General features: G+C 39.8%; 2 protein-coding genes across 2 annotated transcripts; both read right to left on the bottom strand.

The window, feature by feature from the left end:
• Positions 1-792: 792 nt before the first annotated feature.
• Positions 793-31224, bottom strand: TBC1D15 (TBC1 domain family member 15). Its single transcript, XM_027455518.3, has 17 exons — positions 31086-31224; positions 19910-20008; positions 19604-19678; positions 18837-18975; positions 17199-17409; positions 13393-13495; positions 12254-12451; positions 10644-10772; positions 8639-8742; positions 8265-8359; positions 7593-7709; positions 5721-5821; positions 4895-4994; positions 4408-4505; positions 2467-2583; positions 1804-1890; positions 793-1160 (listed from the first exon to the last, which is right to left on the bottom strand). The coding sequence occupies exons 1-17, from the start codon at positions 31107-31109 to the stop codon at positions 954-956; spliced, it is 2004 nt and encodes a 667-aa protein (XP_027311319.1). The 5' UTR covers positions 31110-31224; the 3' UTR covers positions 793-953.
• Positions 31225-42560: 11336 nt separating this feature from the next.
• Positions 42561-54905, bottom strand: RAB21 (RAB21, member RAS oncogene family). Its single transcript, XM_027455527.3, has 7 exons — positions 54525-54905; positions 48362-48421; positions 48049-48156; positions 46418-46481; positions 45627-45681; positions 45125-45213; positions 42561-44250 (listed from the first exon to the last, which is right to left on the bottom strand). Exons 1-7 carry the CDS (start codon positions 54687-54689, stop codon positions 44111-44113), a joined length of 681 nt encoding a protein of 226 aa, XP_027311328.1. The 5' UTR covers positions 54690-54905; the 3' UTR covers positions 42561-44110.
• Positions 54906-60948: the final 6043 nt, after the last annotated feature.

The following is a 60948-nucleotide window of genomic DNA, read 5'->3' as shown; positions in this document are numbered from 1 at the left end:
GATTCTCCAAATAATCTTGGCATAAAAAGTGTAAGTAGTTAATTGATCCGTTAATATATTAGCAAAGATAAACATTAGTAAATTTGCAAGAAATTATTTGCAAAATGACCTTAGGTGTAAGACTGAATGTATTCCCATGAAAGTTTCCTTCAGTTAGAAAATAGTTTTGAAAAAGAGCCCAAGTTTGAGCTGCTCATTAATTTGGTCAAACTGATTCATATGAATGAACAGTCAAGTTTATTCAGATATTGAAAATATGACTATCCTTCTAGTATTCACAAACATCTGTGTATATAGTGTATGTGTGTAAATATATATATATATGCATATATAAAGTGAAGATATGTTAATGTAAAAATATACTGTTCATCCACTCCCAGTTACACAAAAATCAGTATTTGGACATTAAACCGTATGTAAAAATGTCCATTTCAAATCTACATTCAACCAGCAACAAATACTTACAAGTATTTTTGTAAACATTTGAGATAAGGAAAACCCATTCATTTACAAAATGATCTTTAACACATCAGCATCTCTTCAGCTTGATTTTTTTTTTACAGCAGCTTCAGCTGGCCTATTGTGAATCTGCTCAAATCAAAGAACTCACACCATCTTAGATCGATGTGTGAAAGCTCAGCAAATATGTACTTTCCATATATGTACTTTTCTTTCTTAATCTCCATTCATTTCCAGTTCACCAGCAAAAAGAAAATGCACTTGGCTACAAAAATATTAAGGAATGTTATTGAAAACAAAAGGCTATTTTGGTAGAAGAAACTACAAAAATAGTTAAGTTGAGTCATGTCGTAAAGCTTTAATGCAAGAGCATTACAGTACAGATTTTCTTTCCAACCTTAAAGCTTAATCAACACCAAATTTAAATATCCATCTCTCAAGTGCTTGGAAAAAACGTGCTCAGTAAAGTCTTTCTTCAATTTAATCAACTGTAATTATGCAGGTGTCAAGGTCTGCGTCTCAGACATCTGTTGAGTGCTTTCTCTTGTTCCATTGGCAGCAGTTACAGGTGTTGAGATACTCTGATACAACGACGTAGGACAGCTCAGCACTGTTGCACTTTCATCCTCTCCAGTATCTGAATCTGGTGTTACGGAACTGCTTTCTATGCCCAGGATCTCACTAACTGCTTGAGGCAATTCCTGTAAAAGAGAAGGAAAAAACAGCCCAACACTGTAATTACATTTAAAAATGAGATTTAAAAATCCCCCCCTCCCCAAATAAAGTAATCATTCATCTGAATTTGGCTGTACTGCAAACATCTCTCCCAGCACTACTTCCATTAAAGAGATTGTTTTCTGCATCTGCTTTTTAAAGAGACAGTAAAAGGCTCTAATCATTTACTGATTATCATCTTCATCACTAAAATAAAACTCCACATAACTATTATAATTACACTTCATATTATTGAAATTATTTTTTTAAAATCGAGTGAACCATTAGTTGCTGTCAAATACATTTGGTATGCATTCAGTGCAATGGGTATTTCCCCTCATCTTTTCTGAGCACACCAAATATCAAATTACTTGTACTCAGGTTATTTAGTCAGAGTTAAGAAATTACTGTCAAAAGGCACAATGCGTCTTCCCCCCCCCCGTGAACAGTATTTCCCTGTAACATTAATCTTGCTTATAGGCTTTTGGAATGTAGGTGCCATGTAGATACAGCACACCCTTTATCATATTCAAACACTTAGTTGTTTCACAAGTCATACATATACAATTAGAGCCAACTACTAGTTTCACTGTCTAGAAATGCTCACAGATAGATTCAAAATACCGTTACCTTGCAATTCATCATCTGCATAGAAATTGCTTCTGCTTTGCAGAGTATGTATTCCACATCGATTTTCATGGACAGCTCATTGATATGCTGAAAATACATTCACAAATAACAGTAAGTGTAACAAGCTGTGAAAAATATGCTGTATTGTAAAATATAGTAATACTGTACTGCACTGCTAATAAGTATCATAGGCTTGCCACTTAAGCTGTGAAGTGCTGAACATACTCTATTTGCATTAACAAAATAGGTACTGAAAGATGCATTTAACTGCTGGCTTTCATCACTATCTGAGACCTTTAAGGAGAATCTATGGTATTTCCAAATGTGACAAACCACCCAGTCTTTCCAGTTAACCCCAGCTCACGTTTTCACGTTTTCAAACATATCAAATGAGACTACAGAAGACAAAGCAAATATTAAGAATAAACATACTAAGCAGCAGTCTAAGCAAGAGAACCATTTGTTGATGATCTTACTACAAACCACAGGCATCCAATAAACCTTTTTGAAAGTATGAAAAACAGGTATTAAACATACATTCACACTTCTGAAGATAGTATGGACCTTTCCTACACCTATTCCCCCTAAACATGAAATACAAACATACTGTATTCACTCCAGAAAAATAATTAATATTTAAAATAATGTATAAGAACTTAGTACCTTTAATATTTCATTAAAGCCATAGTGCTTGTCCATTATTTGCTGTTTTTCAGATTCTAAGATAGCACAACAGAGAAGAAGATGAAAATTCTGGCAAGGCAATTCTGTCCACATGACCTGTTAAAATATGAGAAAAACTTTTGAAATGTTTATGTCCTAACTCTGAGAAGAAAGGTAAATGTTAGAAAATGTTTTAATGAAGCTTCAGTAAGCCCTAAAGCCTAGTTGTTTAAGAACAAACTATTTTTGATGGCATCTAAGTATTTCTAGAAATGTTAAAAACTTTTATTTTAGCCAATTAGTGACAACTGCAAGTTTGAATCACTAAATGCTTAGTTCTTCCTTTTCTACCCAGTCTTCCTGTGCCATCTTGAGAATGAGGCAGTTCACTTGTGGAAGGGAAAAAGATCAAAAGGCTGGCTGGAAATTACCAGGTAATACTGTGTGTCGAGGGTATCCATTGTGAAGGAAGGACTGAGCTGCTCTCAATTTTAGAATATCTCAACAGCTGGTCAGTATGCTATCTGGGTTGAATTTGGGAGAGACTACTAAAACACTGTACATAATCCCACCCAGACAGAGCAGCAAAACAGCTCAACTTGCAATTGTATTTCTGTGAAAGATGCTAAGTATGTAATGTTGTACATAGCACTGCAAATGACTCTGCAGTCATGCTGTGCAGCCCAACTTATCCACACAATGTAGAATGTCACCCCTCTAGTGCATGTACTGCCTAGCACACCCTGATAGTAGGTGATATAACCACCTACATTTTCTACCCCAATCTGATGATTACAACTCTTGCTTAGAGAGCGTAAGGTTCTAGCTGCTGGTCAGCCTGATGGAGACTGATATGCCCCATCTCTAGGGTGAACACCTCATCGCCAGCCTTGTGAAGAACCTTCTCCATTCCTTGTTTTGATATAAGGCACTGAACTGGAAAATGATTTACTTTCAACAGTTTTATATAATGGTTCTCCTCTTTAAGTGGAAAAAATGAATGAAGCATCAACATTATATTTCATTATACCACAAACAACATTAGTTTTCTTTATAGAAGAAACCTAATGCATCTTGGTCCTGTTCTTTTCATAACCCTTCTATTCCCCAGCATAATTCTATGTGATGTTATGTCCTAACATAACAACACTCCTTTCCAGGCTGCTCCCATTCATCTGAATGTTTACATGGATAACTCCCAAGTAAGAGTAATAGTGTGCTCTTGTTAAATGCATCTTGGACAATAGAGCCGTACTCTTGTTAGACTTTCTTCTTAGAACAAAGAATTAAACAGTGCTCAAAGAAGTTTGTTTATCTTAATTATGCTATCTGAACACAAAATCGCTTCAGTAAAATAAAAAAATCTCATTAACCTGGAATTATCAGAATCTCTACATTTTGATATCCTTTATAGTATGTTACTTGGCATCAAGGTTAAAGAGGATAATGTCAGAAGACTTGGTTATGGATTTGGCAAGAACAAAAACTACCTGCTGCAGCTTCGTTCCTCATAATCTATAAAGCAACATCAGTATCAAGCCAAATATCAGAAAGATGAGTAACTAATAATCAGAGACACAAGTGCTATTTCTTCTGTTTTTTCACAAAAAAAAAAGTAAGCTGACATTCTCCAGTAACTACTCTCACTTATGAGCCTCATCTGAGGGATCCTATCCAAATCTTATGAAAAAGCTGACTTGTCCCCATCAGGTCTTAAAAAGATTTTTTTCATTAAACTCCCAAGTTGTTATTTTGGCTAAAAAGACATAACATATGCTAATGTCCTCTCCTTATTACATTGATGCAGGTTTTTTTTCCCTTCTATTACTTTTAGCCTATTACTTTGTAGAATGATCCATGCTTTTGTACTGAAGAAGGGTACGTTACAGAAGTCCAAAAACTGAAAACTGATGGAGTTTGTGTGATGAAATACCTGCTTACCTCCCAGAGTCGAAGAATATCTTGAAAGCTAAATTCCCTTTTAAATCTGATGAGAAGCCATCGGAAGCAAAAATAAAGGTAGCCTGAGTCTTGAGATTCTAGGAATAAGAGAAAAATACCAGATTTGGTTAAGACAAAGGCGGGTGGGGGGGGGGGAATATATATATATATATACATACACACACACACACATTTACAGGTACACACTCATAGAGCTGATCTTTAGTATGGTGGTCCCGCTTCAAAATCAATGATACTTGGTGGACGATGGCATATTTTTTAATTCAGTAACAAGATAACTTTTTTCCAACACTCATGGAACAATTATCAAAATCTTATAGGTGTTTCCTAAATTAGAAGTCCAGTAAATGAGTCCTGTGTACATTTAATATTATTATTGGAAATATGTTTAAAGACTGGTTGGGATATCAGTGCACACAGAATGCAGTAAGTTGCTTTAGTTACTCTGCATGAATAACACACCTACCTAAATAACTGCAAAATCCACTGTCTAGTAAACGAAGCAAAGTGCTCAGCTGAATTAGTTGTGTCTTCATACCCTGCATCTGTTCTTCAAAATTCTGATGCTGGATAAAATAAAATATTAGCAATATCATTTATATCAATCAAATAATGATGATTGAGATTTGCAGATATGGTTAATTATAACAAAGAAGTTTTATCATAGCAAGTGGATCTCACCCCTTTAAGTATTTCATATGTGGAGCCCTTAAAAGATTGCACTTGTATTTAAAGAAATATCTGCCTTTTACTGAAACGTTTGAGTAAAGCAGCGAACTGTGTTTCTCCAACAATAGTATTTACTTTGGTATATAATAAACGATATTTTAAATTAGCCCACACTCTGTACTACTGCAGCATCACTGCACTCAAACAAAAAAACTTTTCTTTTATTGCTGCGCTAGTTTTTATGTGCTGTACCACATACTGTTTCACCACAGGCACAATCCAGAAAAGCTTCTGTTTGTGGGAAGTCTAAATTCCATTTAACAAGTACCAAAAGGCAGTTCTGATAGAGAACCATTACCCTGTACAAAATCCTTCTGGAGGACTCCTGATTTATATGAATTTGTGCAGTCTGACTCTAAGTTACCTTGGAATTTTTTTTTTTGAGTACTAGCTAAATTTCTGTCAACAATCAAAACAGTTGGCTTCAAACTTAAGCTAATCTTTGTTTTACAAGTACTTTGTTTTATAAACTTAATTTTAAAAAAATTAAGCCCAAATGCTATCTGCAGCTTTAGGTTTCCTTTTTTGTTTTATGTATGCCAAAAACAACAACTTATTTTTACCATTTGATCCATGTATGACACAAAGCACCAAAAGGCATCTACTTCATTCTCCATAACATACAAGACAGGTGAAAGCAAGTCACTCATTCCCTGGACATAACCTCAATGGAGACAAAAAAGGCAGACAGGAATTTAGTTAAATTCAATAGCTAAACAGCAATTTTTCAAGAATAACCAAGCAAAACAAGTTATGCATTCCAAGTTTGTATGAACACTATAATTGTACTTAACAGCATGCTTAAGAAGAGTAGAAGGATTTTTTGAGCTCATTGTTTACCCTTCTTTCTCACTCTCTCAGCTACCTTACAACTGCTGCTATAGTCAACTTACTGCCCCACTGCTGCTGGAGACTTCTTTAAGCAAGGGAAAAAATAATTGATGTGCATGTCTATCATCAGTGGTTGGTTTAGCAGAACATTACATTTCTCACTTAGACTCAAGCTTGGCTGTTTGCACTTCTTAACAATGCAATTATAACTGAGTAACCAAAGAGAACTGGAGTCGATGAATGTGAAAACAGGAGTAGGTGTGAGAAGGAAAAACAGAGGAAGGAACAGAAAACAGGTAAATAATTCAAAAAGGTCAAAAGAAAAGTTCTGCTCCCTGAATTTAATACTACAGCCAATTAAAATAAATCCAGAGAAAATGCTGTTCAAGACAGCTTAAGTCTCTTAAAGATCAAAAACAGTTTCATTAATATTTGACTTGAGGAATTCATTCAGAAAAATGTTGTATCAACAGGTATCAACAGCATTTTATCAACAACTGAGTAGCTTAGAAACCCAGGATAGTGAGTGGTGTCAAAGGTACTGCATTTCCATTATTCTTGTTTGTTTATAAAACATAAGACTTCTCCCCTGCATAAATTTAAGCCATCTAAATAATTTTTTCCATCACTGTGTAGGTGGTGAACAAGCCTTTATTTCACTAAGATATATGTCACTGCATGCTAATGCAGATAGAAATGTGGAAAGACGGGTAAGAGCTGCACTTTTAGATGGAGTCTTTTCTCATTTTCCCTTTTTCAAGCCAAAAGATCAAGCATCTTTACAGACTTGACAGAAGGGATAAAATCTGGCAAGTACTACTACTCTGCAGCAAGTTTATTAGTAATTAAAGATTTGTTCCTACTTTGTGCATTCAAAATCTGTCAAAGCAGACTTTTGCAGACTCCCAACACTTTTCTGAAACAGAATACCTGCAAGTATAGGACAGCCCAATGTCATGCCAGGGGTGAAGGAGGGGGAACCAGCTAGAAATCTCTTTTCCTTCCCAAGACAAGTAAAAGAAGTCAAGACAGACATCTCAGCTATACTGTAATTGAAGGAAGACGTTATGAACTTTTCCTTCCGCAACAGATGCATACTCTATATCATAGTTTCTGACAGACTGCTAAGTGTACTCCTCGAGAATCAGCTTTTGAAGTATTCATAACAACACTCGTGTTTACAAATAGCTGGTTAAGCATGCTGAGCTTTAAATACAGCAGTGGCAGCTGGTTTATAATTGTAATTGGTGTATCAGTCTTAAAAATGTGTATAACGCTCAAGCTCCAAATACACAAACCCAGAAAAAACTCTGAAGAGCAAAGTTGCTTCAAGCCTATGAAAACAACAGTAAAGCTACTGTGAAGGCAAACTGCCACATAAGTCCTAACCCCATCTCAGCTGAATTCAGATGCCTGTGATATTAAATAGAAGAGAGGAAGAAGCAGCAGACAGGAAACAAAGTTATTTACATTATTAAAATATAAACATTGACATTTGAAGAAAGAATTGTAATTAAAACAAGTTGAATTGTATTAACTGTCCTTAGCACAAGTAAAACTAAATCAGAATCTAAAAAGATTAAGTTCAGAGGAATGCAACTTACCTAAGTCAAAGTCATACATGCAATAGGTCATCAAAATATCATGAAGTAAAATCAGTCCTGGATTATCTTCACCTTCATAGAATTTGTTTGTTCTATCTGTCCTGTTTACATCTTTCTCTAAAAACAGTTCAGAGTTAAAAACATTTTAAAAACATGTTCTACAAAGCCAGGATCTAATGAATTCAGGATAGTTTAAGTGATTTTTTTGTCAAACACTGTTTCAAAGGTTTGAATACTGTAAGACAACAACTACATCATGGAATGTCATTTTGAAATAAAGTAAAAAAATCCTTCCTGTCTTGAATGAAAAGGTTCACTTGTAAATGGATTTGAAACCCTTTAAAAAAAAAAAGTTTAATTTTTAATGGAATAATTACTGATTATAATTCAGAGGACATGTTCTTTAACTACCAGGATTAAGAACAATTTTATGTAAGTTATCGATACAATGTTAATTGTATCTGTAATAGTAAGATGTAAAGCTCTGAATTACACCAGTTAAAGAAGTTTTAATGTTGAACATATAACAGAATTTATGACACCTTTGAGAATAGCAGCATGTTAGTTTTTAGTGGTTTTTCCTACATGTTACTCAGGATTATAGTTCTCCAATTTCAAGTTGAACTATAAATGTTTGAGAATTCAGTTACATGTTTCTGAAACTAAATTTACCTATAAGACTCCGGTAGTCTCTTAATCTTGAATTTCGTTTTTCCTGTTCCTCACTGACAGATTTCCACTGCAGTTTCATCCTGAAATATTCGTCCCTGAAGAAGAAAGATTATTTTGAAACCAAAGTATGCTCAGTCATTACCTTTTTTTTTTTTTTTTTTTAATTTAAGCATTCATTCTCCTTGTTATTTGGACCAAACAGGCTAAGAGCAATTTGTTTATGTAACATTTTTACTTTCTTTGAACAGAACAATCTTTTTAAGGTCTCTCAAACACTTCGCTGCATTGAACAAACTTTAATAGCTGTCTCTAAAGATGTGTCTTAAGAAAAGAAACTTTTCATGTATTTTGTAACCTAATAAAACCGTACTCACGTTTTCCTCTTTTGCAAATTTGCTCTCTCTTCTTTAGTGCTATTCCAAGGAAAATACCCCAGAAGAAATTTCCATGCCTCTTTTCTTAAAGTATGGCAGAGTCCCTAGGGAAAAATAGATAAGAAACATTAACAAAAAGACCATTTCAATTTTGGGAGGAAATGCTTCTACATGAATACAATGCTTCTTGAAGCAACAACATTAAAAAAAAATGTTTTCTCTTTCTACATTATAGCCAAATCTTATCTGCTAAGTACATAACACATTTGCAGGAAAAAGAGGGAGAAAATATGATTAAGCAGCAATACAACTCAGACATTGAAAAAAAATGGAATGAAAACCAGTTTAACATGTCCTACAAACCACAGAAGCGCTGGATTCATCTTTAGAACATAAACCAAACTTTACAAAAGGTATTTCTTTATATATTTTTGCTTCACTGCTTGGTATAAAAACCTTAAGGGCATCACAGATACTAAGAAATTAAAAAAAAAGTACCTTTAAAATTTATATATTTAAACATGATGCTGTGTAACTGTCAAACATTTGGTCTCTCCACAAATTGATCTTGAGTACTAGCCTCCTATTTCATTTTACTTTTTTTTAAACAAATAGTTATGTGTATCAAGACATGGCCAACATACAGATGAACCTTCCACGCAATTCAAAATACCACTGTCTACTCAAGGACACTACTTGCCAGAGATCTAAATAAAACTCATTTTTATATGATAAAAATGCAGTAGCTGAATCCTATCCCACTTGTCAAAAGAGATTCTTCCAACTCCTGCAGTATAGTCACAAGAATAAAGCACTTCTGCTACAACACTCTGGAATTTACCAATCCAAGGCTAGTCCGCGTGCTGGGGACGCAATGCTTCATGCCTCACTGTATTTTTTCACTTACCATTAAGTTGAGGCAAGGAAGGTAAGTGCTGCAAATAGCATCAGCCACTGAAATTTGGTGCTCTAGCCAAGCAGTAACTGGAACTTTTCCAGTAATATGCAAACAATTTAAGAGAATCATGCTCTTGTAAGAGAATCTGCATTTAACATATTGGAAGTTACATTGGTTTCAGAGTCATGAATAACACTGGGCACTCACTCCTCTGGCAATGGGCAACAGAGAGGACAGGGAAACTTCAGATGTTGGGAAAAGTTTTATAGAAATCATCATGAAGGGTCCTTAACTAGATTCCTCAGGGCAAAAATATATAAAAGAACGGTCAAACAAGCTGTAAAGGGTCTCAGTTCTGGTTTGCCCTCTTCACAGTTCATTCCTTAATATGTATTTTTAAGAAAAAGACTGTAATTTCAATTTTATTATTCTCTATCCCTGCTTAAACTCCCAGAACAGGAGACTGCACGCTTATAAACACGCACCAACAGGTGCACAAAAAATGCATGATTAAGGCAGCTGGATTCCCATTAAAAAAAACCTTCAGTTTTAAAAAAAAAATAAGTATGTTGGGTAGAATAGCTACAGTATAGCTAAAAGTTTTAAAAATTGTGCTGCCAAGACTGAATTCACATTCACGTTGCAGTTCAATAATAAATATCGGCAAATGATGAGTACTGAGGGCAAAATCCAGGTAAACTGCTCAGCAAAAAAAGAAGTTTTTGTTGGAAAAAGAAGAGAAAAAGCCCTTAAGAAGAAAAGAATAAAATAGATACCCTAACATTGCAGTGTTTTTCTGAAAGACACTTTGATTTCTCCCCTCAATCACTCAGGCCTTTGTCTTTCCATCTCACTCCCTTTAGCCATCCACCGTAAGATCTCTCTACCTGTACAGCACACTGTCTGGCTGCAAGACTCAGGAGGTATTCAATTAGCATTAAATCATTTTTATAAAGTCTCTCCAACAATACTGACTGGCTTGTGCCTGAAGTCCTGCATATAAAGCATTACATGTATAAAGAAAACAGTATAACCATAGTTTGGGATGGAGAAAAAAGGGACCAGAAGCCAGCCACAGGTCTTGCTGACTTTAGAAAAACAAGTTACCCCTTTGAATATCGATTGCTTTATGTAGTCAACATTTAAAATTCTTCCTTCGGAATCCATATTCTTCGCCCATTCTTCAGTTGACACAGGCTCTCTTCTACTAACTTCAGGTTGTTTTCCTAGATCAATCTGAAACAAACACGAAGGTGTTATATGAATCCCAATGAAATGCTTCAGTATTTTTGAACAGTCACACAAAGCTTGCCAGTTCCTTATGTTCAGTTCAATTATATTTTCCCATGTGCATATTCACATTCACCTTAGATCGTTCCAGTTAGTAACTCTACATCAACAAGTAGCGTGGACCAATGCAGGCAGAAAGAACAAGACACTTTGTGCTAAGAACCTGGCTATCTATGCTACGATTGCATATTTCAGAGGAGGTTGTATGTTTTAAATAGCCTTCCACCAACACCAGACATCTCTGAACTGACTTCAGCCTAGTCCCACAGACTGAATGCCTCTAAGCAACCTGAAATGCATTAAGTATGTGCAGCACAGCAAACAGGGACAATAGGGAGCTTCACTTCAAAAGCACGTTCTCTTAAGAGAGAACAAACTCAGGTTCATGAATGTTATGCCTACACAGTCCAAACAGTGTGGCTCTAAGATCAAATACAGTACACTATCCCTTAAAAACAAGGGAAATTGTTTTCAGAACTCCTAATGCCTTAAGTTCCATAGTTCAGCTGTTAGTCTTATCCCAACTTTCATGTTTAAACACTAAAGAATTCGGCAGACAGCTGATCCTTATTTTCTAGAATCATTTCAATGATAGTAACCACCAAACCAATTTATTTTTCACGTTTTCAAAGTTTTTGACTGAGAAGTCAAGGGCATTAGCCAGATCAACACAGGTCAGTATTGTTTTTAATATGTAGTTCATACGTAGATCACACTGTTACTGACAAGCTATTAACACTATTTTGAACTCAAGGAAGAACTGACAAAACAGTGAAATACTAGAAACATGAGCTGCTTGAATAGTAATCACAAGCATTTAAAATACATCTTTTCCACTGATCTGTGGAAGAAAACAACAGGAGCCCACAAAATGTGATTCATGACACAATTACAAGTTCATTCTAGTTTTGGTTCAAGCGATACATCAATCTGTACGTTTATACACCACAGACATTAGTTATCCAATTAAATATTTCATTTTAATCTTTCTAAACCAACTTAATTCTCTTAAAACAAATTGAAAAGTTAAAGTGATCAGCCATGAAAGTTAGGTATTAGCTCGCACACCCCAATTTTACTTAATACTGTTCCCTATCTGACCAAAGAGGAAACACTAAGCATGAAGTGAGACAGTTCAGTTTGCAGGGTAGTTATACTATAAGATAAGGATAATCTTAAGGATAATAATAAGGATTATCCCTGCTTCAGTTGTGACAATTTTTTTAAGCAAAATTTGTGCTTACAGGCATAAAACTGATATTCAAGAAGTGGCTGCTTATCTTAATCTCATCAACAAATGGCAGGGCAGCACATGCCACAATTGCCAAACAAACACCGCAAGTCATCAAGCTTCAAGCTTACAGTTCCTTCAAATGTACACATAAAAAGAACCAATGCATCTGTATTATATTCATTTACACACTCACTCGTGTAATGACTTCAAATCCTGGTTCTTCCTGCTGATTTATCTTTAGCCCTGGGATAGCATCATTAAGAAAGTCTGCCATTTCTGATGGTGGTCGCCGCTGAGTTGAAGGGTCACTTAATCGGAAACTGTCAAAAATATAGTTTGTGACTTTGGAAAATCTTCCCATTGTTACTGTGTATGGATCTTTCTTCCATTTCTGTGTTACAACAAGGAAAACAAGCAAAATATGAAAAACCTCAGATTATTTGGAATTCTTGTACTCAACGTAGACAAGTATTAATATCTACAGTAGGTCTCAAAGCTATTGAAGTTTCATGTTTAAGTATTTTCATACAGTACATTCACTATACAATAAAAACAAGTATGAGATCTTAAGTGTTAAGATAATACTACCGATTGATTTGAAAGATTGGATAGCAGTATGCTGACGTATGTATAAGATCAGATTTAGTGTTTACTTTCCTGTGATTAACGCCACAAAACATCTTCCTTCTGCCTACCTTCTCTACCTGCACAGAGGAAAAGCATCTTGAAACATCACATACTCTGCTGGCAGCATCACACAAAACTTTTTTCTGACAAGTCAGTCAAGAATCTAATGCAATTCATTTATGAAGATTTAATGTAATTAAATGAACCAGTGGGTCAGAACTCTGGCCTCACTAGAAATTTTGCTGCTGACTTTCGTAAGGCCACAAACTCCACCTAATGATAACCAGTTTTAAGATTAAAAACCTCTTAAGCAATACTGTGCTCTTTGCTGTTCAGTTTCCAGCATCCCTTCAAAACTGTCAGAAAACAGGAAGAGGATACTTGGTCAAAGAAAGTTTAGGAAATCCTAGCTGATACATTTTGATAACACCTACAATTTTCCCTCTTTCAATTTCTAAAACTATTTGTACCTAAATGTATACAGGCAAAATTAACTTGAATAGGTTTGAAATAGTTCACAGGGAGGTAAAGAAATCAGTAGCATACTGAACTTACAAGTAAGTGTATTTTCTATAGCAAACAGTTGTTTTAGGATGACATCAACGGTTCCAGAATGGCAATGATTCAGGGGATATTTATGATACAGCAAGGTTTTTTTTCTTTCAATAAATGGTTCAGAATAATAAAAAAAAAAATAACGCATACTTGCAGTAAGCCATATGATGGTTCATCAAGTAGATTTTCAAAAGACTGAGACAGAGACTTGTTCTGAGAATTCACAAGAAGAATTCGTTTATCCTGTGGAGATCTGCAAGAAAATTAAAGCATGGTGTTTCTGTAAGTACCACCTTTTTTTTCTGAAAATGTTTTATAACTTTTAAAGGTTTTGGAAGTCACATTCCAGATTTTGTGCAAGGAAAACAGATTTTATGTAAGATCATTCTTGGCGAAAGTCCATATGCTAACACATTATACCACAGGACTTTCATGTTCTCTAAGATTAGTCATACTCATTCTCAATTATATTCTTTAGGTTTTCAAAATATTACAATGCTGTATGGAGAAATTACATGTGGGTTGTAAAAGTTATCTTTCAGAGCAAGTATTTTCTACATTTGATAGTGGACAAAGAGAGGTGACACAGGAAAGGAAATTTAGTGAGAGACAGTCAACTCCAATACACACACTGAAACACCTCTAATGTAACTGGGCAAATGAAAAGAACCCATGTCACCATAAGCAGCTCAGGGATTCGCTCTACCGATCAGAAAATCTTACATTAAGATACACTGTTAAACATTTCATAAAGGAATACAAACTGCCTTTCAATGTACAAAAGCACATCAATGAATTTCTAACCAACAGTACTACAACAGCTACTGTCAACATAATTTTAAAAATTATCCCAGTAAGAGTTTATCAACACCATAGCCATTGTGTTGTGAAACAGGAACACCTCATTACAGCCACATAAATATATTTTTGTGTAGACTCCAAATGCTAAATGAACACAACTGATTTGACTTAATTCACTGTTTTGGGGGTTGTTTTTTTCTTTTTCTTGTACTTCAGGCTTGCACAGTTAGATGAAAACTATAGCAAAGGCAGCTGGGACTATGCTGTTCCTTTTTCTTTAATCCTTTTTTTTTTTTTTTTTTTTGTTCTCATTCCCTCTACATCCTCTTCACTCCTCTGGTATGGACACCTGATCAATTCATTAATTGGCTTCTGAATCACCACAGTTTACAGCTTAATATAATACAGCAGAGAGAACAGTTCAGAAGTCACTTTGACATACAAGCCTTGGAGTTAGTAGCCAGGCTGGAGAAAGCTAAGCACTTTGCCATCTGATCCTAATCCATTGAACAGACTTACATTTACAAAATACTTTTTTTCAGTTTGTTCTCTCCCAGAGTTTAAATCCACTATTTCTAGTTTTAGAAAGAAAAAAAAAAATACTTTTATTTTTATGACTACCTGCATCATCTGCCATGTTATTAAAGTCAAAGATAAGAATTTTTTAATAAGCCTTATCTGTCTTCAATTGCAACATGACAGGACACTGTTAACATTGACGGATATGAAATCCGACAAGAGATCTCATTTTGAAACAGCCAGACACCATAGTCACAGCAGCAACAGTTAATGAAGCTCAACTGGCTTGTGCTAAAAAAGCAGCATAGGGACACAGGCTGAGTCATGTACCATGCCTTTTCCTAACTAAAAGAACAAAAACTTTGTATAATATTTCCATTTTAATTAAACATTTGCTCTGGACAGCTTGTTCAGTATGGGCAGCTACTTGGGTAATGTTGAAAACATATTTGTGAGCTAGACACTTCAATAAACATTTATTCATAATACTACTGCTTAGAAAGGGTCATCGGTGTGGTATTTTCCTCAATATTACCCTGGTGCAGCCAAACTAGGAGAAAAAAAAAAAAAAAAACAACAAATCTCTAAAGCAAGAGATTACAAATACTTTGTTCAGGTTCAGTTACTTCACACATACCAATTTCAGCAATGTCATGACATTTTATAATGGTGTTAAAGAAATGCAAACAGCTTTGAGGTAACAGAAAGGTATTTTAGGAGAATGCTCTGTCATAACATCAGTACCTGCAATCTAGAAAGATGTAGAGGCTGGAAAAACAAGTAATTACATTGCCATCTACTTCTCTATGCAATTCAGAAAATTAAGTATGCATCTTTCCTTAAAAGAGACTGTTAGCTTATACACCCCATATATTAAAGCATAAGTAACTATTAGGAAAGGACAGGAACATATAAAAAATAAAGTTTGCTACTTGCACAAGTTGTGGCATATTCTTTTCTTTAATAAAAATAAATAAATAAATAAATAAATCATGCATGACTAGGCCACAGACTTTAGTGCCAAAATTATATCTTTACTGGAAAAGAGGAATCTAAGAAAACTAAAACTGGAAGTTCCTGTTCAAGTCAATGCCTGACTTCATGCAAATTTAATTTCCATAGCTGCATCAGCTTTTTGCTTTAACATTCCCAAACTATCTGCTGTTCCATTCTGCAATGCTCTGTACTTTTTCAGGCAGCAATACTATAGAGCTCAGCACATCACAAATGCCTGAACATGCCCTCAAGTTTCCCCATCTTCCCTGGCTAGGGAACTCTATCTGGTAAGCACTCCTGAACCCTCCAGTGGGCACACCTGCTGGATCAGACTGCAGAAACTTTACACACTGCTTTCTTTTAAGAACAGACATGAGAGCCTCTCTTTCTACACTTCTCCTCAGCCTGAGGAGAAATGTTGTTTTGCACTGTCCCAGCAGGAATATCCACATTACCTGGCAAGAAGCTATGAAGGGCAAGAATCAAACAACTACTGGATCAAAGAAAAGAACGTTAAAGTGCCCAATCACTCACCACAGACCATGTGAAAAAGCCTTTTGAACACGAACAAAAGTCATTATCTGCTCCATTTCCATTCAGGGACTCACCAATAAGCACCAATTTTACATAGCAATATGAATTACAATTATTTGTACCACATGACTGTGTAGAACTGGAAGTAAATATATTTGCCATCAACGATTTCCTAGTCTACAATTATATAGAGAATATTCTTAATTACCTCTACCTCAGCTTCTTAATGCCCTCCTGCTTTTGTGTTCATTAATTTTCTCTCTCGAAAAGCCCACCAACAAGTACCATTTCACCAGCTGGTCTCACCAACTCTGCCACCTTCTCCAAGCAGTTGACAAGTTCAGAGTGTCCCAAATTCAATCACCACCACACTGCCAAAGCCTTTTGCAAATCGGTTCAGTGACCATACTACACTCAGATCCCATTGGCTTGCACTCCAACCTGACAATATTAACAAGGCCTCAGCTTTACCTACTTGCAGAAGAAAATTCTGACCTTCTCAACGCTCCCAACATGAGAACAGTTCTCCATAAACATTCTCAAAGCCACTTCACTGTCTGCCTTCAAATCTTTCATCAGAGTATGTTGTTGCAAGTGATGCTAAAAAAAACCACGTCTGAAAACACAACACCTGTTACACTGATGAAATACCTCATGGTTTCTTCGTGCTCTACCTACCCTTTCATTTCATTTCATTGAAAATACTGTACATTAACTCACAGGGCAACATCAATACTCAGATATTTTACTTATAGTAGGAGATCCAAAATTTTAAATGAGTTAATAGTAGTGGTTCATGAAGAAGGATTTAACTTTACATCATCTGAGAGTTCCTGAGAAGCTTCTGTATCCACAAGAGGGAGCTACACTTCAGCAAGTTCTGAATAGTTTATAAATCGATCCAAGTTTAAAAGCTTCAGCCCACATTCTGAGTGTGTATGTGAAGTTTCAGCTTTAGTCACCTTGACAATTGATTCTACTAATAGAAAAGGGACATAAAAGTACCTCAATAAGCATTAATCTGAACCTCATTGCAGAATTAAAAAAATAAAAGTAAACAAACAATCCATACTTTAAATCAGAACTAAGAGTTGTCTGATACTTACTCACTCAGCACAACATGATTTTCAAGGCATTTAATCAGGAGTTTGCTATCTCCATGATGGAAGTGAAGAGCTGGAAGCTTCACATCATCCTTCAGACAGAACACCAAATAAGACCATCCCAAGCCTTCTTTGTTTTGTTTGATTGATTTTAAATCTGCCAAACTGAACAGGAACGACCACTTGCTTTCTCCATTTGCATGAGCTGTAGCATCTTAAAAACAAAATTACCAAAAGATTTTAGTTTGCCTTCCATTATCAGCAACTACAAAGCTTTATCTGTCACTGTTTCTAAAAACAAACTAAAAAAAACACAAAACTCAAAATCCAGAAATAGTTCTAATAATAAAATATACTGTAATTACTACAACGATTTCGCATTGTGCCTTCTCTTCTACAGACTTAAAATAATAACCAGTTCCGTCAGACTGCTTCCCTAAAGCTCCGTCGACAGTTTAAGAAAGCAATCCAGCAGATAAGCATGTAACTGCTGTATCAAATATCAGCAGCAGATGAATCCCATCAGCACCTCTGCCTGGTGGTAGTGCTCACTCGAGCTAAATGTAATATACATTACAGTACTGTATGCTGTGCACTGCACACCACGCACATGTCTTGTCAGGCTGCACTCAAGACACAGAAGAAGGAATTGAAAAGCTTCCCCCACACCTCTTACTGTGCAAGTATATACACTCTATGCAAGAATACTGTGCAAGACTGTATACATTAAAAACTAAAGGATTGGTTACGCTACTGTGGAACACAAAATTGCCAGATTGCCTACAAGGACTCTGGAACATATCCCACTCTACCCTGATCAAATTACAGCAACTGGAAATAAACAGAAAGTGGCAGAGCATCATCCCTGTCACTAGTGCTCACTAACACTCACTTTGAAGCAAGATGTACTCTGCCTCTTAAAAATGCAAAAAAAGTATTCTATAAACAAAGACTGTGCTTCACCCCCAAACATTCACAATCTTAAGTCCAAACCCTGAACTCATAAATGACATACGACAACATATGACTAGCTAGCACCATTTAAAACCATCACAGATGGGGAGAAATAAGTGTCTCCAGTTACAGACTAAAAGAATCAGAGGGAAAAGCTGACTGGATAATTTTTATTTATTTATTTATTTTAAGCACATCTACTGCAACAGTGTAACCTAAATAATGTAGCCATGAAATTATTTTGCCAAAGTACATTCACTACACAAAAATTGGTTTTCTAAGCTTCCACATAAAAAGACCCAAGTACCAATATAGCTGTACATTCCATCTCCCCCTGCTGCTCCAATACTGAAATGTATTTGAGTAAACCTTTTTTTCCTTCATTTTCCTTTCTAATAAGGCATCTCGTTCAAATTCCATTTGTTTGGAAGAATTTAAGAAGAGCACAATGCACATAAAACTGCTGCATCATTTAAAGATCCTGACAGCATGATGTTACATTTAACATTTATTTTCTATACACTTCTCTACTAATTTAAGGAATAAATGAGATTGGAAGCAGAAAACAGGTATTCCATTGTGGGCTTTTGTTTTTTTACACACTCATATACTATATATAGCAGACAATTCTTCAGTTACAGGTTAATAAAAAAAAAAAAAAAGAAAATCCACTTATTTTTGAAGTACCTCCATTTGAATGAGGTTTCTTTTTAAAAGAGACTGTGGTGACCATGTCCCATTCTGCTTCATAGCTATTTGGACGGTCTGCTCCTCGGGCAAGTTTTTCTTTGGGAGCTGGAGTCCACTCTACAACAGAGCTGGAATCCTAAGCAAAAAAGGTAACCATCAAAAAAGCACAAGACATGAGAGCTGAGCTAAGAAACAACACAATTCAAGACAGGAAATTTTACTTATGACGAAGACTGAGAGGTTTTACTTAAATCCAGTATGGTGCTAAAATATCCTGGCCTCTCTCACAGACTCTACCAACATAAAACTCTATTTAAATGTAAAACTGAAGCAGAAAGATTAGTCACATTCTCTTAATACTGCTTATATATTACTGGCTCTTGGAACATCCATAGACTTCTTTATTTACTTTGCATTAGAACAGTGTCTCTCTGTTTTGAGTTTAATTACGAAGAATGGATCACCAGAATCCAGCATAATAGATGCAGGGAGACCAGTGACTGTGATTTGCTTTACACTTATTTGGTCTTCACTATTCAAACAGACTGTTCCCTTCTATTTTATGTATAGAACCAAGCACAATCGCCTAAATATATATCCCAGTAACCTGGAACGGGCTGTAGTCCACAAATGAGATTCCTACACATAGCTATTAATACCAATAGTCACAGAAATAGATTTTGCTGCCAGTTATAAGATCATCTACCCAAAAGTTACCACAAAATGGAAACAGAATGAAAAACACTCACAACTAACAAACATACCTTTCCAGCACAGAGGATATTAGAAGTATCCAAAGTATCATCCAGTGGCCTCCAGTCTACTATTACTTCATTTTCCTACAATACAAACAATCAATCAATGTAAAGTACACATCTCCCTCTTTACCCACAGTATGATTCAGGTATAACTTACATTATACATATATATAAATGATGCAGATGGTATCAAACATGCAATGTTCATTCACTAACGAATTCCAGTACTTGAGAACATTTGAGATTTATCAAATGCATTTTGTGCTTGGCCAACAAATATAAGGAGTTCCCATAGTTGTATAACACCAATACCTTTTCTATGACACGTAGTACTCCTGATATTAAGTTGTCCTGATCATCATTTTTTCCGCAGGATGAATGAATGCAAACTCCTTCTTGCTCATATACAACCTATAACAAAGAAGAAATAGAAGATATTAAAATTTTATTTCCTGCTATATTGGCATTTTGATTCACCTACTTAAGTAGAAGCAATCAACTAGCGGTTGTTACAGTTTTCTACCTTTCCTTTTATTTCCCCTTCTAAGACAAGAGTCTTTCGCATAAGTCAAGAAAAAATAGAAACTGGAACTGATTAATTCTATTCTCTAAGCAGTAAGTTTGAGCACTACACAGCATTTGAAACATTTGAAGGCTCTCTTACATAGGCTTCTCTTAGGCATCTCTTACATAGTTTGCCTTTTCCCCACTTGTTACCTAAGCATGTTGAAACGATAACCTAAATTTACACTAAACTGTCCTTTTTCTTAGTTTACTAAAGATGAATTCCAAAGGCATTTAAAATTGCAGCCTTAAACTAAGTAACAGCCATGTACACGCAGGTTGAATAGCAAAGGTTCCATTGCAAATGTAGAGTATGAGAGTCACGTAAGAGTGGCCTGCAGGACTGTGAGCTGCCCACTAAACCTCAGCATTCAAAAGTTAACAGAAATACATCCAAGGACAACACTCCTCATAGAACTCCACTCATGCTCTTAACAGAATATAATAAAACCAAGAATTTTTCTGTCAAAATTCAGCAGGTTCTTCAGAGCTACATTCTATATAAGAGTTCGTAAGAACTGTATAAACAATATAAAGAAGTTCTTTTTTCCACAGCTCTTCCAGAGAAGATAGAAAAGTCCCTAATACACCAAGCTAAGATTTTGGGGAAGTGAAATTCATAAGAAGTAACAGTAATTTTCTATAATAACTTTAGGTTTTCAAACTAAGCAGAAAACAACACTGCTTTAAGAAATACATATTTTTAAAAGCAAAATAAAATAATTTCTCAACTTATCAGGGAAAGAGATTATGTTTCTTCAGTACTAAAATACCATTATCTCTTTTTCTCAACTTACTCATTCATCAAATTTTTTAAATCATCACAACTGCAGTCAGGCCAGCAAGCTACAAGTCTAGGTATGTAAGCTGAACAGCGCTGAAAAATACCAATAAAACTCTGATTTACTTGTCCTTTCTGTTGTATATATATTTCTTAAATTTCTCTTCAACAGAAATTTCTAAAGTGTCAGGTTTAATCACAAAAATACTGCTTGGAAGAGACCTCTAGAGGTCACTTAACTCTAATCTCCCTCTTGAAGTATTATTGCCAACACTTTATTAAATTCCCTTCCAAATACTTGAGGTCTTCTTTCCTGTTCACTATTGCAGGTTTTCTTTCTTCTACCAGAAATGATCCCCCCTTTATTTCTACCAAATACCTGCTTTGAAATTCAGTCCCTGTTTAAACACTGCAACTTTGCACATTCATTTCAGTTTTACCTTTGTAAAAGGTCCAGTATTTGGACCTGATCTATTAAGTCTGAACCAAGAAGCGATCAATCACTGGGACAGCCGTTCCAGACAAGCCACCCGTTTCAAAGTTGCTCTGGTAGACCCGCACTGCCAATAATTTTACTAACTATCAAAGTACACCTCCTCAGTCTAGAAACACTTGGTCTAATGTATTACACCAGTTATTTCATACCATCAAATCAGCCCTACTACTAACAATCCAACAATTCATGCTTTTATTATTTTCCAACCGTTGATCTCTCAGAAGGACAAACTTCTCCTTTCACAGGAAAAGACAAAGTGACCCCCATGCCCCAGTTCTTTGACTCCATGCCACAGAGGTCACCTAGCTGGAAAGTCCTGCATTGCTCCACACATCTATTCCTGCGATGTGATTCCACATTGCTCTGCGTAACAGATCCACCTCTGCTATGATGAAATCAAAGAACGAGGAACATGCTCAGAAGACATCTGTAAAACAGAGCACTTCCCACAATGCAGTTTATTTCCTTCCTAGCATTACTCAAGAAAAAGTTTCTCCAAGTTTCAAAGGCCAGAAAGTCAAGCTGTCAGGTTTTATCCATATTCAACAACAGGTATAACCTTGTATTTATTTTTTCCAATTGTTATCAAGTCTTTAACACAACTGACCTTAGAGTGTCTTTTTTTTTTTTAAAAAAAAGGAAAAAAAAAGAAAAAAAAAATAACTTGTTTCAATTGTTGAAGAAGGCTGAGTCTCTCCAATGTTTTCATAAACGACTTGGATGTAGAACTAGAAGGTGTTTTAAGTTTGTTTGCAGACAGCACTATAATTGGAAGAAGTTGGCTCAACTGAGGGTGGAAACACCTTGCAGAGAGATCTTGACAAATCAGAGGACTGGGCAATCACCAGCTATATGAAGTTTAACAAGAGCAAGTGCTGGATTCTGTACCAGAGAAGGGGCAGCCCTGGCTTTACATACGGACTGGTGGGGCAAGAGGCTGGAGGGCAGCCCCACAGAAATGGATCTGGGGGTTCTGGTTGGCAGCAAGCTGCAGACGAGCCAGCAGCGTGCCCTGGCAGCCAGGAGGCCAACCGCACCCTGGGGTGCATCAGGCCCAGCACTGCCAGCCAGGCGAGGGAAGGGATTGTCCCGCTCTGCTCTGCGCTGGGCGGCCTCATCTCCAGCACTGTGTGCGGTTTGGGTGCCACAACATGAGAAGGGCATAAAACTGTTAGAGTGTCCAAGGGAGGGCTACAAAGGTGGTGCAGGGTCTGGAGGAGATGTATAAGGTTGAGGCCCCTTGGTTTGTTCAGCCCCAAGCAGAGCAGGCTGAGGGGAGGCCTCATGGCGGCCTGCAGCTCCCTCACGAGGGGAGCGGAGGGGCAGGCGCTGAGCTCTGCTCTCTGGGGACAGCGACAGGACCCGAGGGGACGGCATGGAGCTGGGACAGGGGAGGGTCAGGCTGAGGGTTAGGGAAAGGCTCTGCACCCAGAGGGTGGTCAGGCACTGGGACAGGCTCCCCAGGGCAGTGGTCACTACACCGAGCCTGCTGGAGTTCAAGCAGCATTTGGACAACGCTCTCAGACACAGGGTCTGATTTTTGGGTGGTGTTGTGCAGGGTCAGGAGTTGGACTTGACGTTCCTTGTGGATCCCTACCACCTCAGGGTATTCTATGATTCTAAGTCACACATAGGTGGTAGTCTAGAAGATGCAATAACATAACTAGTTTGAAGAAAAATATGGCACCAATCTTACAAAAGAATACCTAGAAAGTGCTTTAACGATTTATTCCATTACAAAGCATTTTGTAAGTCATATTTGAATTATCTGAAATATTGAGTTGCTCTCTTTAGCTGCGTTTTATGAATTAATTACATAACTGAATGTGAATAAGTTGTTTTTGAGAGTATGATTTTATAGTGGTAGCACTTGAAGCCTGGCTACACTTGGCTGTGTTTCACACAACGTTCTTAGCAAGCTGAAAACTCAAAAATTCCAAGAGTATTCTGACAACACGTTACAGCAAGATGTAATTTGTGACGTATTTTTGTCTTCTTGTATGACAGCAATGGCAAGCTATTAGTCCATTAAAAGACGGAAACCAACGTTAAATTACACATACAAGTACTAAGGAAATGCCTAAATTAAAAGTCAGTATAACGATAGTTAGATTTGAATAAAAGCCATCCCTCAGTCGGCAACTACTAAAACACTGCACAGCTTGACCCGGCGCACCGTGCAGCCCACAAGGTGTTTGCTCAGCGCCTCACAGCCCAGCAACCAGGCGAATGTCTCATCACCACCCGTGGGTTTCTTGAACGGCCAAAAAAACAAATGTTTCAAAAGCAGGCAGTTGCAGCAAGTAGTCTCTTGCCTGAACAGCACGTTACTGCAAAATACGTATGATGGGAACCTTTAAAGAAGATGAGGGAGAACAGACAGCAAATGCCGGAGAACAATCAGAAGCATCATTAAAATAGTTAGGACTTGTGTAAAATGCGCAACCACAATCTTTGTAGTGAGCTCCTGGTACGTACAGACAGTGAAGGAAGTGATATGAGCAGGGCAGCATAATGTGCTCCAGTTGTCCCATTATTAGCAGTTAAAGTAACCGTGACCCCCAAAACATAACTTAATCCTATCTGTATTACCTGTCAACACCCTCTGCGCACTAAAGCATCCTGTTCTACTTCAAATCTTGGTAACTTTTTAGCTTCAGCGACAGGTCTGATCTAGAAAGGTCTCGTTATCTGCTACGTGGAAGAACTCAGCACTTTCAGGAGCCCCACCTGTTCAGTTCGTTGACTGTGCTACTTTTATTACAAGGCAGGAAGGTATGCTACTAGCTCACCTTGATTTTATACTAGTCCTTATTTTATGTATTTCATCAGTCTCTTTTTCAAAGGCAAGAAGTAGGTGGACTCTAGCTTAATCTTTTTCTTTTCATATGATTAAAGCCATCACTTTTACTTCCTCTATACCTATACATTAACAACCCCATCATGAAAAAAGTTGAAGTTAATAAGCACACAACAAAGGTGACTAGATAAATTGATGTGCCCCTAGGATTTTAAACCCAAAGGTACTCCTCACCCCAATATTACACCCCCACGGCCACCAGTAAGAAATCTGTGCTCTGCAGAGTCAAAGGACCAGTCGTGGAAACAAAACCCCAGGGAAGCAAAGCAGCACACATTACTCACCTGCTTGAGGCCAGAGCAGTTGTCCAGCCATAAAACACCTGACTACTCTGATTTAAACAACTGTATTCGCTTTTTTCCACACCTGTTTGAAAGCATATGTTGAACTGTCCAGAGTTCCTCAGGCTTAGATGTTATTACACATATAAGAAGTCAGACCCTCTGGTCCCACAACTATAATGAAATGAAGAACGAACGGAAGAACATTCAACGAAAATGCAACTAAAACAAATGAAGATGTAACATGACAAGCGAAACATGACAAGCGAAACAACTTTACAATAACTTGATTTTAAATACATTTGAATTGTCTTGCAACTGCACATATAATAATTCAAAGGTTTTCAGACATCTTATAACTTACAGCCAGTTCCATGAAAAAGTTTCCTTAATATCACAGTAAAATAAGAGTAACCAAATCCAGGTTTATCTACCTATGATATCCTTAAGTTCCTCAAATGTTTAAAGTAAGTATTAGCACCTAAGGAGTGCTATCACTAAAAGCATCCAGTTGGCAACTGTTCCTTAAAAAAGTGGTGGAGAAAAAAAATCTTTAAGTATTTTTTAATAATCTTACACTGTTAGGCCACCTGTTTTGTTTGTTGCTTTTTTTTTTTTTTCCTGTAAATCCAATGAAAAAAGCCACTGCTTGACCTGTTTGTTTTTTTTCCCTGTAAGTACTACAAAAGTCAAAGGCAGATTCACAATTCATCCCAGGCAGTCATGAACAACTCTGTGCCACGTGGGGACAGCAGCTATTCTACCAAGTAAACTGACAGAGGGTCTACAGAAACAGGGAACCACAGCACAAAATTCAGGAAAGCCACGGAAGAGCTGTTTACCACCTCCTGTGAAAAGCAGAAGGAAGAAGCAGGATGTCGGCTCACTTTACCCAAGGCAGCCCCCTGAGAAGCACCCTCCGCTGTGCTCCTCTACGACCTGCCATGGCCTGTGCCTGTTCAGGTTATGGAAAACTGTTCAAGTATTTATAATCCCTGTCCAGCAGAGTAACTTTCTGAAGTCCCACTATTATGCCAGTAACATTTTCTCACAACAGGAGGTACCATTCTTAATACTGTAAGGACAGAGCATGGATTTTGTTTTTATTTATTTTATCTCCAGCTCATTATGCTGCTTACAATAAGCACTCAGTGGGCAACGTTTACAGCACTTATTGCCAGGGACATATATCAGGAGGCCTTCACCAAAACCACATCGACAATTACAACATATGCCAGAACACAAGTAAAGTTTTGGATTAAATGCTTGTTGTTCAAAGGCAATTTATGGCCCTGTGCAACCATCTAGTGAGAGACTGACAACACTGCACCCAAAGACAATGAGATGTAGGCAACAGAAAGGGAGAGCTACCCCACAGCAGGGCACTCCTGCCCTCCTTACTTGCCATTTCCCATCCTGTCTGTGCTGGGCACAAAGTACTGAGCTGGCAACGTGCACCTGCAGCCCAGAAAGCCAACCGTGTCCTGGGCTGCACCAAAAGCAGAGTGGCCAGCAGGGCGAGGGAGGGGATTGTCCCCCTCTGCTCTGCCCTCATGAGACCCCATCTGGAGCCCTGCGTTCAGCTCTTCCAGTGCCTAAAGGGGGCTTGCAGGAATGCTGGGGAGAGACTGTGTCAGGGAGTGTAGTGATAGGGCAAGGAGGAATGGCTTTAAACTAAGAGAGGGGAGGTTTAGATTAAATGTTAGGAAAAAATTCTTCCTTCAGAGGGTGGTGAGGCACTGGCACAGGTTGCCCAGAGCAGCTGTGGATGCCCCATCCCTGGAGGTGCTCAAGGCCTGGTTAGATGGGGCTTTGAGTTTTGGATGGGGTGGGAGGTGTCCCTGCCCATGGCAGAGGGGTTGGAACTGGGTTTCTTTAAGGTCCCTTCCAACCCAAACCATTCTGTGGGTCTATGATACCACATGCACTCACTGTTAGTACCTCCAATTCCTCCTCTTACCTCTGCTGCACACCAACAACCCGTCAAACGTGGGACATTTCAGAGAATGGAGAAGCACTGCAACTCTACGAACTAGTCCCACCTTTCAGATACTTCATATTCCTTCCCCATGTTCTTGAGCACATTCTCCTTTTCTGCCAGAGTATGACCTGGGACCGCTGTCACTCTGCCAGATGCCATCCAGCTTATGACAGACACAGCCTGTAGCACTTGTGCAGTGAGACAGCCACCACGCTGGGGTCACTGAGCAATTGTGGCACTGTGCAAGTCTAACAACTTTTCAACAGTGGTTCTTTCATTTTTGCCTTATATTACAGCATCAGGTAAAGGACCTCATTGTGGATTCAACAGCTGAAGTAGCAAGCAGGCATGCTCATAAGAAAGTAACTCCATTAGAAAGTCTGAATGCTCCCCAGACTACAAATTAAGGAAAAAATTGGTCTGTCTGCAAACATTAACAAGATGCTAATCAGCCGCTCTATCTGTTATTTCCAGATCCTGACAGGAGGTAAACAGAACAAAAGATGCAACGCCGAGGAAACAAGTACAGGCCAATAAAATAAATTCAATTTAGTCAATGGCTGCTCTGAGATACCTTACATCAACAAAATGTAATAAAGCCAAGCTCTAAACTAAGCTAAGTCAGAAGAAATGGATCTCAATTTAAAAATCTGTATCATGCTGCTTTCATTTCCACCTCCCTCTCTGGAAGAGCCGAGGTTTCCCCAGAGCACAGTCACACAACCACTGCTGATCTGTCAGTGTCCAAACTGCACCAACAGCCCGCTTCCAGGGCCCACAGACCACTATATCCGAGCGCTCTGCAAAGCATCAAGCTAACATTATTGACCAGCATCATCTTTTGCTCGAAAGACACCCAAGAACATCTGGCATTTGAATTCAAGTTTTAGTAAGAGTACAAACCATACCCTTGTACGTCATGTTTGCTGCGCCTATGCTCAACCTGTTTCCTAGGATAGTAAAATTTCTCACCCTGCTGGTCTTAGAAGTGTAGAACTCTCACACCAAGTTTCTAAGCGGGTGGAAAAAAGCACAAATATTCATATTGTGATATATATGACAAAGCTCCCAACAGTGGGAACCACATATCAATGAAAATGGTTCCTGTTTTACAACAGTAAGCTTTTCAAGTTCTGCCTCTGCAGGTTTCTGGAATCAGGTATTTCTGCTACTTATGCAACAGCTGTGGGATATCAGCAAACATAAAAGTCTAGAGTAAGTGATTGAGACAGATCACGGCATTTCTACCACAAATACTTCCTCAAGAGAAGTCCTTAAGGAATAACTATACGATGGAAAGAATATACAAGAATTTCAGAATGATCAGTGAACTGCTTTAGTCAAACATAATGAAACCTTTACTAAATTAAAAAGAGGCAAAGGCAGGCAGACGTTTTGTTCACAGAGAAAACCTATCAAGTACAAGATATTCGGCAAAGATTACGATTCTATCCATAGTAAATGATAAAGGGTAAAAAAGACATAAATCAAATGCTTCATAGAATAGCACAACCCACAGAATAGTAGTTTTGAAGCCCCAAAATTAAACCAGTTGATGGTGCAGCAAAACACTGCTTACACCGGAGTATATCTACTCTAAAAGTCTGCTTCATACATGCCAACAAACTACCTAGGGAACACAAAGCTCATTTTAACAGACTGTATTGTAAATCTTTGTTGATCCTAATATAAAAAAACCTCAACCACACTCCCCCCAAACACTACAGCTTTTACATCACAGTTTAGGAACACATACGGTGCTATTTGAACACTTGTAGTTGCTACACGCTGGCCAAATAGCTGAGCTTAGACCACGATTTAGCTTCAAGAGAAAGGGCACAAGCAAATGAAAAACAACTTCTGACAGCTCGTGTGCCAACTAGTAATTTGAGGAAGATCTAACAGCCCATATGCTGAAGATAGACTCAACTCCAAGAACATGAAACAAAAATCATTACTGTCTTTAGCCCAGCTGTAATAATAGCCTATACACTGACAGGCTAAATTTATACTTGTCCCCATGCCAACTTTTTGCCTCGTTTTCTAACATAGTTTTCTGTTATAAGGGTGAGAGACAGTCCAGAGACTTCTGTGAAATCAGGGAAACAAAATACCACTTGCTAAGCAACAAAGAGGTAATATACCTGCTCTCATGTCAAAAGCACTGAAACCAAAAGACCTCACTGCCAAGTTACACACAGAAAAACCTAGAAGCTCTAAGAAAGGACCAAAAAAATGAAGTTCACACTGTTCTAGGGCAAGTGGTCATTAATAAAGTATGAGTCAGGACTTCAGAACTCTTCAGCAATAACCTCAGTCTTCTGGAACTGAGTTAACTGTACATAGAAAAGCAGGGAAAAGAACCTTCACAGTAACAAGATAGGACAAAATTCTAAGGAAAGCAGTACATACAGTTACATGAGGTGACTGAACTTACAGTTCATACCACATTCATATAAGAAGCTGAAACTAGAGCTCTGCAAAAAGAGATGAGACTATGAAATAGCTGAGTTGTGATCCCATTGCTTTTAGTGATGTCTGGGAAATAAACACAACGGAAGGATTTGAATGGGGTGCAACTAAAACCCTCAACCTTATATGGCTTGCTGAAATAAGATTTCACGAAGTCCGAGATAATGCAGGCTATCCCAGCTATTTAATCTGTCACTGCACACACTCAGTGGAATTACTCTGTGGAATATTTTTCAAAAAAGAATGCATACATCCAAATACATTAGTTTCATATTACTATGCCAAATGAGACTAAAGCACCCCACAAGGTAGTACCTACCACTCTCCCAGACACCTACCACCTGCAATACCTCATCAAAACACCTCACAGACAGAAGGAAAAATGGAATCAATTTAGGACACCCACAGTTTGAAAATATACTGAAAAGCAGAATGCCCTATATGAGAATATCGGGTCTGTACCAAGTTACACTGCACATTCCACCTGGAGTGAAGGTTTGCTAGTTTGTGAGCCCATCTAACATTCTCCCGACATCCAAAGAAAGAATTTGTGGTCCAGTGCATCCCCCAAACCAAAAAAAATATGAACCCAGCCAAAAATAAATTCACAGTTTTATGTATTTTTTTTTTCAGCTCACTTAATCAGATCATTTAGAGATCAAACAACTACAGTATGTAATCAAGCAAAAGTGCACCATACAGGTGGGGAGAGCCACAGAAGAGTGAAACTGCTTCTCATGACAGCAGTGAAACTTCAAATCAGCCGCTATGTGAGGTTTTAGGAAATGCAACTGTCACTTTGTTCTCTGTATCAAGAGCTTTTACTTTGCTGAGATACCATAATTAAAGTACCTGAACACTAAGGACACAATTAGAAGTCGTGTTAACAAGCTGCATTAGCATTGTGGATGCAGAATTATTGGACCATAATCTTGCAGCAACTTAAGAGACTTACAGAAGTCCCAGGTAAACAGACTCATAAAAACGTGAAAAAAAATATGAAAATAATTATTATCACCCAATTAGCTACTGATCTTTACATGGACAAAAATCACATTTCATTTAGGTTGGATTTTAAAAAGAGACAAGATTTCACAGTTTATTTTCCAGGCTTTTTGGAAAGACTTCAAGGGAGCTGCATCGAGAGAGGCATGGCCAGCAGGTCAAGGGAGGTGACTGTCCCCCCTCTACTCTGCCCTCACGAGGCCCTACTTGGGAGTGCTGCGTTAGGTCTGGGGCCCCCAGCACAGGAAGGATGTGGGGCTGTCAGAATGGGTCCAGAGGAAAGCCACAGAGATGGTCAGAGAGCTGGAGCACGTCTCCTGTGAAGACAGGCTGAGAGAGCTGGGGATGTTCAGGCTGGCAAAGAGAAGGCTCCATTGAGATCCCCATTGAGATCTCATTGAGTCCTTTCAATACTTAAAGGGGTCTTATAAAAAGGATGAAGAGGGGCTCTTGTGTAGATAATAACAGGACACAGGAGAATAGTTTTAAACTGAAAGAGGGGAGATTTGGATTGGGTGTTAGGAAGAAATTCTTCCCTCAGAGGGTGGTGAGGCCCTGGCACAGGCTGCCCAGAGCAGCTGTGGGTGCCCCATCTCTGGAGGTGCTCAAGGCCAGGCTGGATGGGGCTTTGGGCAACCTGGTCTGGTGGGAGGTGTCCCTGCCCATGGCAGGGGGTTGGAGCTAGGTGGGCTTTAAGGTCCTTTCCAACCCAAACCACTCTGTGATTCCGTGACATTTCTCAGTGAGACGAGTACCCCTGCATCAAGACGCCAAGAGCCTTGAATAAGCGGGCGGGTCACCGGGCCTACCCCCACCCCCACCCCGACCAGACCCCGGGGCAGCCCGGAGCCCCCCGGGGCCGCCCCTCACACCCTCACACACCTCCCCCGCCCGCCCCTGCGGACAGGAGGCCGCCCAGCGCACCGAGGCGGCTGCCGGCCGAGCCGAGAGGCCCAGCACCGGCGGAGCGGGCCGCAGAGGGGCCGAGCCGCGGGGCCGGGCCCTGCCGGGAGCGGCCTCCCCCCGCCGGCCCGGTGCCAGCCGTTACCTTGCCGCTCGGAGGCGCCGCCATCTTGCCTACGAGTGTTTATGGTGACGTTGCGCTCCTCACGTGCTGCCCCCCCCCGCCCCACAACAAGCCCCGTCAGCCCCTCGGCCGCCGGCGCATGCGCGCTCGGGTGGGGACCGCCCCCGAAGCCCCGCCCCCTAGCAACCGCCTCTCCTCGCAGCCCAGCCCCGCCCCGCCGGGGCCTACGCAGGCTTCCTCCTGACCCCCCCCCCCGACTGTACCCACAGAAGCACAGAGCCACTCTGCTATTGAGATTTAATCATCACCACCTTGAGATTGTGCTTAATTTGTGCCTTATTGCGAATCTGACGTAAAATCACTCTCCAGTTGGTTCCTTTCCTTTCTTCCGCAACATCAACACTAAGGAAACACCAGCCCCACACGCGCCGTCAAGCTGCCCTAACGCCAGATTTTTGTTGTCAGTGAAAAATGCGGCATCTTGTAGATGAGATTTCCCTTGGCTTTCAACACCTAACACGTTCATCTTCGTAATGGGATAAAGCCAAATTCTAATGACAATCTCGACAGCGTTAGCAAATGTTCAGTATTTGGATGCGTGCGGGTTTACAAACTGAAACAATTCTCCTGCTGATATCAGCGAATTTTCATTCATCTTCTTTACCTGTGAAAGCACATAACGTGTGTTACTACTTAAATATAAAAAAATTAAAGTCTGATTAAATAAAAAAGTACCTTTAACTCAGTAAGTCTCAAATGTTCGGTCCTGTTGACAGCCATAAATCAAGTTGTTTTTTAAGACTACTTTTTTATATATTCAAACACTTTATAAAATGTTTTGAGCAAACAGTGTATCCCCCAGTTTGGGTAACCCCGATTTTGTTTACTCAAAACAAGTAGATGGGATGCTCACAGGGAAGTGGTTTGCTACTCCAAAGGAGCAAAAGTAATTGGGCCTTTTTTGTCTCTCATAAAATAGTGGTATAATTTGCTTCTGGCTTCTCAAATTTAGAACTCTTCAGCTAGATTAATATCTATATTGTACTTTTGACCATTGAAAAACCCTTCTGTAGGTTGTCAGGTACATCTCGCTACTCAAAGCAGGACAAATTCTGTAGTTGGGTCAGATTGCTTAGGATCACTTTTGCTCAGGGCAATGTACAACCTCTTGGCACACACAGGAAAACAGCTACAAAAGCATTGGATTCAGCTGCAAAGCATGATTCTCAGCTGAAAGAGGGATCAAAATCAGTGTGTAGGAGTTAGACATACCCAGCGTTAACGTGCTTACAGAAGATCCTGCTCTGAGAAAGACAGATTTTGCTTTTTCTCATCTGAGGGTGGGCAAAAGTCTTGCTTACTCCTGACCCAAATTAGGGCTGATAGCTGCTTTTGAAGGAGCTATTTGAAGGGTCATTTAAAGGAAAGCCAGTTCAAGATACTGCCACCTTTCAAGAGACTGGCTTATAGACCAGGGTTAGAGACCAGGCTACAAAAATCTAGCACAGCAGGATCTTGATCTTTGATGAGATTTATAAGGTAATGTCGTAATCTAATACTACTGAAAGCTGCTTCTTGTAATGTTCCCATGGCTAGAAGCATGCTAACTGACAGTTGATTACAGTGCATCTGTAGGCTCGCTAAATTCTAACCTGTGCTCTCCTCCTATGCATCCACCCTTAAGCTTCCAGCATTCCCACATCAATTTGTATGGTCACTCAAGGAGAATATAAACAATGTGTGGAAATTAAAAATTACTATGATGTGGTACTGTTAGAGACTCTATATATGAGTGGGTTTGTGTATCTATGCACACAGCCAGAGTTGCTTTGCCAAACATGGAACCACAAGTCAAAATAATGGCAAAAGTGTTCTACATAAAGACAGAAGAGGATTACTTAGCAGAGGCTAAGCACAGAGAAACTCAGCAGAAATGTTTGAAGGAGGTGGAGCTGTGAAAATATCCAGGAAGTGGTAAATTATTTCTAGACTGATTTTCTTAAATGTTTTAATCTAGATAACGACAATTTAATTAGGACTGGTTATTGTTGCCAGACTTGTGCTGAGGTAATCAGTATTTGTCTAGGGAACTATAGCTCACTCAAAGCCTGAGCAAAAAGACAAAAAGCTATTTTCTGTCATTTACTAAGAAAAGCAGCAGCTAGGGCTTTGGACGCTGGACTTGGAGAAGATGAGTTATAAGAAAGGTACCCTCTTCAAAAATCATTGACCAGAAAATTCTTGATCATCCCTGAAGCTCAATGGAGCCTGAATGCCTATACCTAACATCACAGTGTTCTGGATGCAATGTCTTGAGAAGAAAATAAATAAATAAAATAGATAAATAAATAAATAAAAACCACCATGAGAAGACAATGACCGGGCTTAGCCTTGAGACTTTATGTTCCACTGATGGAGATGTGTTCATTGCAGCTTCCTTCTCCTTCCACCAGTCATAGGAAATGAGTTTCTGCCAGAAGATTCCTTGGTGAGGGCTTAACAGTTCCCACAGGACTCTTCCTGGGACTCCTTTCCCACTGCAGTCCTTTCACAGAGTCCCATTCACAAGAACACAGAATTTTCTTGGTCACACAGAGTAATTTAATCCCTGAGATGCTTTACCACTTTCTAGCTAGTTTCCCAATCTCCCAGATATTCCCCTTGAGCTATTCTCCCTTGTTCTTTTGCAAGCCATCATTGCATAACAACGAGCATGTCATTATTCAAGATGGAGAGCAAAATGACTCTTCACTTTCAGGTTGCAATATCACAGGATCACAGAAAGGTTGAGGTTGGTAGGAACCTATAGATATTACCTGGTCCAGCCCTCCTGCTTAGAGCAGTATCAACTAGAACAGATTGCTCAGGATCTTGTCCAGGGGGATTTTGACTATCTCCGAGGATAAAGACACCACAACCTCCCCCATCAAGCTGTTTCAGTGTTTGACCTCTTGGAGTGAAAAATATATTTCTTATGCTTAAATAGATTTTCATGTATTTCAATGGGTGCCTGTTTCCTCTTGTCCTGCTACTGGACACCACTGAGAAAAGTCTGGCTCCATCTTCCTTAAGGCCAGTAATAAGAGCACAAGGTAACATTACACAGATCTATGACAGCATCCAGCCCCTTGCACAATGCACAGATCTTAGATCTGTGCAAGGAAGGTACCATCAGCTTGGTGGCCAACACTCCTTTGGATTTTAAGTAGTCAACTGCTCTGATGAGGAATCTTCTGTACCATAAAGGTAGTCACTGACTGTGCAGCCAGAAAGAGTTCCTGGCTTTCCTGTGGTTTCTGTTGCTGTCACAGCTGCAAGCGTAGCTATTATTGCTATGCCAAGAGCTGCAGCAGCTGCTATTGTTCACACAGCTATTTCAGCAGAGCTCCAGGCTCCAGTCCCGTATTCAGAAGTGTCATCTGCCCACATGCCCAACCACATGAAAACCTGGCCTGCACAAGACAAGTACAGATTCTGTCAAGTCCCTCCATCACAGGCTTAATTTGTACAAACAAAAACCTCACAACAGAGAAACAAAGATACTCAGTGCCAAAAAACACCTTCCTGTGACATCTTTTTCGCTTACAGCAAAAGGTTATGTTTCAAGCTTTGCTTTGACAAATGCAACCCATAATTTTTCCAGGCCATCCCAGTTTGTCACAGGTAACAAGCATGCAGTAAATGTGGTGCTGTCTTGGACTCCAGTTGCAGCAGAACACCCCAGAGGAAGTTGCAGTCCAGGCTTGAGTTCCTCATATTCTAAGAGGTGCCAGTCCACAGCATGAATTATATCACAAAGGATATCCCTATCCCAGGATTTACCTGTCACATATTCTCATTTTCCACATACAAGAGGAACAGAAAATAAAATAAGCCTCCCATCCTACTTCACAATTAAAAGAACAGAAGGGAGACCAGGCTGCAGGTACATGAAATAAACCAAGCAAACCTGGGGTACTGACCTCCTGTCATCCTTGCTGTTTCATCATTAGCGTGCTTCTATGTATAACTATGGTCCATAGCATTCAGGTTCTCTACAGGCCAATATCTAGATACAGTGTGGTGAACACACAGCCATCCCAAGCAGGCAGTGTATAGAAGTTTTTCAAAGGGGAACAGATGGTTTAGGCACATGGATGAGAAGCTGTACTGTGCCATTTGCTCTCAAGGCCAGAAGTCCTTATGCCCAGGCCTAATTTACACAGTAAAAATAAAATGTAGCCTTTGGGACCAATTAGGATCTCCTACACTCAGTTATTGTCTCTCCCTCAATGTGGAAACCAAGAGGCTCTTTCCTACCTGGTCCTTTAAAAAAAACATGCAACACCTAACCTGTGGAAGTAGAGCACACTGGCACATTTATGTTCCATGCTTGGCTTCCTTCTGCTGCAAGGTTAAACAAGGACAGAGACAAAGGAACTAAGCAGACTGAAATTATAAGGAAGAAAATCCCTTTCCCCACTAGCATTTATTTGCATTTGGAGTGTGAAGGCATGGAGACGTATGAGATATGAAGGCAGTACACAAGATGAGGAGCTTTCTTCAAGCATTTTTGACATGTCACACTTCATATATATACATAACCACAGCTGTGAGTTTGTCTGTGAACCAGATTATTATTTTTTTTAATCTGTGCATATCGAATACTAACAGAATTCCAGAATATGAAACAACCTAAAACATTCAAGAATCGACATAAGAAAAAATTACGGTTTATAAGACTGATGACAAGTTTACAATGTTCTCTTGGTGGGACAAGACATTTTATTTTTATTATTTAAATATAAAACAAGCAGAACAGACACCAACACGAAATGCTCTGTATTTGCCATGCAAGGAAAGATTCACGATTGCATCAGCCACCAGAGGGGAGCTGGAAACTATCCGAGAGTGATGACTAAACAGAAACTGATCTGTTGTTTGCTGAGCTGATTGGCATAAACCAGCATTGCCAAAGCGAGGAATTCAGAGAGCAAAGACAAGCAGTAGTACCCCAAATGCTTCTACATATGCATTACAACACCACCAACCAGAAACGTTTCCCAGAAAGAACAGGAAACCAACAGAACAATTCTTTTAGGGTGCGGGTAGCCAAGGCTGTATTTCATCTTAACTGCTCTAGAAGCAATGCTAGATAGGCGTCTTGTCTTTAACAAATAATTCTTTCCTATTTGGCACCATAATCCACTTCAGGGATCACTGTTTCCTATACAAGCTGAAATCCTTAAGTCCTGAAAACCCGTCAAGGTCCCACAGCGCCAAGCACTGCAGTATTCACATACCGAAAGGATTGTCAGGATTCCCAGAACGCTCCAATCAAAGCACAATCTAATATTTTAAAACTTCAAACCAACTTTTCTAACAAGTACAGGCACATCTTATGGTCAAGGATTGTTTTATTGTTTTGTTACTCTAACTGAAGTCACCAAACAATGGCACGAGCAGAGGTGCATTGGATGCTGCCACCTCTCACTACCTGAAATGTTCCCCACAGGACACTCACCTTGTGAGATGCTGACAGTGTGTGGGAAGAATAAATCAGTGAAAGCACTAAATTTACTCAAAAAAAACCTTAAGATCTTACTTTTTTTGATCAATAAACTACTCAAACAGAAAATACACCCCTTGATGCAAAGATAGTTGGATCTAAGTACTGACTTCTGAAAAGTGCAGATGAAGGGGTTGAGAACAACCAATGCAGCAACTGTGCAGCCCTTCTGTTCCTGCTACTTTCTCTCAGTGTCCATCCAGTTCAAACCCTCAGCATCTGCCGAACAGTGACTTTCACTGGGGAAGTGTGCACAGACATTCGTTAGAGGTGGGACATCGGTATGCTATCAACACCGCACTGTCGGTAAATTCTCAGTGTTGTTGGTTCAACAGACATGGAACCAAACGTGGTTCAACAGCATCTGCTTCTCCCTTAGCAACTGCTCTGGGTTTTGAGTATTAAAGCTTCATTTTGATGAGTCCTTGCTCACCCTACAGTCCCTGGGGCACATTAGCACAGTCAGAGCAAACTTTCTGAGCCAGATTTCACCTCTTAGAGCCATCTTTCAGCAGATTATATTCAGATGTGTTCAGAAATTGTAGCATGAAAAAAACTTTAGCCTCTTTTTTTTTTTTTTAAACCAAACCTATTCATAAGCCAGCTCTTCCACAGCCCCCAGCAATTTTCAGAGCCACTTTATTTCAGACTGTTCAGGTTTCAAATTTTATCATTTATTTTACGTGAGAGAATTTTCAGATACGACAGTAACAAGTTTTTAGCTTTTCTACCCTATTAGACTGCCCAACTCTGTTTTTTTCATATATATATATATTTTTTTTTCCAATACACATTTTTCTCATCTATTGATCCATTCCTGCTTAGGTACACATTCAGTTTTTGTATCAGACATTGACAGAACAGCAGTCATGCTAAAGTTGTTCTTGTGTTCTTACTTTATTTATCATTTGGAATTAATTTATCACAGAACTATCCCTATTTAAATGTGTACAAAATATTCTGAGAAGTATTTAGGAACTTCAGCTGCAGCAATACACTGGGAAAAATTAAGGCTTGCAAAGCATCTTCTAGATATTTTCAAAATACCTTTAAAAAAAATCTTTTATCCACAAGATACAAGTAGAGCATTCCTACAGCATTGACAATGTCATGTTACCTGATGTTAAAAATTGCCATGCCCTTTCCAGTGTTGCCTTGTGTCCTGTTAACATGTTCTTTGGGTTCAGGAAAAAAAAAATAAAATTGTTTGATTGAGCCTGGGAAGCTCATTGAACCTATCTGACAAGAAACAGTACAATGTCTGTATGATCAAGTAGCACTGACAGCATTCAAGTGTTTTGGTATTAAGTGCTTTCTTCTTCTATTTCCACTAATAAACTGCCTCAGGCTATTTTTAGTTTCCTATTCTGAAAAGGAAACAACACTTGTTACCTTACAACATGAATTCCAAGCCTGTGGCCCTTTCGGAATGGAGTGCTGGTTAACCTGAAGAGTTCGCAGTCTAAGTTTCAACAGTTCAAAAGAACCTGTTACATGAGTTTGGATCTGTCACAGGACAGAGCAAAGATGAGATGGGGTTCTTGCCATCTCCAATCCTCTCTATTTGTATTTCCTTCTAAGCTACTTTCAGTACCCTAGAATCAGGATTTAGGTCCCAGAGACAGCAAGGACTCTATCAACTTTCCAACGTCTTCCTTCACTGGTTTGGAGGCAGGATACGACCAACTGCTACAGCAGACCAGGGAAGATCATTGCATAATATACTCACCCTCCTTTGTTTCTGTAGTTTTGAATTGCATTGCTTCCAAGTAACCTATGAATGAAGTATTAACCCTCACTCCACCACCACCACCCTGCATCCCCCGAGACATCAGCGGGACTGAATACATCGAACACTGAAAACAAATATCAATAAGTTAAAAAAAGCTCCCCTTAAGAAAAACTGTTCTCAAAAAAAGTTTTCAATTCAGGAAGGACTGTGTATTACTGCTGCAGAAGAGCTACTAAAGCAAGCAGAGACTACAGGTTTCCTTTCTTGTACAGGAGGTATTCTGTAGTAGTGATTCATTAACCACGAGGAACAGGGCAGCCAGCAAGCAGGAAAAGAGGGACACGAGCTCCTTAGTGACAACCACGTCAGGTCGTGCTGTTTGCCTGAGTGCACAAATCAGCGGGAAATAGAAACTATCAAGCTATTCTTTCAGGCTACATTTCAACATCCTGGTATTGGCTATAATCAAAGCTCTACACTGCCCAATGGAACCAATGCTCAGCTACTCCCTGCAGTGAGACATTTTAGGGCTGTAGAACCTGCCAACCAATTGACCTTTTTGGCCCAGCTTAGTAAACTTGGCGGCCTCAAAGAGGTATCATAATATATCACCCTAAAATAAATTTTCATTTGAACAATTTAGATTTTTAAACATTTTTTTCTAAGCCAAAATATTTTAATTTATCTTGGACACAATAATGCCTCAGAACGGAGACAGTTTCATAGATTCTCACTTTCCAAGCCAGCTCAAGACGAGAAACATTGCAGATTTCCCATTTCTCAAAGCTGTTTCTCTGTCTCACTCTGCTCTACACACAGCAGCTGATGACAGCTCTGAGAACACAGGAAGGGAAAGAATACATATTATTATTTCATAGAGAAAGCCCAAGTTCAGTAGATGGCTACAACGCTGAAATGGCACAGGTTGGCCCTAAAGTAAAAATGCCAGTGTTGATCAGAATCCACCCCAGAAAACAGCATGAGCAATATGCCCAGTTAAAAGGGAGCTGATTTGTCTTTGTGCTTGTGCAACAACTAGAACCAAAGATCTTAGTCTTCATCTGCTACTCCCTGCCACAACAGCAGTTATCAGAACTTCTTTCAGTGAAGACAAATCAGGAAAAAAATCCCAGAATTTGATGTGAAAATTAACAAAATCAAGTAACCAAATACTTCATAAAGGAACATATTTTAATCAATCTTTAGGTAGGGTAGTATCGTGCCCAAAAGCCCATTCAAAATTAGTTGTATTATCTTCTTTAAGGCAAGGAAATACCAAACCAAACCAACCCAAAAAAAGAAAACAAACCACAGTATTTCACAGAGGAAAACTAACCTAGGATATCATCTTAGAAAGGTCTTGAATTAGGCAATTACTGAAAGGAGATGCTAGCAGCTCTCTTAAAAGCTGGTTAACTTAGCCCATACAGTCCATTACCAACACCTTCAGTTTTTCCTACCTCTTTTATTCCCTCGCTCTACCCATTCATCCCACTTGTTTGCTTTCAGCTTCTGAAGATTTCTGATCTCCATTTATCCTCAAGCAGGCCTTCCATTCCTCTTACTTTCTTTAAACTTTTCTACAGCACCCAATATCTTCTCTGAACCTCATTTGAGTTCCAACCACATTCTGAGACCTCCTAACTTTCTGTAAAAATTTTCACACGCCTTGGAAGCTACAGCAGAAATTGAAGAGCTGTAGGCAGACACAAGTTAAACACCTAGAACAATTAAACATGGCAGCATAAAAGGGCTAAGGGATACTTTTTGATGTGGTAGTAAGCACCAATGCTTGTCCATAACGTGTCAATATTGTCAGAGAAAAACATAAATCAAGGCAACACTCCATTACTTAACTGTCTCAAAAGACCAGTCAATGCAGTTCATCTGGACATTAGATTTCCAAATCTTGGAATTCTACGCAAATCCACTGCAAACCACATTAAGAAACCACCCCAGGTCTTTAGCACTAGTTACACTCATCTCTGAGCACCACAGATCTGAAATGATTTAGTAGAGCTTGTCTCAGTTGGCCTACCTGGTCACGTAGAACTTGTGAACTAGTGCCTAAATACATTAAAGCTGCATCCATAAACAACTATTAATAGACATACATAACTGCTGCATTCATGTTTTTGGACTTTGGATTGTTAGACATTATTTCAGCAAGTCATAAAACTTCGTATGTCTCTCAGGTATTTATAGCAACAGCACAACCGTGAGCAGCTAAAGTTGTTTTAGAAAGGTATTTATACTCACATACTACAAGAAAAAAGGTCTCATACTAATCTCTATCAAGATTTACCCTGAGGAAGGGAGTTCCAAGTTGCAAGCACTTTTAAAGTTGACTTACATGCTGTAGCAAATGCCTGGCTGGTATTACCTATGCAACCATAGAGGTACTTGGTAAAGACATAGGTGTTCTCTTGCACTCTTCTCAGGAGAATGAGAAATAGTTTTCTTGTTGGCAGCAAAAGAAAACACTTTTCCCTAAACAGATACTTCAGACATACAAACCAGGCAATTTAGATCTCAAAGGCAAGATTCCTGAAAACCCAAGCCATGCAGTAGTAACGCTAGGTTACTCAAGGAAGATCCTTGAGATCAACTATAGAAAACCAAGCTATCTGTACCTCCTTGCACACTTGATCCACGTGATCTAGATAACCTCTGTAAATAATAAAAATGCCTCTTCCAGGAACAGAGCTACTTTGGCAAGAATGAGTAGCTTATGTTAGTCAGTTTCAAGAACTACTAGTATTCTCTGGTGTCTTGGAAACAAACTTTCATGAATTCATATTCACGTTGACACATTCACTTTTTCAATTTCTTCCACCTCAAGCCTTTGTTTTAGATACACAAGCTAATTCAGTCTTTTCAAACTTTGAAAGAAACCACGAATATTCTAGTCTATGCCACAGATCAGTAGGTAGTATTAAGGAAACAGGTTTCAGGTGACATTCACTACTCATACAATTAAACACAATTGTTACTTCTAAGAAAACTCACTGACACGGCACAATTCTTCCCCCCCCTTTCACACAAGGATCAGTCTTGTTACAAGTGTTTGTAAGTAACTCTGATATTAATCCTTACTGTAGTCTATGGCATTTGCCTGAGACATTAGGCTGTCACACGTATATTGTAATACCTATGTCAGAAATACTTTTAACTTTTTTAGAACTGTACTCACTAGATAATAAACATCTGTACTTAGCAAGGTATCAGGTTCTACAGATAAAGTCCAGGCCAACTGCAGCTTAGACAGAAAAGCTCCATTCAAGATTTGTCTTGCTGTAGTTTCATTGAATTTAAGGACAGTAACTTCTGACAATTTCTTTTAAAAGGTATTTTGTAAATAATAGTAGTAACAGTAGTAGCCAAAACCTTTTTTTTTTTTTTTTTAAGATACAAAGGTGTCAGCTTATCCCCACCCAAGTTTTCAGTAGTTAATAGTTTTAGTCTTGCAAGTGACTTACGAGTTGGTATAACATGGCTTTGTTGGTGAGACCAAAGTCTCACACCACCCCTACTACAAAATACACTACATTAAGACAGACTACTTAAGTTTGACACTTCAGTAGTCAAACATAACATTCCCTTTGGTAAACATCTTGTATCAATTACCAGGCCAGGACCACAGCTATCTAGTTCAACAAAGCAGGGAAAGCTCTACTCTGGAAAAAACAAGCTCTAATGTGTTATCTATGCCAGAGCATATCTGCTTCCTTATCAAGCCTAGTGGAGTTGTTTTTTTTTTTTTGTTTTTGTTTTTGCATCTTTGTAAAAACTGAAATTGGAATCCAAAAACCTGCAACTCTTCTTATAATGAAATTTCAATCTTGAGCAGTCTCACCAATTTCACTCATATCAGTATTTTGTTACTTACAAGACTGACTTCTCTAGTGTATGGATTTGAAGGTACTATTTGTTGAATCAAGCTGACCCAATTTTAATTTGGGCGAAGCTCACTTAAGTGAGATATAATATCAGGATGTTGGCTTAACACAGTGTCGCAATATACACATATACTAATGAATTTTAGATTCACAGCAAGGCTCTGTACAGTCAAGTAACTTTGTCTTCACTAACAAAAACAGAGCACCTTTGCATCACGCATACACCAATGTCAGAAGAGCACACCAGTGTCAGCTTTAGAGAAAGTACACCGCAGTTTTGGCAGAAAGAAAAGAAATAAAGAGCATTGGGACCAGTCTGTAGCAAAGCCATCTATTATTTCAGAGAAAATAAGTCAGATGAAGACAGCACACTTCTTACATGTCAGACTGATTAGTTACTACTACTCCTGTTGTGCATTGTAATACACCCACACCATTAAATGCATTGATATGCAATACTAATTCTACCCTTCAGAAAAAGGAAGGCCAAGGAATATTCTATTTTGTCATAGACATCACCTTTACTGTTTTTCCAAGCATGACAACTTAAGTAAAAAAAAGTCAGACCACAAAACATTTTGAAGTTTCAACTACCACCATTTGTTTTCCTTCTGTGATAGTAATTTATACACTTTATTTCTGAACACCCTCCTCCCAAACCTTAAGTGGGCTTCAAAAAGCTTTACAAGAGAAAGAGCAAGTCAAGATTAAGTTCAGTTTTGTCTATTATTCCCAAAGTTACAATTGCATCTGGCAGTTCCATATCTTCCACATAATCACTCAAAAATCAGAAGCAGTTCTCATTAATGCCAATTCATTTGTTCACTCAAGCCCTGCAATATAGGAAAAAAATTACGCTCATAAGTAGTTTATAATGCTGTCTTGGGACACAAATGTCTTAGTACAGCTTAAGAGCTTCCCATGCATCTGGTTTAGCAGCTACCAGACAGACAAGGGCTAAATTTGCTTCAACTTTCTGGGGGATATCTGAGAGGCTGAAGTAAATGCAGAGGCAAGATAAATGCATGCTCCAGCTGTCTTAGCTGGGAGTCAAACGCCTCAGTGTTAAACAGCAGTCTAAAGAAGCATACCCTTCCTACTAAGGGGGTACTCTAAATACTGCTGCTTGACAGAAAAAGCTTAAAAAAATGCTGTAGCTGTGAGTTTACCAAAAAAAAGCTGTTTTCAATTTTCAGGAAGGGGGAATAGAATGAGCAATTCAACAGTACACATGAAAAGCTTGCATCTTTTCACTGACTTATTCACTTCACAATCACTGACAAGACTGATGTACATATTTCTGCACCTGCACTTGTAAAAGCAGATAAAATATTTAATATGTAATTTACAATGTATTTTACCAGCTTGGCATACAAGATGAACAGAATATATCAAAGTAGTTGACGGTTATAGGCTTGTGGAGACCCTGCAAAAATATTACTTCAGATATCTGCTAATTTAAAAAAAATCAATTTGCATTTTAGAAGTGATACAATTCAATCTACCACAAAATACAAAGAGCTGCAAAAATGTATACCATTCCAACAACAACGTATATAAGTTATTAAATAATGATCTGATTTAAAAGAATATAAATGAAGCCTTTAAGTAGGTCTTTTCTACATGCATATTATTCCTCATTAAAGAAAAGTATGTAAAAAGGCCATTGGTAATTGCTTTGTTAACCACTGTAGAAAATGCCAATTCTCTGGTCACAGACGCCACTAGTTTAGCACTTAAGGTCTCTGCAGTGTTATGTGTGATTATTTTTAAATACTGTTAATTCTATTACTCCACTGGTAAAGAATGTGTGACTTTGAATATGGCAGTCTTCATATTGAGAGGGCAGTGATGCACAGTTTTGTTACTATCCAGAAGAACAGCACCCGCCGCTGCTCTGTACTTGGGGTTCATCGTCAATGATCTGTACACCTCGCCTTGCTGTTCCTGACTGACTGGAACCATTGCCTCTTGCTCTTTCATCCACTTGAGCAGTTTCTATCATTCCTGTAAATGAAGTGTAGTAGATGAAATGCATTAGTACTCCATTGCATTTTTACACAAGGCTCGAAGATCTTAATCTATGAATTATGCACACAAAGACCAGTTCTCTTACTAATTATGCAGAAGTAAGTGCTCTGGTATCTCATGGCATAGTTTTAAGAAAATACTTAAGTGTTCTTCCTAAAGCAGCAAATACTCAGAAGCTCCCGTTGACTAAAGGAAGACCTTAGCTGCTCAGATGTTCTGGAGTTGGTGACTTCAAAAGCTAGATTTACCCACCCATGGTAAGAATATTTATTAAACAAGAAACGCAACACACACCACTCCTCAAAAAAAAAAAAAAAAAAAGAAAAAAAAACATAGAAATGTTTTGCTTAAATTCTTATTGCTTAAGGACAACACAAATGGGGTAACTTCCTTGTGCTGTGTTTATACTGCATATATGTGCATACTGCATATACTCCTACATTCTTTATCATTTGCTTCAGCTGCTGCATAAGATTTGTGTAATAATGGCTTCAAATTCATGAACTGTAATTCAGGAATCTTGTCAAGTGATGTCAAAGATGTTGCAACAGGGTATAAAGTAGACAATAGTGAGAGCAATCACATAGAATGACTGCAGAATCTGGAGTAAAATTGAACTCCAACCCAGGACTCCAACAGAGTGGCAGAAAGACGTTCTTAAAGTACAGTATGAATTTGCATCTATACATCAAGCTTCCATAGTTGTTATAACACACAAGTAGCTTGAAGGAGACTCAAGTGAAGCCAGTTATTCAATAGTTTAAAAGTTAAGGATTTTCTATAGGGTTTGAAGCATTCCTGAAACCTTTTCATGGAAGAGCTCTTTATGAACAAACTAGACAATACCTACTTTTACAAAGGTCAAGAAACAGTTCTTCAATTCCTTTGTTCTGTTTAGCTGAAGTATGATAATGTTTTGCTCCAACGGATTCAGCATACCTGTAGGAAGGCAGATAAAGAAGAGCTTCATTGCACTGAAGAATGCAGTCTTCCTAAGCCACTTCACATGAAGTGGACAGAACTCAATTCAAAATAAAAACTCTTAATTCACACATGCTGACTTGAAGAGAATTGTGGTTACAATTGAGTGATTCATAAAAAAGATTAATTGAAAATTTCCAGTTTAGAAATATATTTAAACTACAAATGTTGATTTTCAGTGATGTATAACTCACAAGTTACACTTTAGCCAGTGACAGCCCAAGACATCCCAAGGCTCAAATACGAACAGAACACTTAGCAGCCAGTGAGGCATGGCTGGTTTACGCTGCCAGCTGTTAAGAGCATCACAAGTTTATTACTCCAGCATAATTCTGCAATGACTGTTTCTATTAATAATTGGTGTGACTTACGTTTCTGCTTCTTGCACTGAAACATGCCTCTCTTTTTCCAAGTCTATTTTGTTACCTGTTGGAAACAATTAATGCAATCATTTTATCCCATCGTTTTCTTACAAGCTGCCCTAATAAAAATTGGCTCTGAAACAGGTCTCTATCCAGACTGCGCCAAATGATTTGAAAGTTCCTTTCACTCGAACATATACAGGCAATGAACTTCTATCAAGAGACCAGGGATAGCTGAATAACTCAATAAAACAAACAAACAAAAAAAAACCACTGCTTTTCTTTTTTATCAGACAAACTATCTGTGCCACAGAAGGTAGCTTTCATGGAATACCCATACATCTAACCTCCTGAAGGTGTTTTAATTACTAGATCTGATTTTAAAACAATATTTACATACATTTGTAAAAAATGCATTGAAATATCCAAGTTTTAAGAATTATTCTCTCTTGCAAGCATGTGATTCTAAAAACGAAGAAGTATCCATCTGTGCCACTAGAAACAGTGAATAAACAAAAAAACAAGGAGTCTGAGTCCTTGCAAGAAATGTATGTAGCACATCTGAGGTTTATGTTCCTTTGTTCAACTCTGCAGTCTGCATCTATCTGTACTATGTACTTTCGCCTTTTCCTCAGTTGTGATGTATTGAAACTTCTAGCTCAAACTGTGTTTTCAATTTTCAGATTCACATAAGCTTTACCCTTTCACATGCACAAACTGTCAAAGCATTTGGAAGATGTTATTAACCAAAAGAAACTTTTCTGATTCAGTCACTAGAATTAGATGTTAAAAGAACTTACCTACTATACATAAACAGATTTCGTTTCCCAACATTTTTCTTAATTCCTTAACCCAGTTTTTTACCTGCATAAAGAATAGAGATAAGTTTATTTTCTCTTGATATCCTGCTAGTGGTTTGGGCACTGCATAACTGACCCATTTCCATCATTAACTGTTCACCCTAATCTTGAAACAGACATGTTTAGAGCAACAGATTGACCAAATATTCTTTATATTGCTGAAGAGCCACGTGCAGATGACTTTAGTTCACAGCTGAAATTTAGAGCAATGCAACTTCTACAGAATGGTTCAGTTACTCCAGAAATTGAACTTGCATTCACATTAGTCCCATTCCAAAGAACAAGTTCACTACACTGACCGCTTTAGGGCAGGCATGAGATATTCAGCCACGGGACCATACTAACACATCACAAGTGGTTCCTTAAAGGTAGAAGTACCTGAACCAAACCTGAACCAAGTTTATCAGATTAGATTATAACAGATGCTTTTCCCTAAAGGAACAGATGAATGTTGAGTCAGCTGGCACTAAGGGGTGTTATTAATTTTGCTGTCATGCTTTGAAGTTGAATGGTCACTGCATTGACTTGGAGATACTATTTTAAGGGAGTTTAAGCTGTAAAGAGAGGCGACCACTCCAAAGACTTAAAAATAGTTAGGATACATGATACATAGGTAGTTATGCAGTAACTTCTGCAAATTAACCTTTCCTCTGAGAGGTAACTTAAATGTCCTAATATAACAGCCTTTTCACTAAGCATGGCTCAGCAAAAAAAGGCCCAAGTTGAACTGGTACTCACAAGTCACAGCTCCACAGATAGGGGCCCGATGCTGTCAGCATTAAGTGCTTCACTGGCCCTACATCAGACTGTTTAAGTTGCTTATTCTGCTGTGGAACCATATCCTGATACTACTTGTATCACTGCTAGCCCAAGCCTAGCCAATACAACGATAACTTCTCACTCCCCACCACAGAACTCCTACTACTTTTACCACAATCTAATCAGGTCCAGACTCACCTAAGAACGTGTCAATAGTTTTCAGCTGGAACAACAATGCAGTAGTACCAGTCTGACATAGGACTGGACAAAAAGTCATCTACCCTGACCTGATCAATTGATTCTGTGGTAAAATAGTTGATCATCAAATTTCAGACTTCCAAGGCTTCGTTTAATATAAATACCTATTATTACTGAGAATGTAACATTTCCACTGTCATGTATTCTTATTTCAGAGTTCAGATTTGTCAAAGGTCACACCACTTAGTATCTTTTAGCAATTTGATTTATACAGTAGAAATCAATACTGTATATTATTGTAACAGTGCCACTTTACATTTTTTAGCCTGCCACAGTTAACTCATACATTAGTTCTCTAGTGTTCTTTGAATAACTGTACTACACCTTTATTACAGGTAGACTTCAGAAAATACTAAGGTACACTTTCATTACATGGCCTGAATTTGCAGATGTAGCAGAAGATTAACACGTGGCAAAGTCAGGTATCAATCCTATAATTGAGGCAAATTAAGCATAGATGCTATTGCTGAAACAGAAGATTCCCGTGTATGCACTCATATCACAAATTCCCTCTCAGTTTACATCTTACATTGAGGTAAAAGTCTCTCCAGTACCTTCTGAAAAGAATCTTCATCTGTTATATCATATACTAGAATAGCGCCATTAGAATCTCTGTAGTAGATCGGCCCCAATGCATGGAATCGTTCTTGACCAGCTGTATCCTGCATTCAAAATACTCTTGTTAGCATAGAAAACTAAACAAACAATACTTCAAGAGATTCCAAGTACTTCTAAATTTTACTTTATTACAAAGTCCCTAACATTTCAGTTCTCTCAAGCAAGTACTTTTTCAGGAAAACAATTTGTTTAACCAAGAGGGGAGAGGGGACGCGCAGTGGGGAGGACAGTGTAGGAAAGCAAACATACCCATATTGCAAGGTTTACTCTTTTCCCGCCAATATTTAGCTTCTTTGTAAGAAAAGATGCCTGGAAAACAAAACAGAGTTCAATTTTTTACACACAAGTGTCTCATTTGACTTCAGATTTATTTACTACTGAAAACATCTGAATCAACAGAAGACAGATTCCTCAATCCAAATGCTCCTGGAAGAAATACCCAGAAGGCTGGGTCAATACTAAGCCAGTTAGTCATTTCACTACAGTTTGCCAGAAGTCTATTCGAAATAAATTTGCCTTAAGCCAGTCATTTCCTGCATCTTTTTGCTGTTGTTTTCTGAATGACTTAGGAAGGATACGAGGGTTGTGTGTGAGGAGTTTGAATTCAGAACACTCACTTTTAAGTCTAATCTGAACTTAACATTTCATGACAGTACACAAAGGAACCAGCCTAAATGCCTGCATTTATAGGTTGCAAGAATTCACAAAATAGTTCACTACTAGCCAACTACCACAACAAAATAAAGGGGTTTGAGTTTATAGCCAAGGTTAACTTCTATCTTTTTCCTAAATTATACTCAGTTTTCCTTTTACCTCAGTGTGCAGTCAGCTATCAAGCACTCAGCGGTATCTTAAGATACATTCATCACAGATTATTTTAGGCTGGCCTGCAGCATCTCAACGCAAGGCCTCTGCATGAGAGCAGTGACCAGGCACCGAGCTGACTAAAAATCACGTGGATGTGGGAAGGGAAAGTGTCATCAGCCAGGTCAGCTGCTTAAACCAGCCTGCTGCTTAACTGCATAAGCAACCAGTACCTGCGCAGAAGACCACAGGAGTTCAATTTACACCAGCCTAAACTGCTATGAAAATAACTTCCTGGAGTGCTGCCTGTGTTACACTAACCCAAGTCAGCTCCTAGAGCAGCTCCTGCCCTGCTGCTTCTCTGGGATCGGTAGGACTGAAGGGGAGATGATTCAGGAATATTTTCTGGAAAATATTTTCTTCTTTTCTGAGAGAAATTCGCTGCGAAGCTTTCCACAAAGCCTGATAAATGGAGCAGATCCAGAGAGAAGACAGCCCGCAGGGAAGAGAAACACCCAGAAACCTTCCCACCAGCAGGTAGAACAGACTGATCCCTGTGACCACTGGCTGCAGCACACCTCGCGATTCCTGCTGCCCTTCTGGTCTACAGTAAGGTGGCGTACGTCAACTTCAGGAAAAACTCCAGGCAGCGTGTTTGAAGTACGCCAGGCAACTTGTAACAAACAGCTTAACAGCAGCACAGCAAGTCTTACACATCCGGCAAGCTTCAGCGGATTTTCAGGCAAATCCAGAGAACTGCACAAGTTATTTTACAGCTTTCACCCAGCCATCCCTAAAGATTGTATGATCAGTGCCTGGTCTTCATCTCAGTTTGTTCTGCAGCATCACAGCTTAAAAGCCATATGCTTTAAAGTGAGTTCAGAAGTTTCAATGCACCAGCACTTGGACCACATTAAGAGAAGCTCGGGTTAGGCACACTGAACCAAGCTTGCTTATTTATCTGCTGTACTCAGCACTTGACACAGTATTGTAAATCTCAGAGGAAAAGCTCTTCGGGGCACTGTTGGCTTTTGTCACTATAATGAAAAGTCAGCTCTACTCAGTTGATACAAGTTTCACAGTAACACTTGAGAACCACATTTCTGGGCCTCTGGACCAAAATGAAGAAAACTCTCGCTGGAACAGGAGCTATATTTAACACAGAACACAGAATTCACAAGGTTACGTCATCGGGGCCTCAGACATTGGCCCAGTAAGGGTAATTGTGCTATTAATTGTCTGACATATCTAATATTAAAGTGGGCCTTTAATATTATTTTAATACTGCCTTTTAACAGTGGGATACTTCCTCTCCTGTACACCCAAGTATTAGAAGGCCAGTACACTCGGATCAGCCTTTTAGCATCTTCTACAAGACGTGACAGGAGGCAGAGGCAAGGACATTTAGGATTGGCTATTGCACTTGCTCTCTGTATTAAAACTTGATCAATTTGTACTTTTTAAGATTTAGTTCAATAAGATCTCACCTCTTTGGTTAGGGATCTATCCTAGATCAGATATCCTGATTACAAGAAAGTTTGTATAAAAGGCTTGCTTGATAACAACACTGGAACCTGGTATTAGAAGTGGCTGAGGTTAATAACGAACAGAAAGCTTTATGAGCATACTGTGAGAAGCTGTCAATACTGTAACACACATTAAATGCTTAATTCCCCTGTGTGTTCATATACTTGAAGAATACTGTTAGCAGGCCCAGTTCTTGAATTAATTGGTACGGGTAAGTCTGGCATAATTAGCACCAGTTAAGTGCATGTTAAAGCCACAGTGGTGCGCACTTTAAGACTAAACAACGAATATCCAACTGTATAAATAAAACTCCCCCCACACAAGTTCCAGTTGTCTCATGAAGAGTGAGGTTATTTCTCTTCATTAATTCTGAACTTAGAGAGCAAAAAGCTTATCAAGTGACTGGCAGGACATGGAAGCATTTAGAGATCTTTGGGGTCCCATATGTGAAGGAAGAGCCTTAACTATCAGTTTAAGGCAGCGAGCTCCACATCCAACCTAGTTTAGAAAGAAAATATGTTGCTGCCAAGAGCATCATAGCCTTTTAAAGCAACGCAGGCCAGACAGCATTAGATAATCACACAAAGAAGAGGACTTGACGTTTGTTCGACTCTCTTGAGACTCCACTAAATTGAGTACGAGAGTTAAGTGTCAGTCACGTCTTGCTTCACAATCAGTAATTCCTTTCCATATTCTTTTCATTACTATGGCAATTCGCTTTTGTTAGGACTTTCAAAAACACAAGTGTACGGGTTCTCAGTTAACTCAAAGATAAGTAATCTCAAACAGCTCTTTGAAGTATGCTCCTGATTTGGGTATTTTGACTCCAGTGTCTTATGACTGGTCTGAAGAATACTTATGCACTCAGAAGAAAAGGATAATGCAATTACAAGAGCTAAAATACCATTTTCTTCATGTGTCTGCAGAAAATCTTCCCTTTCCTTTCATTCTTTTTTTTTTTTTAAGAGCTCAGTTCCACAGGTGCCTCAGGCCCTGTTGAGAGGGGATAAAAGGGCCTGAAGACAACAACCCAGCTGGAAAAGATTCTCTTGAAAAAAATAGGAGGTGTGCATCACCCAGCCCTTGACTGCATTATCACCAGGCACATAAACATCACATACAGCATAGAACCACCTTGTATTGCTTTTTTCCAAGCTGTCAACATCCAAGACAACTCTGCCAGGTCAGGCAGGTCCCCCAAAGCACTGCGGATCGCTCTATGTGGTTAGCATCACCACTTGAGTGGCTCTCTCAGGTTGGGTACTTGGCAGCCCTCCAAATGTTTGAGAGATTAGTACACAAAAGTTATATTTATCCTGAGCAATTAAGAGACAGCATCCACCCAAATTTTAAAAGGGCAGTTTGACAGTAGGTGTTGTTGTTATTATTAGAATATTTCCAGTGTATTTCACTTGGCCTCAGTTCACAGCTTAGGAGCTTCACAATATGAGAGCACTGACCTCAATGTTTCGATCAGTGGGAACCAACTCTAACTGTCCCACCAGGTCTGACAGCAGGTTACACGTTATCATTATTTCTTGTAAAAAATAATAATAGTAACAGCCTTTCCTGCTTTAGATTTTTTTTCATATTATTCTGGGTACATTTTCCTTCAGCAAACCAGTAGCTACTTTCATTTCAGTTTGCAGGTCACTGATGTTTAAGTGCATGACTTCAAGCTAACAAGATTTCAGCAACATGTCCCAGCAGCCTCCTAATCTCGACATAAGGAAGTCCCAGGTCACCATTTCCCTCTTGCTAGCGTTTAGGGAAGGGAGGGGGGGGAAAAACCACTCCCTTTCACTAAAAACATCCTTACCAGAAAAAAAAATAAAAGAAAGTCACCTTTGTGTGCACACACAAACCTCACAACAGAGTAACGCCGGTGTTAGAATGCAGATAGGAGAGGCCAGATGTACACTTAGATGAAAGGTTCGCACTGCCCAACGTGGCTTCCTGTGCTCTCCCATCACTGGGGTGACGCAGCAGGAAGCACCAGGCAACCTCTCCGAAGCACTTTTCAGATGTCTCACCATTTTTGTGGTGCAAAAAGGTTGGCACGAGGTACAACAGCACTTCCACACCCCTCACAACTCCCACACCACCCCCCGCTAAATCAGATTACTGTGGATTGAGGCCCTCATCCCACTGACCAGCAAGATTTACAGGCAGCTCATCACCGTGGCTCCTTTGCTGCATCAGGAGCCAAGTTATTTTTTAAATTTTGGCTTCACTGGAACAAAACTCATTTGCTGCAACTTTGAACTGATGCCATGAAACGGAGCCACTTTACCAGATTAAGCCCTTAATCGAAAAAATAAGGAGCTCTTAGAAAAAAAATATGTCACTTGGTTGTTTAATCAGCTTCTCCATATCTTGTTTTCAAAGGGATGTTTTAATTTGGTAGTGAAAGGAGTTACTGCACCTTCCTTCTACAACTCTGAGATGCAGGAAAACAAAACCAAGGCAGATTATACCTGACAAGCACACGTTATATACAGTCTGATTAAACGACAGCTGACACTGCAGTTTCCAATCAATAAGATGCATGTGGCTAAGGAGGTTCGGAACAGAGAAGCAGGGAACAGAAGGGTGACCTGAGATGTATCATGCAGTTAAAATATACAGTTAGCAAAGAGAAGCCTAGTCACAGCAGAGGGACAACATTTCAGTATCACACGTGAGCATGCGTTCCTATTCCTTTACAAACATTCTCCTGCCACATAAACAGGGAAAGACAAAAGCTCTCAGGCTGTAGCATCTGGAGAGGACATTTTAGGGTCAACATTTTGGGCCTGCTTAGAGTTCCCTATCACGTCATCTCTGCCCCAATTCACGTTTTGCTTCTAATTTCAGGCTTTCTGCCACAGCAGAGCTACATCCCATAACAAACTACTCTACTACTACCTTGAATTCGGCTACACACAATCACTTGCAGTGCACTTTAAACACGATTGCTTGCTCAACACCACACTTTGGGCAGTGTAACAGCACAGAGTACAACTGCACCCCTGCCACCTACGAGCCACTGACTGCTCCTGTAGCACAGCAAATGTTAGGCACCTCCATGGCAATCAGATCCACAATTAGCCTGGTATAAACACCTCGTCATGCCAAGCAACCCTAACAATAGATGCACCCAACAGCTGAGCACGAACTTGAAAACGTTTTTAGCTATTTATAACAAAAATATAGCGACAATATCTGTTGGTGAAACATTCACTATGTTGTTTCCAGTGCCTCTCTCGTGCTTCCTTTGTTTTAAGGGAAAGTTTCACCCTTAAATACTTTTGAGACACCCAACCCACAAGAATTTTCCCCTAGATGTGCATGAATAGCACACAACTACGCAGAGGCTCTCTTCTGGCACCACCTACTATTTATTCTGCGTTGCACAGGAGAAATTCAAAACCCACCACTGGCCCACGTGGTGGCAGGATTTGTTTGTTTCTTTATTTGCAAGAAAAGAGCATTAAGCGTTGCATATGATAGATACAGTGCTACACTTCTGTATATAACTGGCAAAAAAAGATGCTGTGTAGCTGGTGTAACAGCAAACGGAGAGGATAAGGGCTCAGAGAGCCCAGAAGACATGTGTGGATTGTACAAACCATGACATTAAGTTTAAAAACACATTTTCCGTGTCTGTGTATAAAATAAAACGTGTGGATGTTGCAAGGTGGCACACACACCGCTCGGTATGAGCGGGCGATGGAAAACATCTCCCTGGAGCAGACACCACTGCACGCCTGTACGCGGAGCATCATCTCTCGGTTGTTTATAAGTTGGCTGACAGAGAGCCAGGCCACAACTCAGGGCGACAGGGTGACAGGCAGGTGAGCCTCGGGCACCTCCTCAGTGTGCGATCCGTAAGCTTTAATCCCCGAGGGCCTCCCGTGGGGGCTGCCCCTTCCAGGCGCGGCTCTCCCGGCACCTCCACCGCCGGGCTGCGAGGCTGCAGCTCGCAGCAACCCCTGAGTCATCAGCCCCCCGCCACCGCCCCCAGCCACCTCGCCTCAAGCCCTACCCCCCCACACACCCCAAATCCCCCCCAAGTCACCCCAAAAGCCCCGCCCCGCACCTGCAGGGTGGTGATGTGCTTGTCGTTGAACTTGTTCTCGCAGTAGCGCAGCACCAGCGACGTCTTCCCCACGCAGCCCTCGCCCAGCAGCACCACCTTGAAGGAGAAGCTGCGACCCCCGCCCGCCGCCGCCCCCGGGCCGGCCCCGGCCCCCGCCGCCGCCATGGGCGCCCCCAACGCCGCCGCCGCCGCCTCACATCCACGGGCCGGGGGGCGGAACGCGGGGCGGGCCGGAACGCAGCAGGCGCCGCCGAGGTTCCCGGGGGGGAAACCGAGCCGGGAGGAGACACCGAGGAGCAAGGACCGGAGCAGCTCCGCTCCCCTCCCCTCCCCGCGGCAGGCGGCCCCGCTGCCCGCTAATGGCGGCTCCTTCCTCCTACGTCACACACCGCCCGGTCACGCGCGGCGCCGCCGCCAATGGGAGGGGCGCGAGGGGCGGCGGGGAGGGGAGGGGGTGGGGAAGGGCGGGGCCGCCCGCCCGCGGGAGCGCGCCCGTGAGGGAGCGCGCGGCTGTGACAGGGCTTGGGGGGCGTGGGGGGGGAGGGGGGCAGGGAACGGGGCGACATCAAGGCACTGGGGTGGGACAAGCCCCGCGGGATCGCCTGGGCCAACCACCCCCTGCCGCCACTGTCACCACTAAACCGTGTCCCCAAGCACCACGTCCAACCTCTCCTTGAGCACCCCCAGGGGCAGTGACTCCACCACCTCCCTGGGCAGCCCGTCCCAGTGCCTAATTACTCTTCCTGAGCAGAAATGTCTCCTCATTCCCACCCTGAGCTTCCCCTGGCACAACTTGAGGCCGTTCCCTCTGCTCCTATCACCAGTTATCTGCGAGAACAGGCCAACCCCCAGCCCCCCACACCTTCCTTTCACACAGTTGCAGAGAGCAATGAGGTCTCCCCTGAGCCTCCTCTTCTCCAGACCAAACAACCCCAGTTCCCTCAGCTGCCCCTCAGTGTTACAAACATGGGTTTTGTTTTGTCCCGCCAAACTTCTGTGCCCTCATCCACATAGGCTGTTAGAATCTAAGTGTTTGCTAAAGCAGTCCAGGGTAAAGTGCCTCAAAAGTGGGAGCATGAAGTGAAAAGTGATGAGAAAAAGCATTCTTCGGAGCCCCACAGACGTAGGGTGGTTCTCACACACCTAACAGTCCAGAGCTGGGTGACTGCCTTATGAAATTCAATATTGCCCCTTAATTAAAAGCAATCTACACACACCAATCCAAACTACTGCATTGCGGATTGTCTCCTGAGAAGTTCTCTCATGATCTACACATTGGTTATTTCAGCACGTTACAACAAACATACTGTCTTCAGAGAACCACAGAATCACAGACCGGTTTGGGTAGGAAGGGCCCTTAAAGCCCACCCAGCTCCAACCCCCTGCCATGGGCAGGGACACCTCCCACCAGCCCAGGTTGCCCAAAGCCCCATCCAGCCTGGCCTTGAGCACCTCCAGGGATGGGGCACCCACAGCTGCTCTGGGCAGCCTGTGCCAGGGCCTCACCACCCTCTGAGGGAAGAAAATCTTGCTGGAAGTGATAGATCTGCCACTCATACCTTCCATGTACAGGCGGTAAAACTGACTGGCACACTAGCTATTCTAGCTTTCAGGCTAAACAGATGAAGTGAGTAATATGGGGTTTGGGTCAGGGTTGCCAGAGACACTGGAAGCTGATGCTTGAGGCACAAGCTGCTCGCAAGGACCTGCAGCTTGAGGCTTTCCTGGGTAACTGATGGCAAACGCATCTGCTGAGGTGCAGGGCTGCGTGTAAGGCTGTCCTGAAAGCTGTTAGCAAAACCTTTCCTGTTCTTGTAGCTTTTGAGTGTTTTCAACAAAGCCAGGTTCTATGTGCATTCTTTGTAAAGACACAGGGTTGAACTGGCTTTTACTTTTCAGTTCTCCTTCAAATAGAAATAATTCATATATATATCAGTTACATCTTCATGGTCAAAAGGGTGGTTTTAATGGGTAATTCTTCATCAGTCTTCAGCCAAGTGTGTGAATACCCAACATTGTGATGAAAATACAGGCACTCTTTAGAGTGAGAGAATTTACCGATCTTTAAATTGCCCCTTGCATGGGAGCTAAAGCTTTTAAAAGGGCTACAAGAGAGTCACCCTGCATGAAGTCCATGTGCCGACTGTGCCTGACCATAACTGTGAGCATCGTTTTTCTAACACAGATCTAACAAAGCATCAGACACCAGCTGAAGCTTAATTCTGGCAGAGTGAATTTCTTCAGCAATCCTCTATGGTAGTGCACAGTCAGGAGTGCATCTTCCTGCTGATAAAAAGCTGTTGTGAGTGATTTCTGTGTTCTATCATTCCTGTTTTCCTCTCTCTTGTCTGGAACCTATGATCATGGATCTTCTTGTATGGGAAGCCCTGTAATATCCAAAGCTTCAGCCACCACTACTAAATTAAATTAAAAGGCTAATCTGGCTGAACACAGAAAATTCTGTCTGAGCTAAAGTGTCACATTTCACTGTAATCTGATGCGTGTGACATTGAAATCTTCAGGTTTAAATATCTGTGAGAGTTAAAAAATATTTAAAAAAAAAAAAAAAAAAAAAGCATTTATTTTATTTCACCATACTCAAGAAGAAAATGCCTCTTCCATTTAATTTGGTGTGCTTCCCCTTTTTACATAGCTTCCTCAAATTACTTTCACAGACCTTCTGCTTTATTTATTTTTTTTTAATATTGATCTTTTGGTAACATTTTTCTCAGCGTTTAAATGAACTGGCTTTACAGGATAATCTATTTTGTAGATATCTTATAGCCCCATATGTTTTAATTACCACCTTTGAGATTCATCCTGTTGGCTGCTGCAGAGGCCTGGCAGTCAATAGATCTGTTTGAGAACTGAGCTTGTTGCTAACTGGCATTGAGGTAACAACGCTGTCGTGGCAGTTTTGTGGTGACACAGAATCAGACAGAAGGCAGGGCTTTAGCAGTGTGAGCTCCAGGAACACAAGTCCCCTGCACACTGAGGATGTAGCCGCTAGCCCCTTAGCTTGGGGTTCCATTCGCCCAATTTCTGGATAAATCCCTGCTCCATCTGTTTGAGGAGGAATGCCTGAGTGTCCTGGTGGCATGTGCTTTGCCCCACAGCTTCAGTGAAACAGCCGTTTCACCCAAGCAGTGACAGGTTCTGACAGAAACGAAAATGAAAGTCAACTGTGTTCCTGGCTACACCTGCAAGAAAAATGTCATTCAAGATGTATTTTGCACAAAGAAACTACAATACTCTACATCTTATGATCCCAAAACTAATTGCACCATTGTATCCATTGCCACTACCTCTTATTTTGCTTGTTGAGGCTTTACACAAGCCTTTGCCTCTGAAAAAATCATCTCTGAATATGAAAATCATGTATTTATTCTGGCTTGCATTATTAGATCTCTTCATAAAATTAGTAGATGTCTTAAGTCCGGTGTAAAATAAAGTGCATTTAGTCACTGTGCAAAGGACATTATATGCTTACCGGTCAAACCAATAACATCATGAACTTCCATGACATTGACCATACAAAACTGATATCTGGGTTAATTATCAGTTTTGTGTAAATACAAGGATGGCAGTTATTTTGAAGGTAACAACATTCTTGTATTGGCATTTTTTCCCTTGAATAATACTTCTAAGCACAATTTGTCATAGTTGCAGTAAAGCGCTCTGATTTTATCAGGTTTACTTGGAAAAGAAAGACATTGTGAAATCTCAGCCAATTAATGTACAGTTTTATAAGATCAAATGGCTCTGTGAAACTGTGTAGATATCCATAAAAGCAAGGAATAAGAACAGGGAAAAAAAAAAATAAAATAAAGAAACCTCTTATCATGAAGTTGGTAATATGGTCTCAATACTAGCAGAAAAGAAAGGTGCTCAGAATGAAGTGCATATATTTGTGTTTCTGACATGACTGATATGAACATTCAGCATGGAAGGAGAGATAGTAAATGCTGCTCTACCAAACGGCTATCACCAGTATCATCAAACTATCCATCAGAAATATTTGTAGGTATATTTATCTAGGGTAAAGTCCATACTTTGAGTGGCTTAAATCATGATAAGCACGTTTTAAGATATACCAATGTATTAAAAAGGTGCATTCTGCTCCAAAAAGAAAGATGACTATTCAGGTACCTAAGATGAAGAGTAAAGATGAAGGAGAAGAGTAAAGCATATGAACCTGAGCAGAAAAGAACAATTCAGAAATAATGTTGACCCAGGAGAACTTTTTGGAACATATTTTACCCACTCACTCAATGCTTATAGCCTCGGTGTACCCATAGTGAAGTACTTGACAGGTTCAGTAATGTGCTTGGAGACTTGGCTCAGCACGAGACTTATTTCTAATTTGTAAAGTAAAACATGGAATCTGACTTCTAGCTAAAAAATAAGACCTGTACAGGACAATGCTTTGTTTTGGTTTGTTTTCTTGTCAAGAAAAAGATTATTATTTCTTAAAAGTTCAGCTCTCCTTGTTGAAGAGGAATTGTCTGTAAATGCCATCCCTCCCAGGACAAGCAGTTCTGATTCCTTTGCCACTATGCATTATCTTTTCAATACATACACTGAGACACATATGGCCATGCCAAATCCCACCCCCACTTGGTTCTGATATCTTTTCAGGCTCTAACTAGTCTGTCCAGTGCTTATTCTTTTCCTGCTGTCTCTGGAGTGGGTGAGGGAGTGTAGGACTCAAAAGAAAGCAATCAGGTAATGCTTTATTCATTACTTGCAATTCTGCTGCTCCTCAGGAAAAGAAAAGGAGAGTGAGTAATGCTTTGGGCTAAGAATGAAGAGGAAGTAAAACTTTTTCCTCGATTTCTCTCTCCTCTTTTTTAAGTTCTTCCTCTCATATTTATACCTAAAATTTTTCTCTATGTGCCTTGGTTTTTAAAAAATTGGCCATTATCTTAAATATTCTTGGCTGACCAGAGTGTTTTTAAAGCCACCCATCAAAGTTGCTGCAGTTTTTGCCGTATTATTAATAATTGAGGTACAATAATAATAATTTTTGTATTCTCTGACAACATTACTCAAAGCAATGTGCAGATGTGACATGTTTGTTATAGGAAATAAAACATTCAAGATGTAACATGTACATGAGAGAAATGTTGTCATCCACAGGAATGTGTTTTGTCAGAACAGCATAACTTCAGCCCAGATATTCCCAAAGTTGACTGAGTGTAACTCAGTGTAACTATTCTCACACGCCATTTCATTTCCCATAGGTCTTCAATATGAATTTCAATTACTCAGAACTTGCAGAAAAGGACATGGAGACAGCATCTACTGTGCTATTTTTATTATTATTATTTTTTTTTGGGGGGGGAGGCAGAAAAACAGCATATAACAGCAAGATTCCCTGGGACATCCCTACAGATATTCCTTGTAGGATATGGAAATTTCTCTTCATGACACATTGGAACAAACTGACTGGCGTCCCATGGAAATAACACAGAATCTGAAAGAAATGAAGAAGAGACCAGTGGTGGTGTTTCAGTAATTCCTTTCAGTGCTAACCCACATTCAGTGGGTTCTTCAGTGGGGTTCTTCAGCCTGAGAGCAGCCCTGCTCCAAGAGGTTTGGCTGTGGGGTCAGGGCTTGCACAGAGCTGGTGGCAGCCCCTTACGTTTGGGATGATGTCCTCAGGCAGCCCTACCAGCCCCCAGCCTGTGGGCACCCTGAGATAGTGGAAAATACTTCATACAAATGGCTGGGGCCTCAGTTGCTGCCAATAGAAGTTCAGAGGTTTCATTTGTGAGGGTTACTCCTCCTGGTTGGCAACCAAGATGAAATCATAAGAGGGTAGTGAGAGGATAAATACATTACAAGTCCATCTACGTTGCATTATATTTATATTAGCAGCTTGGGAAGTGAGCTAGAGGAATAAAAAAATCACCAATGAAAAGAAATGTGCTATGGATAGTGTTTCTGAAGCTTCTGTGGGTATCTCGAATAGCTGGAAGATAAAAATAATATGCTATAACCTATTTAACGAGCGTAAAGATAGTGGAAAAGTACTCGTGGGACACTATTACTTGTTTTGAAGACACTATAACTTGTGTCAGTATTATTAACAACTCAGATACAGAGAATCATGAATGCACCATCTCAGCCAGCAAAAGGCAAGAAAGGGAAATTGCTGGGGATCTATAAAAGATCAGCATCCAAACAGAAAATGAGGTTCAATTTCTTCATAAAACTTGTCTGCATTCTGCCTGTATGGGAGAGGAGAAGGAGAGGAGATGGTGTAGAAGTCATCTATTTAAAAAATCTGTATCAGAGGACCAGGAGACCAGCTATGAACTGTCAGCTGAATTTCAGTAATGCCTAAATCTTTCATTTTGTAAAACAGTAGAGCATGTGGCATGTGGTAATCTTGTTTTGGACTTGATGCTTAAAACAGATG

Source organism: Anas platyrhynchos, chromosome 1 (genome assembly GCF_047663525.1).
Source record: "Anas platyrhynchos isolate ZD024472 breed Pekin duck chromosome 1, IASCAAS_PekinDuck_T2T, whole genome shotgun sequence".
In the NCBI taxonomy this organism is placed as follows: Eukaryota; Metazoa; Chordata; class Aves; order Anseriformes; family Anatidae; genus Anas; species Anas platyrhynchos.
Note: the sequence above shows the minus strand (reverse complement) of the source record. Positions and strands in the feature narration are given on the sequence as shown.

Bases quoted from the DNA above. Each gene is read 5' to 3' on its own strand.
- RAB21 (XM_027455527.3), bottom strand. From the start codon at position 54,689: ATGGCGGCGGCGGGGGCCGGGGCCGGCCCGGGGGCGGCGGCGGGCGGG. The intron at 48,422-54,524 runs GTGCGGGGCGGG...TTTGTTTTCCAG, and splicing joins AGCACATCACCACCCTGCAG to GCATCTTTTCTTACAAAGAA. The intron at 45,214-45,626 runs GTAAGTCACACC...GCCTTCCTACAG, and splicing joins TCAGTGCAAGAAGCAGAAAC to GTATGCTGAATCCGTTGGAG.
- TBC1D15 (XM_027455518.3), bottom strand. From the start codon at position 31,109: ATGGCGGCGCCTCCGAGCGGCAAG. The intron at 12,452-13,392 runs GTATGCGTTATT...GTTGTAACACAG, and splicing joins CATCATATGGCTTACTGCAA to AAATGGAAGAAAGATCCATA. The intron at 4,995-5,720 runs GTAAAAATAAGT...TATTTTATCCAG, and splicing joins TGTCATACATGGATCAAATG to CATCAGAATTTTGAAGAACA.